The sequence below is a fragment of the Spea bombifrons genome, chromosome 1 (genome assembly GCF_027358695.1).
Source record: "Spea bombifrons isolate aSpeBom1 chromosome 1, aSpeBom1.2.pri, whole genome shotgun sequence".
NCBI lineage: Eukaryota > Metazoa > Chordata > Amphibia > Anura > Pelobatidae > Spea > Spea bombifrons.
This window is the reverse complement of record NC_071087.1, coordinates 75,211,909-75,283,997: the sequence shown is the minus strand read 5'-3', so window position 1 is coordinate 75,283,997 and position 72,089 is coordinate 75,211,909. Positions and strand designations below refer to the sequence as shown.

General features: G+C 43.8%; 1 protein-coding gene and 1 long non-coding RNA gene across 2 annotated transcripts; one reads left to right on the top strand and one right to left on the bottom strand.

Moving 5' to 3' along the window:
* Positions 1–35,333: 35,333 nt before the first annotated feature.
* On the top strand, positions 35,334–36,287 carry LOC128497299 (olfactory receptor 11L1-like). The gene has a single exon (XM_053467319.1). The coding sequence runs from the start codon at positions 35,343–35,345 to the stop codon at positions 36,285–36,287; it is 945 nt and encodes a 314-aa protein (XP_053323294.1). The 5' UTR covers positions 35,334–35,342.
* A 5,226-nt stretch (positions 36,288–41,513) lies between these two features.
* LOC128491670 (uncharacterized) lies at positions 41,514–50,175 on the bottom strand. Its single transcript, XR_008354034.1, has 5 exons — positions 50,095–50,175; positions 49,304–49,385; positions 48,770–48,890; positions 41,684–41,822; positions 41,514–41,587 (listed from the first exon to the last, which is right to left on the bottom strand). It is a non-coding gene; the product is annotated as an uncharacterized LOC128491670 (long non-coding RNA).
* Between the last annotated feature and the right edge of the window lie 21,914 nt (positions 50,176–72,089).

Below are 72,089 nucleotides of genomic sequence, written 5' to 3'. Positions count from 1 at the left end.
TAAATTTTCCTGAGAGTCACAACTTTTTGGAACATAACAGGAAGCTCTGTTAGCCCGAAAAGCTCTGGCCAATAATTTCCCAGGCTTATCTTCATAAGTTCATAAAAGTGTTTTTTGGTTAACAGGAAATTCCTCTTACATCTGGAGTCAAGTAGTGTAGCTAATCGAGATCTGAGAGCCTCTAACTGAATATTATAGGTAGAGGGGTCGCTTTATGTTGCATTTCCAGTTCTGAGACATAGAAATAATATTAGCATATTTTATCCTCTTAAGTTTAGCCACAAGCTGAATAAGATGTCCTCTCATCACTGACTTGTGAGCTTCCCAGACGGTAGGGACAGAAATGTCTGGAGTATAGTTTTCGATAAAATAGTTACGCAAATGCGAGTGAAGATCAGCAACGTTGGCAGGGTCAACTTAAATTCTCGTTAAGACGCCAATGCCAGGCTTTCTTGGGAAGTAAAGGGAAATCAAGAACCATGTGAACCGGAGCATGATCTCTCATTACTTGTATACCAATATCCAAGGATTGTAGGAAAGGTAAGTGGTGATGGGATAGAAATAAGGCATCAATTCTGGTATAACGGATATGTGCGGGGGAGTAAAGTGTGAAATCTAAATCGGAGACATGAAGAGCTCTCCCGGTGGAACAATATCTACTAGGGTCTAGTGTCATGTTTAAACCCCCTCCAAAAACAGTCAAACCCTCCTGATAGTCAGCTAAATTAGATAAGAGATGAACTAAAAAGGGTACCTGATTTAGATTGGGAGCATATACATTAGCTAACGTAACCTTTCTTGTCCTATAAATCCCTTAAGAAACAAACCCCTACCCTCTGAGTCTCTCCAGACATCCAGTAATTCAAATGGGGCAGATGTATGGATCATTATTGCACAGCGTGACAGTATTTATTAGTTAATCTAAACTCTTTAACAACTGAAAAATGAGTTTCCTGGATAAAAGCAATATGAGATTTCATCAATTGGAGCACACATAACAATTTAGATCTCTATTGAGGTTTATTAAGGCCCCTGACGTTCAGAGTGGTAAATTTAATAAGATTTGGAGACGTGAGAGGTGGAATCTGGAGAGAACCTGAAAGTACGGCCAGCACACCTAAGCACCAAAACAACGGACACAAGTCCGAACATAAGACCATTTAAAATTAAACAAAATCAAAACATAGATTCCAGTAAGCAAACAAAATGCAGTAAAGATACAGAAGCATCAAATATTGAGCTAATAGACCAAAATGGTGGTCCTCAGCCTAGACCACTGATCCAAAACAATCAGGGTCGGCAGGCTCTGGTGAAGGTAGGCTCATATAAGATGGTGTAATAAGAGAATATATGATAGGGTTTAAATAGGTTCAATGTGATAATGTAACTTGTTGGGTCTATTAATATTCAGTAGAGGAAGGGGGGAGTGATATGTCAGTATAATTATGGCAGGCGACATTCATCACAAATACAATTTTGTATAAGCCATTTACAGCTGCTGATTGTGTGTAGGAAAATGTATGCAGTATAAGCAGTAATAACCAAAAAGAAGCAGAACAAGATTGCCTCAATGTGGGCAAGAAGACCTCCATAACAAAGGGGACCCCAGAAACATATACTTATGGCAGGTCAAACAAGTAGCCCAACACATTTGATGTGGATATCAAGGCTAGTCAAGCATACAATTAGTTGAAGTACAATTAATATAACAAAAATACCACATAATATACCATAATACCACGTCCATCATGACAGGAAAGTGGGACCAGCCTCCCATGAAGCGAGAAGATCCGATCCCGTGGAGTGTAATGCTCCTTGGGTAAGTAACCATGCAGTTCAAATATAAGTTCTGACTTCTTGAGCCGATGAAAATAAAAGAATCTGAAGGTAGAACAAAACAGTTTCCACCTAGGTGTTTTGAAGTTTACCAAGGGAGTAAATTCTGCTGATACTCATCCCATACACATCATCAGGAACTAATTTATCATCTCTCATCTACAGGTATTCCACTTTTTTGCCTTACCCTGTCTGTAATCAGCATCACTGCTAGGTGCCCTGCTTAATTAATTGTCCAGGTATTCCACAGGTATTCTCTGACCACCACTTCCTATCCTGCTCTATATCCTTGCCTCCTACTCATAGTAACATAGTAACATAGTTCATAAGGTTGAAAAAAGACCAAAGTCCATCAAGTTGAACCTATATACATATTGTGTCCCTACTGTGTTGACCCTTATGAAGCAGATGCCAATTGCCCCATACCAGGGGGAAAATTCATTCCCGACTCCAAATATGGCAATCCGAATAAATCCCTGGATCAACGTTCTGTCCCTATTAATCTAATATCCATAACTTGTAATATTATTGCTTTCAAGAAACACGTCCAGGCTCCTTTTGAACTCTTTTATTGAGTTTACCATTACCACTTCCTCTGGCAGAGAGTTCCATAATCTCACCGCTCTTACTGTAAAGAACCCCCGTCTGTGCTGGTGTAGAAACCTTCTTTCCTCCAGCCGTAGAGGATGTCCCCTTGTTATAGATACAGTCCTGAGTATAAATAGGTCCTGGGAGTGATCTCTGTACTGCACCCTTATATATTTATACATAGTTATTAAGTCCCCCCTAAACCGTCTTTTTTCCAAACTAAATAACCCTAATTCTGATAATCTTTCTGGGTACTGTAGTCCTCCCATTCCCCTTATTACTCTGGTTGCCCGTCTTTGAACCCTCTCCAGCTCCACTATATCTTTCTTGTACACTGGTGCCCAGTACTTTACACAGTATTCCATGTGTGGTTTGACTAGTGACTTGTACAGTGGTAGAATTATTTCCTTGTCGTGGGCCCCTTTTGATGCACCCCATGCTTTTATTTGCCTTAGCAGCAGCTGCCTGACACTGGTTGCTACAGGTAAATTTACTGTTAACTAAAACTCCTAAGTCCTTTTCCATGTCAGTCGTCCCCAGTGTTTTCCCATTCCCAGCCTGGATTTTTCTTCCCCATGTGCATAACCTTACATTTATCTGTGTTGAACCTCATCTGCCACATCCCAGCCCAAGCCTCCAACCTATGCAGATCCATTTGTAATCATGCACTGTCCTCGTTAACCACGTTACAGAGCTTAGTATCGTCTTTACTTTGATACTTTACTATACAATCCCTCTACAAGGTCATTAATAAATATATTAAAAAGAATAGGACCCAAAGCTGACTCCTGTGGTACCCCACTAGTAACAGTCACCCACTCAGAGTATGTACCATTAATAACCACCCTCTGTTTCCTATCACTGAGCCAGTTACTTACCCACATACACACATTCTCCCCCAGCCCAGGCATTCTCATTTTATGTACCAGCCTTTTATGTGGCACCGTATCAAATGCTTTGGAAAAATCAAGATATACGACATCCAGCGATTCACCCCGATCCAGTCTTGAGCTCACCTCCTCATAAAAGCTGATCAGGTTAGTTTGACAGGACCGATCCCTTGTAAACCCATGCTGATATGGAGTTATACATTTATTTTCATTGAGATACCCCAAAATAGCATCTCTTAGGAAACCCTCAACATTTGCTATGTGCCAGTCCTGGGGAACAGACCCTGTCACTATAGAGTCCTTGAATATTTTAAATAGGGGTCTGTCTATTAAATTACTTAACTCCCTTAGAACTCAGGGGTGAATGCCATCTGGACCTGGTGATTTGTCTATTTTGATTTTTTTTAGGCGGCACTGCACTTCTTCCTGGGTTAGACAGGCGACATGTACTGGGGCATTTATCTCATCCTGCTGTATATTACCTGGCATTTCATTTTCCTCTGTGAAAACAGCAGAGAAGAATATATTTAATAGATTAGCTTTTTCCTGATCCCCCATCTATAACTTCTCCCTCATTACTTTTTTAAGGGGCCAACGCTTTCATTTTTAACCTTTTTACTATTTATATAGTTAAAGAACATTTTGGGGTTTGTTTTACTCTCTTTGGCAATGAGTCTTTCTGTCTCCACTTTTGCTGCTTTTTACATATTTTATTTTTTTCCCAATAGCTTTATAGTGCTTCCTGACTCTTTTATTCCCATACGGTATGTACCTTTCACAGTGAGAATTTAAGATATTCTTAAAAATCTCCCATTGAGTGTCTGTACTCTTGTTTTTGAGGACATTTTCTCAATTTACAGTGTTAAGGGCTTCTCTTAGTTGATCAAACTTTGCTTTCCTAAAGTTCATAGTTCTTGTGGCTCCTCTAAGAGATTTCTTTCCTCTTGTCCAACCACATGCCCCTTGAGCCTATCCCTTCCCATCTCACCCAGTCTCTTTCATCTACTCTTGTCCCTACTCTAGCTCACATCTTCAACCTCTCCCTCACTACTGGATCTGTCCCATCCTCCTTCACGCATGCTTCAAGCATTACTCCAATTTTGAAAAAGCCCTCTCTTGACCAAATGATTAATTACCGTCCCATCTCTCTACTTCCTCTCACCTCCATGCTTCTCGAAAGAATTGTTTATACCAGTTAACTAAATTTATTGATTCCAGCTCCCTACTTGACCCTCTTCAATCTGGTTTTCGCCCCCGACACTCTACTGAGACCGCCCTTACTAAAATTACTAATGACTTACTCACTGCTAAATGCAAGGGCCACTACTCCAAGCTAATCCTACGGGACCTCTCTGCTGCTTTCGACACTGTGGACCACACTCTTCTCCTTCAAACTCTTCATGGTCTTGGTCTCTGTGACACTGTTCTCTCCTGGTTCACTTCCTACCTCTCTAATCGTTCCTTCAGCGTCTCTGTCTCCAATAACACTTCCCCTTCCCCTCTCAGTTGGAGTACCCCAAGGCTCAGTTCTAGGACCCCTTCTGTTCTCTCTTTACACTTCCTCACTTGGCAAACTAATCTCATCCTTTGGCTTTCAATACCACCTGTATGCTAATGACACTCAGATCAGACCAGCCACACTAGTGTAAATATTGCACTAACTTTGGCACTTATACCTTTTATCTATTGTGTAATACACCCTAACTCCCTCTAGATTGTAAGCTCCTTTGAGCAGGGCCCTCCTCCCCTGTTGTTTTTGTACATCATATTATAACATACTACTTGTCCTGTCTACCCATTGTACAGCACTACGGAATTTGATGGCGCTATATAAATCAACAACAAAAATAATAATAATAATAGATCCAATTGTCCCTGGAGACATCAATTATGATGTGTAGATCCATTCGGGTATACTGCCCTTGTGAAGGACTGTAGGTGTGGCAATATATATCCGATGAGGATTTTTTAAAGTAAGTGAGAGGAGAAAATAAAAAATATATATATATATTTCCTCTTTTGTCCCCTTCTCCCTTGAAAATATAAGACGATCCCTTTAAAGCATAGAATGGGCAATGGTGAGGGATGAAAAATATGATGATGTCCAAAAAGTAGATGGTCCTGGTGTCCTTTGACCTTTTTACGGCGATGCTGTTTAGGTGACCATGTCATGGCTGTAATAAGCAGATGATCTGGAGCTGCAAACACCGGTTCCCAGTCAGGGATATCAATTTTCGTGAGACCCAGGTTAGTTAAAAAAGTGAGGAATATCAGATGCTTGACAAATGGGAATCCCCATTGATATGGAGTGGATGTCTCTCTAAGAGCAGTTGTGATTGGCTTTAATATTCTTCTTGTGTTCAATGTAGTTAGTGATAAATCAGGGAAAAAAAATAGTGTGTGATTCCTAGGTGATCGAATCATATGCAGCCCCAGAGGATAGACTCTTTAATTGGGAAATCATGAATCCTGCATATTATATCTCTCAGGGGTTGCGCGTTAGTGCCCCTGGGTCTGAGGGCACGCGGGCCCTATCAAATTTAATTGGGGCCTCCACTGGGTGTTGTAAAATGGATTTAAAAATGACTTGCAGTGTTGCAGGGTGTCCACGTGGTTAACCGTCTCCGGAACACCTCAGATCCTCATAATCCTGGTTTACCAGCCATCTAGATAAGTGTATCAGCATGTTCTTCTGTTCAGTAAGCTGAGAGTTAAGTGCATCAACCGTATTGCAGATATTAGAGTTTTCACCCTCCAGGGCCTCCACACACTCTCCAATTTAATTTTGGAGAGGTCATCACCCTGGGTCGCCAGTTCAATGATCTCAATCATATCTGCTTTTGTAGGCAGCCTCTTCAATGCTTCCCGCTACTCGGTATGTGTATGGCATGGGGGTTCCGCCTGTAAACTTGCAGTTTTTCTTGTAGGGTGCTCTTATATTCTGCCCCCCCCCCTAAATTAATATTAAAATTTGGGAGGGGACATCTTATAATCAGGGTCGACCAAATACTTCTTTTGAGAGTTTGAACGAATATCTGATAACAAGGAGGGTCTGTTACGGCTCCAGCCGCGTGTCAGCAGCCGCGAGGTAGGGGGAGACCCCCCGCTTCGGTCCGGCGGCCGCTGCTGCCGCGAAGAGAGGGGAGACCCCCCGCCTCGGACCAGCAGCAGCAAGCGCCGCGAAGAAGGGGGAGACCCCCCGCCTCTGCACGGCAGCCCCAGCCGCAACTGCCGCGAGGAAGAGGGAGACCCCCTGCTTCCGCACGGCAGCTCCAGCCACAGCCACCGCGCAGAAGGGGAAGACCTCCCTCGTCTACCCAGCAGCCGCAGCCACTGCGGAGAAGGGGGAGACCTCCCGCTTCTACACAGCAGCCGCAGCCGCAGCCGCCGCGAGGAAGAGGGAGACCACTTATCTGCACAAGATCCTCCCAGCAGCTGGAGCCGGGAGACGCGTCCTTCTCTGGAGTCCTGACTCGTTCTGCTTCACGCCACCTAGTGGCGCCGGCTGGTACTACGTCGACCTATATGGAAAGATTACGAAATCGCCAACCACAAGATGGCCGCAGGAAGTGACGTAACGGCACTTTGAAAATTTGGCGGGAAACATCCAATTAGTGCCTAAACTTCCTGTGCCTATATAAGAGACTTCAGAACTCTGAGACTTCGCCTTCTGATGGTCGTCTATGCCCTGTGCTAGCACCCAGATAGCGTTTTCCTGCTTGATTCCTGTATTTGACCTCGGCTTGTTTTGACTATCCTGATCTCTGGTATCCTGACCTCGGCTTGCTCCTCGTTTATCCTGCTCTCCGGTATCCTGACCTCGGCTTGCTCCTCGTTTATCCTGCTCTCCGGTATCCTGACCTCGGCTTGCTCCTCGTTTATCCTGATCTCCGGTATCCTGACCTCGGCTCTCTGGACCTTCCCTGCTGTCCTACCTGACTACGGAGTCTCCTCTGTACGCTGTGTCGTGACAGAATCAGAAGGCCATCATGAGACCCGCTTCGGTAGGACAAGGGTCCACTGAGGCTCGACTTGACGAGATGGATCACCGTCTGGATCAATTTGCTCAAGCCCTTCAGACTTTGCTTCAGCGTACTGATCCTGCGCAGCAAGCACCGCAACCTGTGGCGGCTCCTACTCCACCACCGTTACCAGTAGCCACGGTTCCTGCTCACCTGCCTCCACCCCAACGTTACGGTGGTGATCCGGCAACCTGTCGGGGTTTTCTGAATCAGTGTGAGATACACTTTGAACTGTCTCCTTACGCCTTTCCCACTGAACGTGCCAAGGTGGGATATGTCATTTCTCTCCTCACGGATAAAGCCTTGGCATGGGCTTCACCGCTCTGGGAGAGGAACGTCTCTACGGTGCGCTCCTATGTTGAATTTGTTTCCAGTCTACGTGCTGCGTTTGATACTCCGGGTAGAAGGGCCACCGCTTCTAATTCACTCTTTACCATTCGTCAGGGGTCCCGTCCGCTTCTGGAGTATGCTATAGAGTTCCGGACCCTGATGGGAGAGGTGAACTGGACTAATGAGGCATTGGTGGCCGCCTTCCTGAATGGACTTTCTGAGACCCTCAAGGACGAGACTGCTGCCAGAGACTTACCCATGGAGCTAGACTCCGTGATTTCGTATGTTTCCCAGATTGATCTGCGTCTCCGCCAAAGACAAGCCCAACGTGAGAGTCTGAAGTCAAGCGACAAGGGTGGGAGATCTACTACACGCTTCTCGCCTCAGTTTTCTTCTGCCGAACCCTCGAATGAACCGTCTGACGAACCCATGCAGTTGGGAGCCACTCGGGTCTCCGAACGAGAGAGGAACAGGCGGAGACGGGAGGGATTATGCTTTTACTGCGGACTCTCGGGTCATTTCATCGGACACTGTCCTAGCAGGCCGGGAAACGCCCGCACCTAGGTAGGCCAGGGGAACCTACCATAGGTGTGGTAAACTATTCCCCCGACGGGTTCACCACCCGCATGACTGTTCCGGTCCGTCTGGTCTGGGATGCTGGATTCGTTGACACTGAGGCTTTCCTGGACTCCGGCGCTGCCGGCAACTTTATTGATTCAGTGTTTTGTGAGCAGCAACGCATTCCCACCCTATCCCTGCCCGCACCGTTAGCTGTTGAGGCTATTGATGGCAGACCGCTTCATCCTGACCAGATTTCTCTCTCTACAGCCCCACTCAACCTTGCCGTCGGGATCGTACACAAGGAATGATTGCAACTTCTCGTCATCCGCTCACCCTCCATTCCCATTATATTGGGATTTCCGTGGTTACAAGTACATAATCCTGCTATTGATTGGACTACGACTCAGATCACGGCCTGGAGTGCGTCCTGTAAAGCACATTGCCTCACCCCTCTTAAGCATGCCACGGTTACAGCCTCTTCGAGGGAGACCTCCTCTCTGCCTGCACAGTACCGGGATTTCGCGGACGTCTTCGATAAGAAGGAGGCTGAGAAGCTACCACCACACAGGCCTTATGACTGCCCAATTGACTTGCTTCCTGGGACCATGCCACCCCGGGGGCGGGTTTACCCACTCTCCATTCCGGAGACCCAAGCTATGGAATCATATATAGAGGAGAATCTTCGCCGAGGATTTATCCGCCGGTCTGTCTCCCCTGCGGGCGCAGGTTTCTTCTTCGTAAAAAAGAAGAACGGGGAGCTTCGTCCCTGCATTGATTATCGTGGGCTAAACAGGATCACCAGGCGTAACACATACCCTATTCCCCTAATCTCTGAACTTTTCGATAGGCTACGTGGGGCCACTATTTACACCAAGCTGGATCTCCGGGGTGCGTACAATCTCGTCCGGATCCGTGCGGACGACGAATGGAAGACTGCCTTCAATACTCGTTCGGGACATTACGAATATACTGTTATGCCGTTTGGGCTGTGCAACGCCCCGGCAGTCTTCCAAGAATTCATCAATGATTGCCTCCGGGACTTTCTCCAACAGTTTGTAGTGGTGTACCTGGATGACATTCTGATATACTCTTCGGATTTGCAGTCTCATCGTACCCAGGTTGCTCGCGTTTTGTCCCGACTACGGCTCCATGGACTATATGCTAAACTCGAGAAATGTGAGTTTGAGATCCAGAGGGTGACATTCCTGGGATACGTCATTACACCCTCTGGTTTCGAGATGGACCCATCCAAGGTCCAAGCCATCAGAGACTGGCCTCAACCTTTGGGCCTGAAACCCCTGCAGCGTTTTCTGGGGTTTGCGAACTATTACAGACGCTTCATCCGTGACTACTCCAAGGTTGCGGCTCCTTTAACGTCCCTTACTAAGAAAGGGGCTAACACCCTGGAGTGGTCTCCTGAGGCCATTTCCGCTTTTTCCCGGCTCAAGACTAAATTTACCACCGCTCCTGTGTTGCGTCATCCTGATCCTCGGTTGCCATTTGTTCTGGAGGTCGATGCATCTGAAGCCGGAGTCGGGGCTGTCCTGTCCCAGAGAATCTCATACAGTGGTCCTCTCCATCCGTGCGGATTCTTCTCCAGAAGATTCTCCCCAGCAGAGAGGAACTATGATGTGGGGAACAAGGAGCTGCTGGCTGTAATCCTGGCACTGGAGGAGTGGCGTCATCTACCGGAGGGTGTGCAGATTCCTACGTTGATTCTAACGGACCACAAGAACCTTCAGTACATAGAGAATGCCAAGTGCCTAAACCCTCGACAGGCCAGATGGGCTTTGTTTCTCTCCCGATTCTCATTCGTATTGACTTATCGTCCGGGTTCCAAGAATGTCAAGGCTGACGCCCTCTCCCGGATACATGTGCTTCCAGAGGAGGAGGGTCGCGCGCCTGAGCCCATTATACCTACTACCAAGGTTCTCGCTGCGCTACACCTTCGTTGCCGGACTCCCTTGCTTGATCGCATTTCTGGTTTACAAGCCCAAGCTCCAGCGTCGTTGCCGGTTGGGAAACTTTTTGTTCCTGCTAACCTCCGTACCCATGTGCTTCGTCTGTCCCATGGCTCCAGAACTGCAGGCCATCCTGGGCTAGCACGAACCAAGGACCTCGTGTCCAGGACATTTTGGTGGCCAGAATGGAGCAGGGATACTGCCCTGTTTGTCCGCTCCTGTCTCAAGTGTGCTGCCAACAAGTCTTCTAGACATCTCCCTGCTGGGCTGCTCCATCCATTACCTCGTCCTTCAAGGCCCTGGACTCACCTTGCCATGGACTTTATCGTGGATTTACCCAACTCCAAGGGATATACTGTCATCCTCATGATCGTCGATCGCTTTTCTAAGATGGCGCATATGATACCCTTGAGGAGACTGCCCACGGCTTCGGTGTTGGCTGACTTATTCATGCGGGAGATCGTCCGCCTCCATGGAGTCCCTACTAAGATTGTCTCCGACCGTGGCACTCAGTTTATTGCACGTTTTTGGCGCGAGTTCACTAGAGCCTTGGGTGTCACCCTGGCCTTTTCCTCCGCATACCACCCACAGTCCAACGGCGCAGCAGAGAGGGCTAACCAGCACCTCGAACAGTACCTGCGCATATTCATTAACCATCATCAGGACGATTGGGTTGACCTGTTGCCATTGGCTGAATTTGCTCGCAATAATGCGGTACAAGAGTCCACTGGAGAATCCGCCTTCTATTGTGTGTATGGTCTTCACCCTCAACCCTTTCCTGGCGCCTTCCCTACTTCTACTGATCCAGTACTGGAGGAGCGGTTGGTGACTATCCAGTCTACGTGGGCTTCGGTGCGGAGGGCTCTAGAATTGGCGGGTGAGCGACAGGAACTCCAAGCTAACAAACGTCGTTCTAGGAATCCTGCCTATTCTCCTGGGGACAGAGTGTGGTTGTCTACAAGGTACCTGCGACTCAGAGTACCCAGCATGAAGCTGGCACCACGTTTTATCGGTCCTTTCTCGATTGTCCGCCGGGTGAACCCTGTCGCCTATGAACTTTCTCTGCCTAGGACACTCCGTATTCCTAGAGTCTTCCATGTCTCCCTATTGAAGCCGCTGGTTTGCAACCGCTTTTCGACCAGATCCTCTGTTTCGGAGACTTCGGCCACTGATATTTCTGGACGTACTCCTCAAGCTATCCTGAAGTCTCGCAGGCAACAAGGGAGTCTCCAATATCTGATTCATTGGAGGGGACTTGGCCCAGAGGATCGTTCCTGGGTACCGGAGGCTCGATTTCATGCTCCTCACCTTGTACGTGCATTCCTGGCTAGAGGGCAGAGTTGCTCTAACAGGGGTCGCCCAGAGGTCGCCCCTTTGAGGAGGGGTACTGTTACGGCTCCAGCCGCGTGTCAGCAGCCGCGAGGTAGGGGGAGACCCCCCGCTTCGGTCCGGCGGCCGCTGCTGCCGCGAAGAGAGGGGAGACCCCCCGCCTCGGACCAGCAGCAGCAAGCGCCGCGAAGAAGGCGGAGACCCCCCGCCTCTGCACGGCAGCCCCAGCCGCAACTGCCGCGAGGAAGAGGGAGACCCCCTGCTTCCGCACGGCAGCTCCAGCCACAGCCACCGCGCAGAAGGGGAAGACCTCCCTCGTCTACCCAGCAGCCGCAGCCACCGCGGAGAAGGGGGAGACCTCCCGCTTCTACACAGCAGCCGCAGCCGCCGCGAGGAAGAGGGAGACCACTTATCTGCACAAGATCCTCCCAGCAGCTGGAGCCGGGAGACGCGTCCTTCTCTGGAGTCCTGACTCGTTCTGCTTCACGCCACCTAGTGGCGCCGGCTGGTACTACCTCGACCTATATGGAAAGATTACGAAATCGCCAACCACAAGATGGCCGCAGGAAGTGACGTAACGGCACTTTGAAAATTTGGCGGGAAACATCCAATTAGTGCCTAAACTTCCTGTGCCTATATAAGAGACTTCAGAACTCTGAGACTTCGCCTTCTGATGGTCGTCTATGCCCTGTGCTAGCACCCAGATAGCGTTTTCCTGCTTGATTCCTGTATTTGACCTCGGCTTGTTTTGACTATCCTGATCTCTGGTATCCTGACCTCGGCTTGCTCCTCGTTTATCCTGCTCTCCGGTATCCTGACCTCGGCTTGCTCCTCGTTTATCCTGATCTCCGGTATCCTGACCTCGGCTCTCTGGACCTTCCCTGCTGTCCTACCTGACTACGGAGTCTCCTCTGTACGCTGTGTCGTGACAGGGTCCCAATGAAACAAACAAAAACGAATGGCAAAACTTCCAAAATTTTGTTACATTTCGTTCATTCATTTGCGTGTTGTAGATGGCTCATCTTTCCCTTTCACACATTTTCTGGAATGGTTTCCAGTAATTACAAGATGTTACTTTTTCTGAGGTCGGGTCAAGCTGATTAGCATTTATGTGCAGCATTCCCAGAAAATGTGGTTAAGGTTCCAAGTTAAGCATTCAATAAATCTAACAGGTGCTACTTATTAAGTTTTGGCAAATTCAAACTCCCCAAGGAGCAATCAAGGACAAGAAGTGCAAGAAGTTACATACAAGCAAGAAAGGGGCTTGTGGTAACCATTGCAATTCTACAGAAACAAATCCTACCTCAGATCACTTTAAAACTAAACTAATCTTTAGTTGATAATATCTTTAAAAATCTCAGCCAAAACACCAAGTTATAATAGGGAAGTGCAAATGACAAAGTACTGTTTGATCCTGTCCATCTCAGGTATTAAAACATATTTTGAGCCTAATGACACCCCTGAAACATCCCCCTTTACTGTCTGAGAAGCACATAATTGTTATGGACATTTTATAGCTCTTGGATCTCAGCTCAAAAAGCAGAACACAAAGCAAGTATAGACCTTCTTCAGCAGATACAGGCTATGGGAAAAATATAAGCTCACCTTAGATAAGAAGTCTCATTGCCATTCATGGCAATTTTGGCTTTGCTATTGATTCAGAAACTACAGAAAGCTTTCCAAAGCACCCAAAAATTATTTTATGAATTTGGAAAGTACTAAGCTAGGCCTCTGAAACACAATACTAGACAGAGGTGCATAGATAACATTAAGGATCACAACAAACACCTCTCACTTCACAAATAACTGAATGTTCCAGACAATATTATACTATCCTTTATAATATTGAACCAGAGCAAAAAGAGATCCCTTGATGAAAGAACATGTGACATAACAAACTAATTGAAAACTCATCTATAACATACATTTTCAGGAGACATCACCGACAGATTGGAAAAAGAGATCTCTGAGGATGAGATAATTTTAGCCATTAAATTGATCACCCCCAGGAAAATCCTGTGACCAGATAGTTTTTAAAGAAATTATTATAAGCTCACAAGGACATCTGACCCCGCGTTTTTGCAAATACCAAAGCAATTATCATTTACCAAGACACCTCTTGACACCTCCTCATGGCTAGGTAAATAACGTTTTTATTGACAAAGAAGGAATACAACAACAAAGGGTAAGACATAAAGAACATTGAGACAATGGTGGTCAGTAAATGTGCGATTTCTGTAACCTATTGCATCAGAGGACAGACAGCAAAAAATTGCAGTGAAAACATATGGAGGCATACAGAAGTAAACGAGCAGTATGACAATCGCGATGTATAACTGAATGCATAGAGATACAGATCATAAAATTGCAGGCGTCGAGGGAAAACAAATGTTCCCAAACACATAGAACAATATGTATGTCTCACGAGCCAGAGACCACAGATGATAATAGCACACTTGCGTCAGATCAGGGGGGAACCATGAAATGGGGGTGGAGAAACAGATAATAATTCACTATAGGAACATAAAGGGGGGGGGATTCGGTATCAAGATCACCGAAACACATCGCCTCAGGAGAAGGCCACCGCCCTCCCGGGCCCCAGGAGAAAAAGAAAAAAAAAATAAAAAAAAAAAAAAAAATAAAAAAAAAAATAAAAAAAAATAAAAAAAATAAAAAAAAAAGGAAAGGGTGGAGGAAAAGAGACAAGGAGGGGTATCACCTCAGGAGCTCTGCCAGTGCAGGTGATGACTGGAACGAGAGCCAGGCAGCCCAGACCTTAGTATATGCCTCCATCCTGTCATTAGACAGGTGGATCAATTCTTCCATCGCCCTTATCTCCTCCACCTGAGCCACCCAATGTCGTAGTGAAGGAGGTTCAGTGCATTTCCAGTGTTTAGGGATCAGGGAGCGGGCCGCATTGAGAAGATGCCTGGTAACGGAGCGCTTCAAAGAGGTCAGGGAAGCATCAGTATGGGAGATTAGGCAAAAACCAGGGGTGCAGGACACCTCTCGCCCCGACACCTCCTCCACTCCGCGCACAACACCCCGCCAGAAAGGCCGGATCTTCCCACAGTCCCACCATATGTGCAAAAACGTACCAAGCTCCTCTCCGCATCTCCAGCAAGTCGGATCACTCCCCGGGCATATCTTATTAATGTACACTGGGGTCCTATACCACATAGTGAGAATCTTATAGGCCGTTTCCTGGAATTTGGAAGCAATAGAGCTCTTGTGTGTGAGAATGCAGATCTTTTCCCACTGTTGCTCAGAGAGTGATTCCCCAAGGATCTCCTCCCATGCACCCATAAAAGGGGGCGGCGCAGCGGGAGTACCCGTGTTTAGTAGCTGGTACGAGGCTGAGATCCCTCCCCTCGGCATCTTCTCCAATTGGAGAAACCTTTCAAAGGCGGTTAGGTCCCTGGAGAGGTGATGTTTACCCGGGAGCGAATTGACGTAGTGTATGAGTTGAGAAAAGCGGTATCTGTGGAGGACGCTAGGTCCGGGTGACGGGAAAACCTTCTCAGCGACCAGGGGAGCACCGTTGTCCCAGAAGTCAGAGGCACGGGACTTGGGATCTAAGCCCATTGAGTGTAGGTATCCCTCTTCCAAGCCTGGAGGAAAGTCCAAATTGCCTGCTATGGGTGTCAGCGGGGAGGGGAAAGAGGAGAGGAGCCCCCCAACCTGACGGGATCTCCATACAGCCAGAGTGGCACGAACAAACGGGTTAGTGCAGGTAGACGCTAACAGGGCTGCAGGGCGAAGCCACATGCAGGTAGAAAGAGGGAAACCCGTGGTGGATTGCTCCAGAGCTATCCATAATTTCGAGGGCGGGTGGTAATTCCAGTCCATGACTCGTTGCAGGTGGGAGGCACGATAATAAGTGAGAAAGTCAGGCAGAGCAAGCCCCCCCATGTTTTTCGAGCGGGTGAGTACAGCATATCGTAACCTGGGGGATCTATTCCTCCAGACATATCGAATCATCAAGGAGCGAAGCTCCGCAAAGAAGACCCTCGGTATGGCTATGGGTAGAGTTTGAAATAGGTACAGAACCCGTGGGAGTATATTCATTTTGAGCACATTAATTCTGCCGTGCCACGAAATGTGGGGGAGTGACCAGCGCTGCAAATCTTTCCTGATTTGCATTAGTAGATTGGGGAAGTTAGCCGCGAACACAGTGGAGAGGTCCCTCGGCACCCAAACCCCCAAGTATTTAATGCTGAGGTGGCACCATCGGTATGGAAAAGAGCTCTGGATCGTCCGCGCCTCTCCCGGTGGCAAAGAAACATCTAGGGCCTCGGATTTACCCGTGTTAATTTTGAAATTGGAGAGGGAGCCATAGACTCGCAGCTCTTCATGGATGTGCGGCAATGAAATGAGAGGCTGTGATACTGCGAATAGGAGATCATCCGCGTAGGCGGATACTTTCATGGTACGACCTGAGCAGGCCAGGCCGTGAATGCTAGGATTATGCCGGATAGCCTGCAAAAAGGGTTCAAGGGTGAGGGCAAATAGGAGGGGGGACAGGGGGCAGCCCTGCCGTGTACCATTAAAAATCTGGAACGGTGCTGTTAGTGCTCCATTTACGCGGACGCGGGCGGAGGGCAGCGAATATAAAGAGGTGACCCAGTGCATCCAAGAGTGGCCAAAACCCATAGACTGAAGAGTTAGGAACATGAAGTCCCAGGCCACCCGATCAAATGCCTTCTCCGCATCTGTAGACAGGAGAAGGATCTTCTGACCGGTGAGCTGCGCGACATGGATAGTGTTGAGCGCTCTATAGGTGCCATCACGACCCTCCCTACCAGCGAGGAAGCCCGTCTGATCAGGGTGGATCAAGAACCCCAAAACTCGTTGAAGCCTGGTCGCCAAAACCTTTGCAAAGAGTTTCAGATCGGTATTTAGGAGGGAGATCGGTCTGTAACTTTGGCACAGTAAGGGGTCTTTCCCTTCTTTAGGCAATACCGAAATAGTTGCCATAAGTGAGTGAGGGTGCAGAGGTTCACCACTCCTGATGGCATTGAGCAAGGCTAGGAAAGGTCCCTGCAAGTGATTCCAAAAAGCCCTATAGTATCGAAGAGGGAACCCGTCTGGACCCGGGGCCTTCCCAGCAGCCATGGATTTCATGGCGGCCGAGACTTCTTCGTCGGTGATTTCCCCCTCAAGCGCCTCCGCTTGAGAGTCTGACAGTTTGCGACGGATATGCGTGTCCAGATAGTCCCTGATAAGGGAGGTCCGGCGCTCCCCCGAATATACGCTTTGAAGGCCGTAGAGCGATCGGTAATAATGACAGAAAGAGTTGGAAATGTCGGAAGGGGAACAAGAGGTGAAGCCTTGGTGCGTTTTAATCTTGCTTATGTAAATCGAGCGTTGTTTAGCTCGGAGCGCGTTAGCCAGTAGGCGCCCGCTCTTGTTGCCGTGCTCATAAAAAACCGACTTAGTGTGTTGGAAAGAGCGCTGAATTTTGTAATTGAGTAGGGTGCTTAACCGCCGTTTGAGTGTCGTCAACTCTAAGTACGTACGTTCATCACAAGATTGTTTATGAAGTTGCTCCAAAGAGGCGATCTGAGTCGAAAGGGACGTAATTTCCCCAGACCGCAAACGCTTCAGATGGGCAGCTCTACTAATAAAACCTCCTCATGGCTAATGACTCACTCTCGCCCAAAGTTTTGGGTAACCCATCCTGCTATCCAGCCTACTCTGGAACACTGGGACAGATTGGCCAAGCTGTTCAAGCTCTCTAACTCACCCTCACTCATAACTCCACTGACACACAATAAGGACTTCACTCTTTGACCAATGTTGCCTCTTTTACAGGTTACTTACCAGGAAGTGTTACAAAGCTTCAGCAAGTGTTAGCAGGTGACATGCTAAGACCCATGTCTTTCTTTCCTAAAGTAGAACACAACGCAATTTCCGCTAGACTACCACACCATCAGTTGTTGTTTTACTTGTCCTAAACAGGGCCGGACTAGCCCACCGGGAAATCCCGGGAAATATCCCGTTGGGCGGGTCGCTACGTGGGCCGGACCGGCAGATCAACCTTCAAAACAGCAGCTGAGGGGCTGTGAGCGGGATTGAAAGCGGCACCCGGGCCGCCTCCTCCCGCCGCCTAATATGAAGTTAAAGGGGCCGGTGTTGACACACCGTGCCACCCAATGGCAGTGCCTCAGCACTTTGTCCCACGTCTTAAAAGGGGTGGGACGAAGAGCTGAGGCACGGCCATTGGGCGGCACTGTGCGTGAACACTGGCCAGGGGCGGGCTGGGCAGGGGGGCAATTACCCCCCAGGCGTTCAGCCACGCCAGGGCCGTCTTTAATGCCCGCAGCATCCGCCATTGCAGCCAATGTGGCTGTGAGTCTTAAAGCGTCGGTAAGACACGCTGGCCGCTTTAAAATCATTAAGCGGTCAGCGTGCCTGCACAGTACCGCCCAGTGTCCTGTTCCGTGTGGCTTCTCCCCCCTTGAGCGGCATGTCACATTGTCAATGTGATGGGCCGCTCAAGGGGGCAGAGTAACACGGAACAGTTCCTCGTGACAACTAGAAAAGCACGTTGGAGGACAGCAGCAGTGAAGGATGGCAGCAAAAACGTAAGAATTACAAAAATAAAAAAAATAGTTGGGGTAATAGGCGGAAGGGGAGCCATATTCAAAGGGGGGGCTGCATTGGGACAACAATTAAATACAAAATGGGGGTGGCTAGGGGGTATAAGTACACAGCAGGGTGTTTGGGGCACCATATAAATCAATACACAAATGTGGGTGGCTGGGTTCAATATACATGGGTCATTAACAATGCAAAGGGGGGCATCAATACACAAGGGAGGCGGGCTGGCTGGGGACATCACATAAATCAATACACAAGGGTGTTGGGGCATAATGTAGAAAGGGGGCTGGCTGGGGCACAAATCCATATGGGGCAATACACAAGGGGCATAATGTACAAAGGGGGCTGGCTAAGGGGGCTGGCTGGGGGCACAAATCCACATGGGGCAATGCACAAGGGGGAGGGGTGAAATACATTAAAACCAAAGGTTTTGGTATTTTACTCCCAGTCCCATCACATTACATCAATATGCGTTAGAAAATCAGGAAAAGATGGGCATGGATGGTGTGCTGATTGGGTGGCGCAATGGGCCACTTGACTAGACTTGCCCCCCCCACGCCTTAGGCTGCCTGCCCTCCCGTGACACCGGCCCCTTTAACTTCATGAATTCCGGCCTCCACCCGCTGTCCCCACCAGACACTAGAAGCAGTGGTAAGTCGGGGTGTGTGTGTTATATGGGGGCTTAATTAAGGCTTTTCTGGAGGCAGAGTGCCTTTTCACCACCTTTACGTCACTCTGCCTCTAGAAATGCCTTTTAACCCCCTATATGCCACTCTGTCCCATGATATGCCAGAGTGCCATATAGGGGTATAAGGCATTTCTGGAGGCAGAGTGGCATATAGGGGGTTAAATGGCATATCAGGGAGGCAGAGTGGCATATAGGGGGGTATAAGGCATTTCTGGGGGCAGAGTGGCATATAGGGGGGTATAAGGCCTTTCTGGGGGCAGAGTGGCAAGCCTGGGGCAGAGGTGTATAACTGGGAGGGCAGGTTGGCAAATAAAAGGCAATAAAAACAAACAAACAAAAAAATTCTTAATCACAGCTTGTATTAAATATGAAAAAAATAGCTTACGTGAATTAATAAAGAAATAAAATGAAGAATGATGTGATTACTGTTTTGTTCCACTGAATAAAATGGAACTTTTTCATCGCAAATGTTTTGATTCCATTATCTCTAATGTATTTAATTTATTAGGGCCTTTTAACACTTTTGCTTTCTGGCATTTTACTACAAATAATGTGATAAAACGAATGTTTTAGTTATTTGTATGGCAAATAGTGTGACTCGGGTATGTATAAGGGGTGCGTGTGGGTACAAGAGCTCGACCGCGAGATAAACTATATGGGGCTGGTCTCCAAATGTTTCCAGGGCTGCTTTTCATTCCCAGTCTGGCCCTGGTCTTAAAGAAAGATAGAGGGATGAAAGAGTGAGGAGACAGGATAGTTGGATGAAGGAGAGAGAAGAAATCAAGAAAGTGAGACAAGAGAAGGTGAAAAGAAAGACAGGTACAGCAGGAAATATAAGAAATCAAAATGAGGATGACAAGAGAGGGAGAGAAGAAAGAGAGGCATACAAGAATGGAGAAGAGCGAGTGACAGAAGAACCAAAGAGAGTGGATATTCTTGTCTATAAACTACATTATAAACTATATGTCTACATATTGTATTTTTATGTATGTTGCAAGTTTTTCTTTTCTGATGTATAAACCATGCCAAGCACAAATCATCTATGATATAGGACGTGTGCTCTGTTACTGTTTATCATTTTCATATACTGAAATTTAGTGTCATGATTTTGGTGTTATGGACTTTAAATACTTTTTTTAATTTTTTTTTTTTTTATTACATGTAATATGTGAACAAATGGTTTCCTCATTATCAAAACAAGTCTGTCTGCGATAAATATACCAATGGGCTCCTTTGGGTTTTCCTCCCTGGCCATTTAACTGTGTTTTATTTGTCTTGTTAATAGCATGTCATACTGTATACTATGTTCAGTGAGACTAATTAATTTTTTTACTCTAACTCTCATCACTTTATAAATAGCTAGTCAAGTGGGATCTTGTTACAAAATAATCTGCTATTGCAAAGTTGCATAATAAAATCTATAAATATTTGAATGACAAATGGAAACTAAACCTAGCAGATTATATACCATTGCTGTGGCTTTATAGTAATTAGACTTGGGCACCAGGGGGCTCTTCGTGTTCGTCTTCGGGAAAAAAAAAATCTTCGTGTTCCGTGAATATCTGCCCGTTCCTATCTTCTCTTCGGGCAAATATTCCTCGGGTTCATTTTTTCTTCGTTTTCTCCCGGTTGCCTAGCAGGGGTTAATACGGGTTTAAGAACACATCGGAGCTGCTTTGGCGCCATGAAGGTACGTATGTGCGACTCTATTGGACGCCGGCAGGGGGCTCGTCTGGCATCAACGAATGAATTGCAGAACTGCAGAATGCACTTCATTCGTTGATGGCAGACAGGCCCCCTGCCGAAACTACCGATACAGTCGCACACATGTACCTTCATGGTGCTATCCAAGGTGTACAATACATACATACACACACATTGCCCTAAACTGAGGGCCAAATTCCTCCGAGCAGTTGTCTTGTCTGAGACCTAGACAAACACTCCGAAGAACTTGGCCTGGGAGAAACGGGGCATATTTATTTATCATACACACACATCGATAGATGTTTAATAAAAGAATAGGGATTTTACAATTTTAAATCGATTTTAGACCACTTTTAAATACATGCCTAACATTTGCTACCTATTTACAATGGCATACTTTCCAACAACCCAACTTTTACGGGACAGGACTGGAAAAAAGCAGGACTGTCCCTGAAAAGGTTGGGTCTGTTGGCAGGTATGCGGATGGAAAAATGTGGGACAAGAACTAAAAATAGCTTAGGGTTAATGTATGGTTATGTTTAAGAGTAGTAGCAGTGCACTGGTTTGGTTAAAGATGTATTATGTCTAAATAATAATTTAATTTTAATTTTAATGGGTGTTAAATTAGGGGTTTAATTAATTTTATTATATTTTATTTTAAAGGTGAATGAGTGGGCAATTGGCAACCCGCTCACCTGTTTCACCCCAGGGCAAAGCATCCAAACACTGTCAGTCCTAGACGTTTGGCAGCGGACTTCCAGAGCTCAGACACTAGGCTCTAACGTAAGCTGGCTACTCCGGCAGAGGTAGCAGGCGTTGCCACACCGCAAACAGAGGCAGCCAGGGGGGAGAAACTACCCTTACCATTAGGGACATTTTGGGCATGACTCTAGCCAGGAAGCGAACTGGCAGAGAAGAGACGCTGGCACCACCACCAGCAGCAGCATTGAAAAATGGAAAAGGTGAATGAGTGGGCAATTGGCGACCCACTCACCTGTTTCACTCCAGGGCATAGCATCCAAACACTGTCAGTCCTAGATGTTTGGCAGCGGACTTCCAGAGCTCAGACACTAGGCCCTAGCGTACGTTGGCTACTCCGGCGGTGGTAGCAGGCGTTGCCACACCGCAAACAGACGCAGCCAGGGGGTAGAAACTACCCTTACCGTTAGGGACATTTTGGGCATGACTCTAGCCAGGAAGCGAACTGGCAGAGAAGAGACGCTGACACCACCACCAGCATTGAAAAATGGGAAAGGCAAATGAGGGGCAGTTGACGACCCGCTCACCTGTTTCACCCCAGGGCAGAGCGGACTTTCAGAACTAAGGCACAAGGCCCTAGCGTAAATTGACTACACCGGCGGAAGTAGCAGGCGTTGCCACACCGCAAACAAGAGCAACCAGGGGGAGAAACTACCTTGAACATTAGGGACATTTGAGGCATTATTTCAGCCAGGAAGCGAACTGGCAAAAGATGCTGGCGCCACCAGCAGCATTGGAAACAGAAAAAGGTGAATGAGTGGGCAATTGACAACCCGCTCACCTGTTTCACCCCAGGGCAAAGCATCCAAAGACTGTCAGTCCTTGACATTTGGGAACGGACTTCCAGAACTCAGACACAAGGCCCTAGCGTAAATTGGCTACACCGGCGGAGATAGCAGGCGTTGCCACACCGCAAACAAGTGCAGCCAGGGGGAGAAACTACCCTTACCATTAGGGAAAATTAACTTTCCAAGCTAAGAGCTGGGTACCCCCCAACTTAGGCAGATTGAATTTAAGAAAGGCAATATGCTCCATCAGATGAGGTACCATGCGTGAGTGCTGCGGACTCAGTATGCTTCCAGTCATAGAAAACATGCGCTCACTTTGAACAGTGGTTGGCGGACATGATAGTGTCCCATGAGAGTGCAGGCCACACACTCTTCTTTTCATCCCAGTAGCTAAGAGCATCAACATTAGGCACAGAAGGTAAAGTTTGACCATTTCAGCAGCACTACTCTCCTCTCTGCTGCTAGCTCTGTCAGATGGTCCAACTTTACTCCCAAGTGCCCCTTCCCAAAACGCAGCTGCTCCACTCAGCTGTGTTGTGCTGCTTGTGGCACTGCTGCTGATGCTAAGAGTAGCAGACAACATCATCTCTTCCTCCTCCTGCACCTCATCCCTCCTCGGACAGCATTCCCATTTTACGCTGCCAGTCACGCACCTTTTGAACCAATTGCTCCCGGTAGCTACTGAGAACATTGAATTTGATTGCTAGCTTTCCCTTAATCCTTGGGTCACAAAGGCACGCTAGCATCATTTCGGGACTTTCTTCCATGCGTTTGCGTCAGCTTCCTGTCTATGGCTGCTACGTCAGGATGTAGAGTGCCACCTTGAACAGCCTCACGGTTTTCAAGGGACACATCCATCTTGCTGCCTAGATGGGAGAACACTGGGATTACCTGGGCCAGACTGGCAGTGTTTGATCTTAAATTTTCTGTGGCATCCCTGAATGGTTTAAGGACTGCCACTAGCTGGGTGATCACTGTCCAATCCTCCCTATTCAATGGAAATATAATCCCAATATTATGCTCTGAGGCAAGATTATGGATTCCCCTCTGTTGCTCCAAAATCCTCTCCAGCATCTCTAAAGTGGAGTTCCACCGCATACTGACATCCTGTCGTAGGCAGTGTACAGGAAGACCTACCCTCTCTTGCTCTTCCCTCAAAAGTTGGATAGCCTTAACACTATGGTGAAAGTGCCCAGCGATCTTTCTGCAGCGTGACAGAACTACTGCTGCTACATTAGTTCCTTCTGACATTACTGCCTACAAGATCGATGATGTGGGCTGCACAGCGCACACCAACAATATGACCATCTCGCAGCGCTTTCACCATATTGGCACCTCCGTCGGTTACCACAGAACCAACTTCAACATTGGTGTCCGCCTCTGCTCCCACCCAAAGGCTAAACATTTTCCTCATTGCATGCAGAATATTTTCGGAAGTGTGCTTTTCATCCATCACTTCTGCATGGAGAAGGAATGATCGGTAGCCTGCTGCAGCAGCTTCCTTAGACACACCGGGCTGCCACCAGTGTGCTGTCAAAGAAAGAAAGGCATGCTGCCCGCTAGGTGCACTCCACAAATCTGTTGTGAAATGAACAGACTGACCAGCAGCCTTGGAAAGCTCCTCTTTCACTGCTGAAACACAGGACCGATATAATGAGGGGACAATGTTCCTACTGAAAGTGGAACGTGACGGAACTGTGTATTGTGGAGCCACAGCCGCCATCAATTGTTTGAAAGGCTCCCCTTCAATCATGGAGAAGGATATCCCTCCAACAGCAATGAACTGACCAATAAGTCAGGTTACTTTATTGGCCTGCTGTTTGGGCATTGAACTAGGTGTTGCTGCTATTGGCTCAGAAGCAGCTGTTGGGGTTTTTCCACTCTCTCTGGAGACGGTACTAGTTGTTGTAGTACCACGGCCACCAGCTATGCTGCCTGCACTACGTTTTTCTTCTGCATCTTTCCCCAATAGCACAGCGATGTGTTGAGTGCTGAGGTGATGCTTCATGCTAGCACTGGTAAAATGCCCAGACACTTTCCCTCTGCTTATTAGCTTCTCACAATGTTTGCACTTTCCATAGCGCCCTTCTTCGATATTTTCAAAGTGCTCCCAAACTGGGGCGGGGAGAGCCTTGGACTGTGCCTTGGGTGCTGCTTCTACTGCTCGGGGTGGATGAACAGCGGCAGAACTAGTGGTTGGTCTTATTGGCACAGTTACAGTACTGGTGGTTTCACTTGTGGTACCAGTACTGGCCATAGTGGGACCGCTAATTGCTTTAACTCTAGCAGATTTGGTAGGTTTTGGTGCTGGTGGTGGTGATGATCGTAGTGGAGAAGGTGGAGGCTCAGGGGAAAATTGTGCACTAGTCATTTGTACACTGCTCCCTGAGGAATCTGATTCCTGACCTCTCATCTCCTCTACTTCCTCTGGCTCATAGTCAAGTTCTTCATTAGGCAGATCAAATGGAATTCCTGCTAGGCTGGAGCTAAGACTGATATCATGACTAGTAGTAGTGCGAACAGACCCTAACTCTGCACTTGGCCTCTCAATCTCAGAGGTGGTGGTTTTCCTTACGAAGGAATGAGATCGCTTTGGTTTGGGAAAACCCCTCTGAGTCTTGCTGCTAATTTTGCTCTGCTTGGTACCTTGCATGCTGCTCGTGGATGGGGAAGATGCTGCTTGGGGAAAAAGGCACTTCTTTTTACTCACTGGGCTAGTAGAAGTACTAGTTGTGCTACCCTTTAACTTTGAATGTGCTTCTGGTGCTTTAGGCTTTCCGTAGAAAAACATAGAGCTTGTGGGCCTAGCAGCACTACTACTGCCTGCTTTTGATGCCTTTCCTTTACTTGATGATCCTTCAAGCAATGCTTCCCCAAACGATAAGCGAGAGCTTGGCCTACTTGGCCGACTAGACTGACGCAAAGGCTGCATCGCAGAACTGGTGGTGGTAGTGGTGGTAGATGGAGCTTGTCCCTCCTTAGTCCCAAAATGAGGATCCATTTCAAATTTTGTGTTGTGTAGTGTAGTGTTTAAAACGGGGGGGGGCAGGGAAAATGAAAAAGTTAAATTATGCACAACTGCACTGTGCTGTTGTGTGCAATCTGCCAAAGTGCTCCAGTTATTTAAATTATTAACTCATGATTAACTATTAACTAGCAGTATTTTATTTTTATTTTAAGTGTACATGGGCCTAAGAGCCTACTACTATGCTAAAACTATATTTCCTTACTATTCTAAGTCTACCTCTAGGCAAACGCAGACACTCTCAAGCCCACTAAGCTAAAGTGAGGTTACATAGTTACATAGTTATATAGGCTAAAAAAAGACATGCGTCCATCAAGTTCAGCCTTTCCTATATCTGTTAATTTGTTGCTATTGATCCAAAAGAAGGCAAAAAACCCCCAGTTTGGCTCTTTCCAATTTTGCACTAACCAGGGAAACAAATTCCTTCTTGACCCCCAAATGGCAGTCAGATTTCTCCTTGGATCAATAAGCTGTTTTCCCATAATTAAAGATCATATCCCTGAATATTATGTTTTTCCAAGAATCCATCCAGTTGCTGTTTAAACATCTGTACAGACTCCGATAAAACTACCTCTGCAGACAGAGAATTCCACATCCTTATTGTCCCTACTGTAAAAAACCCTTTCCTCTGCCTTAGACTAAATCTCCTTTCTTCCAGTCTAAACGCATGATCACGTGTCCTATGCATAGTCCTGTTTATGAACAGATTTCCACACAATGGTTTGTATTGGCCCCGAATATATTGATATAATGCTATCATATCCCCTCTGAGGCGCCGTTTTTTTTTTATCAAACAGATTTAAATGTTTTAACCTTTCTTCATAACTATGGTGCTCCATCCCTTTTATTAATTTTGTAGCCTGCCTCTGCACCCTTTCTAGTGCTATGATATCCTTCTTTAGAATAGGTGCCCAAAATTGCACAGCATATTCAAGGTGTGGCCTTACCATTGAGTTATACAGAGGGAAAATTATATTTTTATCCCGTGACTTGATGCCCCTTTTTATACACGTCAATACCTTACTGGCCTTAGCAACCGCAGACTGACATTGCACATTGTTGCCTAGTTTGTTATCTATAACAATTCCCAAATCCTTCTCATTTGTCGTTATCCCTAATTCACTACCGTTTAGGGTGTAGGTTGCTTGTGCGTTCCGTACCCCGAAGTGCAAACCTTTACATTTATCTACATTGAATTTCATCTGCCATTTGTGTGCCCATTCCCCCAGTCTATCTAGATCCCTCTGCAGCACTGTAATATCCCGCTCGCCCTGTATTACTTTACCTAGTTTAGTGTCACCTGCAAACACAGAAACATGACTTTCAACGCCTACTGACAGGTCATTTATAAATATGTTGAATAAAATTGGTCCCAGAACAGAATCCTGAGGGACACCACTTACCACTTTTGACCAGCTTGAGTATTTACCATTTATAACAACTCTCTGTTCTCTATCTCTAAGCCAATGTTCTACCCAAGAACAAGAATTTGCATCTAGACCAATTTCTTTCAGTTTGAATACTAACCTATTGTGTTTAACCGTGTCAAATGCCTTGGCAAAATCCAAGATTATATCCACTGCCACACCCTGATCCACACTTCTAGTTACTTCTTCGTAGAATGCAATTAAATTAGTTTGACAGGACCTATGTTTCATAAAACCATGCTGATTTTTGCTAATAATATTGTTCTTCCCAATGAATTCCTGAATATTATCCCTAAACAGCCCTTCGAATACTTTCCCAACCACAGAAGTTAAGCTCACAGGTCTATAATTTCCGGGGCACAGAGTTTGAAAATAGGGACCACATCTGCCTTCCTCCAATCCTCTGGTACAATTCCTGAAAGAAAAGAATCCCAAAAGGTTAGATCAGTATATGATCAGTTCCGCCCCCTCGCACAGACCTTTCACCCCTCACGCTGCTCCCATCACTATGCGGCCATCAGATTGCTGGAAATCTAATCTAAACGGCCGCTGCGTGCTGATCCCCGGCCGGCGCTACTTTAATACTTTTTAATATGGCAAGCCGATCCGGCATATTAAATAAATAAAAAAATGATTAAAGTAGCTCTGGCCGGCGGGATGAGCACGCATCGGCCGTTTGGATTTACATTTCCAGCAATCTGATGGCCGCCTAGTGATGATGAGACTGAGAGCAGCGTGAGGGGTGAAAGCTTCACCCCCTCACATTCGGCCTGCTGGAGCACCGGATGTCGTGTCACTGACATCCTGTTAGCATAGAGAACGGCAGCCTGCAGCTACCAGAGGACAGAGGACAGAGGACAAGATGAAAGAGCCCCAAAGTGGAAGAAGTAGAAGGTCAGTAGACTAATTTATTTTTTGCACAAACTCTATAATTGTTTTTGTATTTTTTAAAAACAAAAACCATTACATAAGTTATGGTGGGTAAAAGGTTATGGAAACCCTTCCACTTAAATTTAAGGGGTAGTAGAAGTATTATTAAACACTCATCTACAGACACCAGACAAGCCAGAAGGCTTGTTTTTCCCTCAGAAATCTCATGGTGCTTCCACAACCACAAGGGATTCTGGATAGGCTTTCAAGGGATCCATGTATAAAGTGGATATAGAGGCAAAGGTGATAATTGTTAACCTTATTTGCATGCGCCTACCCAGAATCCCTTGTGGTTGTGGAAGCACCATGAGATTTCTGAAAGAAAAACAAGCCTTCTGGCTTGTCTGGTGTCTGTAGATGAGTGTTTAATAATACCTCTGCTACCCCTTAAAAACGAAAACAATCAGTATGTGTGTGTATGTAAGTGTGTCCGTGGGGGACAAACAACATTACGCTTTTTTAAATTATTATTTTTAAATGTTTAAATAAAAAAAAGAAATCTCTGTGTCTGTATGTGTTCACAAGTTCAGCTCCCCAGTGTCACCCCTGTCCCCATTCAGCTCCCCAGTATCACCTCTGTCCCTATTCAGGAGGCAGAGTGCCCCATGATATGCCTTTTAACCCCCTTTATGCCAGTCTGTCTCTATGCCTTTTAGCCCCCTACATGTCACTCTGCCTCCAGAAATGCGTTATACCCCCCTATATGCCACTCTGTCCCCTGATATGCCTTTTAACCCCCTATATATCAGGGGGCAGAGTGGCAAGCCTGGGACAGATGTGCATAACTGGGGGGGCAGGTTGGCAAATAAAGGGAAATAAAAACAAAAAACAAAAATGTAGCCTGAGAAGGGGGGAGAGGGGGTAGATGGTGTGAGAGGCGGGTAGATTGGGTTGGGGGGGCCCATAACAGATTCTCGCACCGGGGCCCTGAGGCTTCTAGTTACGCCCCTGAGATTATGAATTAGAATTACTTATTATATAATGTTATAAAGATTATAGATTATAAATTAGGATTACTTGTATTATAGATTATGAATTAGAATTATTTTTTATATTATGTTATAGAATAGATTATATATTATAGATTAGAATTATTTATTTAATTATATTATGGGGCTAAACAACTTTTAGTTTAAATGAGATCCAGAAGCAGACAGATATAGTTGTCCTACTTCTGCTTACTCTACAAAAATGTGCTAAATTATTTTGTTTTTTAATAGTACTACAGCTAGTAGCTTTGCTTAGTACAGTTGTCGTCACACAGTCAATCTTTCTTGAAAAGAAATGAGAAAATAAAATGTAACAGCAAAACAGTTAGCTTCACTGCTTGCTGAACAAAAACACACAGCACTTATGCGGCTGTACTCACTAGCCCAAGTTCACTTCACTGATGGACTGAGGTGAGCAAAACACTAAGGGTACTTTTAATAAAATAAAATGTAAAATGAGAAAATATTAATCTTTAGCAAAACAGTTACCGTCACTGCTTGCTGAACAAAAAAGAACACAGCACTTATGTGGCTGCACTAACTAGCCCAACAAGTTCACTTCACTGATGGACTGAGGTGAGCAAAACAAATGAAATGAAATTAAATATTAATATATTAAAACAAAGCACAAACTAAAGAGCTGCAGCACCAGTACTAATAAGATTGGCTTAACTATAAAATGATTAAATTATTAAGTAAGTTATTAATAATTATGGTTTATTAATTATTCATTAATAATACAATGAATTATCAAATTCTAGATTGAGTTTAAAGGTAGTAGTGGATTGGTTAATCTTTATGTGGGATAAATTATTAACCCTTCTACCTGACAGACTGTCTCAAAATAAGCTAATACATTAATAATAGCTAATTAATTATTAAGCTAGCTAAAATGAATTATAATAATATTATTACTAAATATTAATGATTTTAGATTAGACACTAGTAGTTGTCTACACTCTACACTAGTATACTATATTATATGACAATATATATGATAATATTAATGTATTACATAGAAACATAGAAAGTGACGGCAGATAAGAACCAGTAGGCCCATCCAGTCTGCCCAACCTCTGAGTACTTTCCTTTAGTACTTGCCCTTATCCTATATCTAGCTTGGCTTTATGCCTATCCCATGCTTGCTTAAATGACTTTACTGTATTAACATCTACCACTTCTGCTGGAAGGCTATTCCATGCGTCCACTACCCTTTCCGTAAAGTAATATTTGCTGATGTTACCATTAAACCTTTGCCCCTCTAGTTTATGGTTGTGTCCTCTTGTTGTGGTAGTATTTCTCCTTTTAAATAAACTATCTTCCTTTACCCTGTTGCAAATTTTTGTATCGTCAGTGTGACAGAATGACCTGTCATACAAGGCCCCAAGGTAGTGAGAGATGGCTCCAGCCTGGCTGTCAAACAAAGATAGCACAGGCAGGAACTCCATTGTTCCTGCCTGTGCTGCCTGGTGATTAAAGTTGGGCTGAATACATGTATCTGTTAATTTATGTTAATGAAGTTCTGTGGCTATATGAGTCTATGTTTTACAACGATAAACTGTTCATTCCTGCTGTACTCAATTCAAGGTAGTTGTGTGTCTACTTATTGGGTATACATAGCAGGGTTCCAAGGTGTGCATGCTGGCTGGTGCTGGAAGTTATTCCGGGGACAACAGGAGGATACATGTGGTTGATCTCTGGGAGTTACTACAGCTCTCTTGGTGAACCCGTCACAGTCAGCAAATAAACATACCTTTCCATCAAGACCATCTGCAATATCACTAATAAAAATATTAAAGAGAATGGGTCCAAGTACAGATCCCTGAGGTATCCCACTGGTAACAAGACCTTGTTCTGAATATACGCCATTGACTACAACCCTCTGTTGTCTGTCACTCAGCCACTCCTTAATCCATTCAACAACATTGGGATCTAAACCCAGAGATTGCAGTTTGTTTATAAGTCTTCTATGTGGGACAGTGTCAAAGGCCTTACTGAAATCCAGATACGCAGTGTCTACTGCACCACCTTGATCAATTACTTTAATCACCCAATCAAAGAAATCAATAAGTTTTGTTTGGCATGATCTTCCTGAGGAAAACCCATGTTGTTTTTGATCTTGAAACCATGTGACTTCAGATGTTCAACAATCCTTTCCTTTAACATTGTTTCCATTAATTTCCCCACTACAGATGTAAGACTAACTGGCCTGTAGTTGCCTGACTCCTCCCTACTGCCTTTTTTGTGAATGGACACAACATTCGCTACTTTCCAGTCCCCTGGGACGACTCCCGTTACCAATGATTCGTTAAATGTATCAGTTAACAGTTTTGTTAGTACACCCCCAATCTCTTTTAATAACTTGGGGTGTATCCTATCAGGCCCCATCGACTTATTTGTCTTTACCTTAGACAGCTGAAGTAGAACCTCCGTCTCGATAAACTCGCATATTTCAAATGATTCAGTCTTTTTTCCCAACTGAGGTCCCATTCCTTCATTTTCATCTATAAAAACTGAACAGAAATATTCATTGAGGCAGTCAGCTAAACCTTTATCATCTACATATATTCCTTTTGTTTTTAGTCTAACTAATCCTTGTTTTACTTTCCTTTTCTCATTTATATATCTCCATTTTTGACTGAGAGGGCAATTTGCTCTTCTGCATGTGATTTGGCAGCTCTTATAACTTTCTTTGCCTCTTTCTGCCTAATTTTATAGATCCGTCTATCTTCCTCACTTTGTATCTACTAGAGTCTAACTTCTTGTCTTTTACGATTTTGGCCACTTCTGCAGAGTACCACAGCGTTTTCTTAAATTTTTTACTCTTACTGACCAGCCTAAAACAATTTTCTGTTATCTTCAATAATACAGCTTTTACAAAATCCCATTTCTCCTGAACGCCATTTAGATTGTCCCAGTCTGATAATGACTCCTCTATACATATTCTCATTTTAGAAAAGTCAGCTTTTCTAAAATCTAAAACTTTTGTTTTTGTGTGGTGTGACTCAGTCACTGTTCGTATATTAAACCACACAGACTGATGATCACTAGATCCCAAACTTTCACCTACAGAAATATCTGTTAACAAATCTCCATTTATGAACACTCAGTCCAATATGGCCTCCTTACGAGTTGGTTCCTCAACTACCTGTTTTAAAGATAATCCCAGTAAGGAGTTTAGAATATCCGCACTCCGGGTACAACCAGCTACTTTCGTTTTCCAGTTCACATCAGGAAGATTAAAGCCACCCATGATTATAACATCCCCCTTCACGGTCATTTTAGCTATTTCCTCCACTAGCAGATTATCTAGTTCTTCTACTTGTCCTGGGGGTCTATAAATCACACCTATGCGAGTTACTTTACTTTTGCCAAATTGTACTGTAACCCAAACCGACTCTAAGTTCTCCTCACCAACTTGTATTAAGTTAGATTTTATGTTATTTTTCACATATAGGGCCACCCCTCCCCCTTTCTTGCCCTTTCTGTATTTTCTATATAAAGAGTACCCCGGTATTGATATGTCCCAGTCATTTTTCTCATTATACCATGTCTCAGTAACAGCCACTATATCAACATTCTCAGTTGCCACAACTCATACAAGTTCATGGATCTTATTCCCAACTGCGAGCATTTGTAGACATGACCTTTAGCTTTTCATTTAACACCGATGCTGCAATTTTTTAAATTATTGTGATGGATAACAATTAGCTGACATGGGATTTGGTGATTGTTTACAATGTATTACTAATGAGACATGCAAAATTCCCACTGAGATCATCCATTCCATGTGGACTCTCTTTTCTAAGCTTTACAAAAAGCATAAATATAAACAAATTTCCCTATATTGTGTGGGTCTGACATAACCTCTATTACTCTTCTGAACAGTGGATGTGAATTCTCTATATATTATAAAGGTAATACTAATGTTTCTTTTGATCAATTTTTGAAGGGGTAAATTTGTTAGTATTATTTCACATGCCATAAATATTAGGAATAAGACAGGTAACTCAGACTGTAAGCTATATGGAGCAGGACCCATTCAAAATGTGTGCATATCTATCATATCCTGGTTATAATGACTTGTGTGCCTACTGTACTTTTATTTGACTTATCATACAGTAAAATGTAAAGTGATAGATCTGGTAGCACTGTGGAAATAGAAATATACATACAGTCTTATTAATACTGTTCTACTGAAGTCACATTTATGACTCTTAGTATTTTTAGCATATTATTATCTAAAATATAGGAAACATCTTCATCTTAAAACCCCAATGTCATGGACACTAACACTGTGGGTCCATATTTGGCACTTTGCGTGGAGCCTGTTGAATAGCTTTGTAGAATACCGTAACAAAAAAGGTAGCAGGGAAGCCAGCTACAGTCCAGTCTAAGTCTATGTCGGTAATTGAGGAATTAATGAAAAAATTAAACTTTACCTAAACTTTAGTTTTGCAACGTTGATGTCGATGCAGCAGACGTGACCTCCACTTCCTGCGCCAGTCTGCCTCATCTACAGCAACGTTGGGAATCAAAAATAGAGGCGGAACTAAAGTTTCTGCTCGTGTTACCGCATTTTCGCCAGGCCGCATTACAGAAAACCCTCTGCAGTCTTCTGATCCGGTCTTCCAGACACCCTGGAGAAGGTAAAAATGCTAAACCCCGATTATAGGCCGCACCCCCACTTTAAAGATTTAAATTATGGGAAAAAAGTGTGGCCTATAATCAGGCCAATATGGTAAATCTCTGTAAGTGGTTTGCAAGATCAGAAGCTGCATGAGTTTACTGCAGGGAGATCTTCTCAAACTAACTTTATTTATTTTATGACTGGGCAACTAAATTAATAGACCAGGGAGGTGCAGTACATATAGCCAATTTGGATTTCGGTAATGCATTTGAAACTGTCCCTTATAGAAGACATAAATAAATTGGACTATTTGGGTTTTTTCAATATTAAAAAAGTTGAATGGATAAGGTAGTTAACAGTGTATTTTGAGAGAAAGGCCTTGTTACTAGTGGTGTACCTCAAGGATCTGTATTGGGACCCATACTTTTTAATAGTTTTGTTAGTGCTGTTCATACTTGGGAACTTTCAGCATTGTCTCACCTTTTTCTGTGACGTGCCTGGCGCATCAATTGTCATCGACGGGCTAAAACTGTTTGTTGATTATTTATCTTGTGCACTCATCAGCACACAAGCATCAATAGACTATTAGTATTAGCCTCCACACTGTCAGCCCGCTCCTAAAGAAGGCAAGAAGAGGGCCTTACATAGATGGTATGCCAGGAGCCTTACATGCACACTTCTGACATTCTGTGCATGTTGGAGAACAAGTCTTGCGAGTCATCATTAACATCTGTGCTCCACAACTCTATATGGAGCATGTGCAGCAGTGACCCGGAGAACTTCGCCTTCACCTGGAGAATCGGTTAGAAACATGGATAGTTTCCTGGTTTGGTAATATGACTTTTTAGCAAGCCTCCAGCTCAAAATACCCCAACAAAAGTATATACTTTTGGTGTGAAGACAACACAGGGTATTTCACAAGGAGCATTTGGACATCATGCAACCATTTGGTCTCTAATTAATTTTCTCATTGCTTTTTTCCACCAACATTTCCATGTTTCATAGGATTGTTTGCATAGATTACAGGCAACTGAAGAGAAATCCACCAAAATGTATTCAGCTATATCTCCAGATCAGAGAAATACCCTGCATGCATGGGGTTTTAGAAGTTACAGGGTACAACATGCCAGTTCTCTTTTCCAAACTTGAAATTTGTAAATTATTTTTTGTTATGCCTATGTCTCATTTGGGACTGTTTAGCAGTCCACCAACTCAAAATATCCCCAGAAAAATATAAATATATATATATGGAGAGAAGACAACCCATGGTATTAAAGAAGGAGCATCTGGTCACCAATATCTCGTAAAAGAAGCTGTTGCTGTCCGATCAGCATCACTCACAACAGATGAATGGAGTATTTTTTTATTTTAAATGTGAGGTACTCATTCATAAAGAAACTCTCGTGTGATTGTGCAAGACTTCTGGCATGGAGAGGGTTAATGGCGGTTCCCGAGGTCGATAACAGCAATTATATTTATTATTATTTTTTATTTTGTTTTATTATTTTATTTTTCAACTTATCAGAGGCTGTTGATCAGTCTCTGATTAATCAGCTGCACTCACTACACACAAATGGAGCATCATGTTCATTGAAAACATGAGGCAACATTCATAAAGAAAGTCTTGCATGATCGCACAAGACTTCTGGTGTGGGGAGGGTAAATAAAGGTTCAGTAGGGGACTGCTCTGGGTGTGAGGCAGTCCTCTGCACCGGGAACCGACGCGTAGCAGTATGCACAGGGACGCACACTGCTACTTTCTTCATGACATTTCATACCATCACGATAGGTTTATCATTGATTGATGCTAGAGGAGCTCCCTGCCGGGGATCAATAGAGTCGGTCTTACAGACCTTTACCTACTGATGCCAAAACTTGGCCTGGGAGACCATTGGTAAATTTGAAATTCTTAAAAAAACAAAAACTATAGCTTTATTAAGGGGATCAAGGTTTCTTTCTTGGTTAATTAAAGTAAACTGCTTGGTTTAGCTGTAATACATCGAAAGTGATCATTTAGAATAAAGGTTCTGTATTATATCAATATTTCAAAGCTAGTTTTTCCTGTGTCTTATATATATCTCAACATTGACAGCCAGTCCTCGACTGTTTGTTTTACCTCATTCATCAGTTTACCACTGTCCGTCAGTTGCTCACAATGCCTGCACAACAGACATGGGAATAAGTGGCTATTTCCCAACTTTTTAGATGGCAATTTTCAAACCGTCAAACAATAAAACAATTGTTTAATAAGTATTTTCTACTATTTACTTCATCCACAGGAAATGTATAAGAGGAACCTGACAGCCATCACAGAATTTCTGCTTTTGGGATTTGAAAACCTTCATGCCTTTAAATGTATTCTGTTTCTGTTGTTTCTAATCATTTATATTTTTACATTAGTAGGGAACTTAATCATAATTGCTTTGGTATTTCTAAGCCATTATCTTCAATCCCCAATGTATTTTTTTCTAAGCCATTTGTCTTTATCTGACTTATTGCTCACAACAAATGCTGTACCAAATATGCTACGTGTTATACTAGAAGAAGGGAGCACCATGTCTGTCAATGGCTGCCTAACACAGTTTTACCTTTTATGTTCCTGCACCATCGCAGAATGCTTCCTTCTCATGGTGATGTCCTATGATCGATATCTTGCCATCTGCATTCCATTGCGCTATTCCTCTATTATGAGGCACACACTTTGCCTTATTCTTGTTCTTCTTTCTTGGACTTTAGGCTCAATGTTGCCATTAATGGCAGTTATTCCAGTGTTCCATTTACATTTTTGTGGTGCCAATGTAATTGATCATTTTTACTGTGACTTTGCTCCCCTTATGGAACTCTCTTGTTCAGACACCTCTCTTGTGGAAAGAGAAGTATTTGTCAGCTCCATTCCTACAGTGGTATTTCCGTTCGTTTTTATTATTGTGACTTATGCATACATCTTCTTTACAATCATGAACATATCTTCTACTACTGGAAGAAAGAAGGCATTCTCTACATGTAGCTCCCACCTAGCAGTGGTGTCTGCGTATTATGGAACATTAATCATTAAGTATATGACCCCTTTCAAAGGGCACTCAGTTGCTATAAATAAGGCTGTATCTCTTCTGTACACTGTATTTACCCCATTGTTCAATCCAATAATATATAGCCTTAGGAACAAAGAAATTAAAGTAGCGATACAAAAAATATTTTGGTTAAAAACTAAGGTGTTAGAAATGTGAACTATAGTTGTTCAATGATTATAAGGGCAACTATTGCACTTTGAAAAAATGCCCCAGGATAATATTGTCCATGTTAAATACATAAAATAGCACCCACCACTAGCCACTCACCAATCTAATTCTCAAAAGCCCCTGTCCATTATCCCTAACAACCTATTTAAGATCCTTATTCAAAATCTCCCCACACACACATATACTGGTGGTGTTGACAGTTTTTGAAGTGCCCTTCTCTTTCAAAATGGACTGAAAACACTATATTTTATAACCGTATATACTATATTACCTCCTAACCCTGGTGCTTGAATTGTCATTGTAATGTTTCAATATGTCATGATAAAAAAACAGACATCATTCCATAATGATTTCTCTAATTGGAATTATGGCCATATCCCACCTACTATTTTCAATCATCTGATTACCACAACAAATATAATGCAGAAAAAGCCTTATCCCTTTGGAAAGCCTGTTCTAATCCATAATATTTCCTATAATTGCAATCCATAATGTCTATAACCAGATGACCTTTGAGGTAAAAAAAAATCATGAAATACATCGGTTTACATACAGTGAAGTAAAAATTATTTGATCCCCTGCTGATTTTGTACGTTTGCCCACTGACAAAGACATGATCTGTCTATAATTTGAATGATAGGTTTATTTGAACAGTGAGAGACAGAATAACAAAATAAAATCCAGAATGCATTTCAAAAGTTATAAATTGATTTGCATTTTACTCGGTGAAAGAAGTATTTGATCCCCTATCAATCAACAAGATGTCTGGCTCCCAGGTGTCTTTTATACAGGTAACAAACTGAGATTAGGAGAACTCTCTTAAAGGGAGTGCTCCTAATCTCAGTTTGTTACTTGTATAAAAGACACCAGTCCACAGAAGCAGTGAACTATTAATATGTAGTTTAATGTGACGAATGTCACAGTGCTTATGTACAAAAATAATATGAACAAAGATGATAACAATTTAGACACAAAGTATTCGATACAGTTTGTAAAAATAAAACAAAGAGAAACACAGAAAAACTTGGTGAGATGTTCCGTACCTCAAGTGTCACAGAGAGACGTCCCAGGCCTAGCCCTTAGTATAACACACATAAAACTACATATTAATATTTGTTAAGATTGACAGATCACAATGTATCCTCAAGATGACCCAAGCCCACCAAAGAAGACCATCACCCTAAATTCCATATCATAGGAGAGTTACATTTACATCTGGCTAGGTTAACCCTTCCAATACCAAACCCCTGCATTAGCCCAACACAGGCTCTAAATGACACAGCCAGATTCCTGATGAAGACATGCATTGAGCTGCAGCTTCAGGACCCTACCTGGAAATAGGCCCAGTCAGGGCTTGACTGACTGGGCCTAAGCCTGGCCGATGCGGCTGCCAGGGGCGTCTTTAACACAGACTCGCAACGTCTCTTGTACCACCAAGGGGAGGCAGGAACCCAGCAGAGTCACGTCACATGCGTCATATGACCCTACTGCGCATCTGCTTCCCGTTGGCGGACAGAGTGCAAGCAACACAGAAGGAAGCAGCGGGCCCCTGCAGAAGTCTGCGAGCAGCACAGAGACATGTGCAGTACAGGTTAGAGGGTGGGGGGGGCTGTATGAATGAGTATGTAAGATTAAGTGAATAAGTATCTGAATGAAAGAATGAATAAGCATCTGTGAAGGAGTGAATGAATATTTGTGAATGAGTATGTGTAAATGAGTATCTGAATCAGGGAAATAATGAGTATCTGTGAATGAGTGAATGGATGAATATCTGTGAATGAGTATCTGAATCAGGGAAATAATGAGTATCTGTAAATTAATATTTGTGAATGAATATGTATATGATAGTATGGATGTGTAAGTGTGGGGGCAAAGGGAGGCTGTTTGGGAACAGAGATGCCACAGGCAGGCTGTTTTGGGGCAAAGATGCCATAGGAAGGCTGTTTGGGGGCAAAGAAGGCAAGTCCCATGCTTCCAATCTGGGTGCTTGGCAAGTCCTGTGGATGCAATCTGGGTGCCAGGGCTGATTTGATACTAAATGGATGGCTGGGTGGCATAAATACACAATGTGGGGCTGGCTGGGGGCAATACAGAAGGGCGTTGGGGAATAAACTCACAAGGGGGTGCTGGCTGGGGCATCACATGAATTAATACTAAAGGGGGTCTGTCTGGATAGGTTAAATATACATTGTGGGGAAGGTTGGAGTGCAGGAATACACGTGGGGGCTGGCGGCATCAATAGACAAGGGGCGCAGCTGAGGCCATCACATAAATCAATAGCAAAGGGAGCGGCAGGCTGAGGGAATAAATACACATAGGGCTGGCTGGCAATACACAAGGGTCAAAAACAAAAAAAGACATAAGCAGTGTGAAAAGAAAAAAAAATATTGTTAGTTTAGCCCGTCTGGATGCAGGTTTAAGTGTGGCAGAGCCTGTCCTGGTGTGTGTGTGTGTGTGTGTGTGTTTGGGTGTCAGTGTGGCAGAGCCTGTCCTGGTGTGTGTTTGGTGATCTGTTTCCTGGCACTTTACTTACTGCAGGAATAAATTGAACTATTTAATTTTTACTTATTCAGAGATAAAATGCGCCTTGACTGTGTTCCAGATCCCCCTACCCTTTCGTGGCCATCCACAGCCAACTTTGCTCAGGAGACCCTGACTGACCCGACTTTGCAGAAGTACAGAGACAGAGCAGGGGCAGACCTCAGGGGATTAGGGAAGACTCAGGTCTAATAAGACAAGGGGCTACTATGCCTCTGTACTGATGACCCAGAGGACACCAGTGGGCCCAAGCGTCAGCTACTAGTGCCCCAAAAAATACCGTCTCGACTTGCTTCAGATGTTTGCTACCTCTCACAGGAACTGAGATAAATATTTACCCATCTCTGCATACTGGGTGGTACCGCAAGAATCAACTGGGTTGATGAGCTACTGGACCACATCGCCCTGAGTAACTTCTTCACCACCCTTTGCCTGCGCCAGTTTAAAGTAATGACCCGGTGACATTCCAGCGGATGATAGATCGGCTCCTTGATGGCCTTGATGACATTGCAATCTACAGCGACAACTGGGAGGAATACTTGGTTCACCTAGGTGTTGTGTTCGACAAATGGAACCGACCTCTGCATAACTTCCACGGACAGCCCCAGGCAAACCCACTGAGGATCTTGCCGGGTCTGCTGGACTATGGGTCTGGGGGGGGGGGGTAATGTCACAGAACTAGGACTGTTTACTTTGTTTGGAGTTGTTTTTCCCCTGTTTCCCACAGGAGTGTAATCAAACCCTTCTGTAACAAACCTGTTGGATCACCATTTCCAACTGGGACTTAGTCTGCTGGACTATGGGTCTGGTGGGGGGGGTAATGTCACAGAACTAGGACTGTTTAATTTGTTTGGAGTTGTTTTTCTCCTGTTTCCCACAGGAGTGTAATCACACCCTTCTGTAACCAACCTGTTGGATCACCATTTCCAACCGGGATTTAGCTACAAATCCATGGAACTGTGCGATGGCGATGCCCACCAACATTGTTGTTCCACAACGTCGCTCTTTTGGGCTTATACTGTGTTAGTGGTGGGCCACAAACAGAGGTGGTTACAGAGAGGGAGCACATTTGGGAAACCTGGTTTTATTACTCATCATTAAAATCTGGGTTTACCCAGCCGTGGCTCTGGAACTCTAGTCCAGATATCGTACAGACTATTACCGTGGACGTTTCCAGCACTATTGCTCAGGGTGTCAGCGGCAGATCATGTCGCTTTTTGGAACATGACATTCTAGGACCCTGACCTCTCCACCGCTATTCCGGGATTGATGCCGCTCCTTAGGGATTGTGGTGTTAAACCAAATATAAAAATATATAACAAAGGTTCGTCTACATTCAAAGGTATTAATTATACGGTAACAACACAGCAAACACATTTATCTCATATACCAAATAGCCAAACCCCACAGGACAACAACCCCCTTTTATCTCTCTCTCTATACATATAACAATTCCCTTCCACACAATTTGATCTCACCCACTGTTAAGCCTCCTGATCCAATAATAGCTCACTGCTGGGAGCTGACTCTTACCACATCCACCATGGAGGAAAAGGAAAAAAACTGAAGGAGTTAATGTGTGGCATTATATTATATATCCTTCATTTGACATCACATCCTGTTTCCAGTGTATTCATGCATCACTTCCTTTAGTGAACTGTGGGAGGGAAGGATTCTAAGGACGCCCACCTAAACCTATTTGCTTTGTTTATGGGGACAAGACAAGTTACCACAGGGATCACCCCTAAATAGTTACTCTTTGTCAGGTGGGCACTGCTGACAATAGAACTGTATGGAGCCGCTGGGCTGTCTGGTAGTTAATAGGATTATACACCTGATCTAATTATGTTGTGTGTGTAAATATCTGTGCTGTTCCCAATAAATGCAGCTCCTGTTTTCACCACGAACTAGTTCTATCTAATGCTTGGGATGGGCTGCTAATATTAGCACTGTGTAGCTAAGCTCTGGCTAGCCACAGTGCTAGCACACCTCCATTGAATTGTGGTCCTGCTTCGTCTTGCCAGCACTAGTCTCTTCCGGCTGAAAGGGTTAACCGTGAAGTCTCGGATCTCAGGAAACATGATTTATTGTTTATTGTACATCACTTCTGCTCCAAAATATATATATGTTGCCATGCTCATTTGTTCTTTTTTTCCCGCTCTGCTTTCCTGCTAATGTCTCTCTTTAATCTAAGGTACTATTTTCATGAATGACTCCAGAGATGCCTAAATTGAATATCTGCTCTCTGTACATCCCAAATGTTTTTACGTGCTTGAGGTCAAGGCAAGTTGGAAGCATAGCAATGTAACTCCACCAAACGTTACCACTGCTCCTGAGTCCAGTGGCGGCGTGCTTTACATCAGTCAATCCGGTTCTTGGCATTGTACCTGGTGATGTGAGGCTTGCATGCAGGTGCTAGGCCATGGAAACCCATTGCATGCTGATATTAAAGCCAGTGGAATTTGGAACCCTTCATCAATGGAGTTGCTCCTGTTCCTAAATGCTTCAACTTACAGTTGACCGTGGAATATCTAGCAGTGATGAAATTTAATGAACTGACTTACTGGCATCCTATTGAATTCGTCAATTTATCAATTAAGAAGTGTGCCCCAATACTTCTGTCAATATAGTGTATTTGTCAAAAGGTATTTAGGTGCAAACAAAAGTGCCACACAATTAAGTTTTAAGAAAGTATATTTAATTTTTTTTCTTTTATTCAGTCTGCAGTTCAGAATTATTTGTGAGACTGCCTGAAAACAAAGAATGAGAGTTAGAATATAGATTTGTTATTACTATATATGGATGACTGTCAACAGATACATAAAATATTTTGTATTATTATATACCTTTTCCCAGCATGTTCAAGACATTGAGGAATTTCTGAGTTTAAAAATTTGCATTCTGTCAACTTTCTTTATTAAGACATGCACCCATTCTTCTTGAGGATTGGCACAAAGGACTCTCTTATGTTTTCTCAAATGAAATCTGAGGAAAAAATAATGTTATGCAATAAAAGACGTGGATATATATGTGCTCATATTTATTATATGGCATAAAACAGTGTGCACCATTGAAAGAAGAAACACAGAATATGTATGTAAGCATGAATGTGTATTGTGACAATTCATAATCCTTTTTTGTTATTTGTTAATGTTAATTTGTTACTGCACCACCTATTAGTACAGTACAATAATTAGTTTTTCCAGGCTATAGTGAACAATGGTAGAGTTTCCATGCAAGTTTAGAGCTGTAAAATCTGCAAATAGTGTTTGTAATTTGATCAGAATGAATGGTCTCTTCAATGCTGCGAAGTACAGGCAAATACTTAACCATCATGCAACAGCATCAAAGAGTCATCTGATTGGCCCCAAACTTATTCTGCAACATGACAATGACCCCAAAAATACAGCCAAAGTTATGAAGTTATCTTCAGGGTTAGGAAGAACAAGGAGTCCTGGAATTGACTGTATGGCACTCACAGAGCCCCGATCGCAACATCAGTCTGTCTGGAATTACAGGACAAGAAAGAGAATCCACTGAGGCCTTAATCCACAGAAAAACTGTGGTTAGTCCTACCTGCCTTAAAAACGGTGTTCAATTTTACCTAGAAGAAAAAATGCTGTTTTGAAGGCAATGGGTGGTCACATCAAATATTGATTTAATTTAAATTGTTCTTCTGTTCATGCACTTTGTATTTGGTTAAATGAAATAATATATATTTTCAAAAGCATTCCAAATATTGAGTATAGGTGTTTTAGCTATACCCATTGCTAACAGGTTTCACACCCTTTACATCTGTAGTCTTCTATAGAGGCAGGTCTTGTGAGACACCCCTCCCAACATCTGAAATGGCCATAGAGGGACACTTTTGTATTATGGGGTGTGCTAAAAGGCATGCTAGGGAGCAAGGTTTTATTACAATTTCTCTATGATTTTGCCCTGGTGAACTGTAAGTTATATTATTGTGAACACAGCCACGAAGAGGTAGACCATGCATACTCACAGAAGGAGCCGCCGAGTGCTGAAGTGTGTAGAAATTGCCTATACTCTATAGCGTCACTCACTACAGAGTTCCAGACTGCCTCTTGAAGCAACATCAGCACAAGCACTGTCTGGAGCTTTATACAATGGGTTAGACTTGGGAATTTGTAAACGGGAGAACATGAAAATGAACACGAATGTTGCGTTTTCGTTGTTTAAACCGAATACCGAATAAACTAATATGGGAGTGGTTAAATGTACAAAATTATGAGGAAGAACAAGAGGAAGAATCTTTGTTTCTTCGTGTTTGTCTTTGTAAATATCTCCTAGCTAATCTCCCTGGTCCCTTCCCCCCAGACAAGTCACTGCCTCTAGCCTGCCCTAAGTCTTTGTAGCATAGCAGGGGTTAATGGGACCAGGAATTCACAATGTGAAAATGTTGCATCCAGGACAATCTTAAAATGCAGTCCTTTCCAATGATCTGTGTAAGAGAAATAATACCATGGCACAGTATAGTAAGTAAAAGATGTGGCCCCTATTTATTGGAGCAACTTACAAGAAGTGGTGGCTCACAAAGTGAGGAATACTGTTCTTATTGACTTGTACTACAGATCAGCAATTTTTCTCCTGAGGAAGCCAGGACAGCGCCTGGTGAAACGCACAAAGAGGCTGAGTTTATCTTCATCCACCCATATCATCACCTACCAGTGGACTCCTCTTGGACTGCCCACATTTATGCAGTTTTAGCTCACTTTGTGAGCCACCACGTTTTGTAAGTTGCTCCAATAAATAGGGGCCACATATTTTACTTGCTATACTGTGCCATATACTTTTTCTCTTACACAGATCATTGGAAAGGACTGCATTTTAAGATTGTCCTGGATGAGATATTTTCACATTGTTTTACCTTGCGCGTCCGCACCTGCATCCATTATCTTTGTTTCAATAGTACTGTGAGGAGTACTAAGGAGGAGCTGCGGGTACGCATGTTGCTATAATTAATAGATGTGTCACACTTCACACACACCCTGCTTGTAATACTTCATTGGTTTATGCCAGAGGAGCAACAATAGAGTTGCCCTTACGGACCTTTAAAATTTAAATCCCCGCACCAAAGCCATTGAGCTCCTCAGGCCAAGTTGCTCCGAGGTGTACCTTGCCCTGCCCTTTGCCAGAAGGACTAAAATCCCTGTTCCTCCGAGGCCAAGTTGCTTCGCCGTCTGGAGTTAAAGGTCTGTAAGAGTGACTGCCCTTCATGGGTTGATGCCAGAGGAACCCCTGCCGGTGACCAGTAGAGTCGGTCTTACGGACCTTTAAAATCCTGACGCCAAAGCTGCTGCTGTTACAGCGTTAACCCCATATTAACCCCTGCTAGAAAACCAGCAGAAAGCGAAGAGAAAAACGAACACGGAGAATATTTACAAAATGAACACGGGAATTGTTGAATATTTGTGAAATCCAAAGGTTTTTCTTTTTTCTTCCCCAAAGACGAACATGAAGATGAACACGAAGACTTGGCTGGCACCCAAGTCTAGTTTCCATGATGGGGAAGCTGCACACAAGCCGAAGACCACTATGCCCCATGCTATATATTGCACACCAGGAATTTTTATGTTCACATAATTGATTACATGAAGATACTTGATGTTTGAGTCCCATCTTGTGGATTTTACTGCAATATATGATCCATAGGATGTGGACCCCTGACCATCACTCGTACATGAGCTTGTTGGACATCTCATTTCAAAGCTATGGGCCTTAGTATGCAATTATAACAGCTTCAATTCTTCTAGCAAGGTTTTCCACGTGATTTTGGAATGTGTCTGTGGGAATGTGTGCCTACTCAGCCAAAACAGAATGTTGGATGAAAAATTCTGGCTGGTCGTCACTGTTCTAATTCATCCCAAAGGTGTTCAATGGGATGCAGACCACCCAAGGTCCCCCACACCAAACTTGTCAAACCATGTAAAAAACAAATTAAGTGATGCACTAGTATAAAATAAAACCAATAATAAACACAAATGTGCCGGTGCTGCGTGTTATAAAAGCAGACCTCACTGCTGATTTAGTGACAAAGAAAATGAAAAGAAACAATAAATAAGTGAAAAATAAAAAATACATACAAATCTTTGAAGGGCTGGAAGAAAGTCAAATGGATCCAAATACTGTATTGGCTTGATTATAGGCTGCACCCGATTACAGGATGCACCCTTAAAGTTTGGTGCTATTTTAAAGAAAATTTTATTTTTAAAGAAAAAATACACGAGTGGAATAGTAAAACAGTATTTTACCTAATGAACAGGAATACGTGTATTTAAAAATTTTTGGTATCTATTATGCATCATTGTCAGCATATATTATATACAAACAGAAATTTGGAAAACCAATAGCCATTTTAAGGTCCGTCCCTCTTAATTCATAATGCACCTTACTTATAAGTGCCCCTCTGCCCCCCCTGATATGCCACTCTGCCCCCCAGATATGCTTTATGTCCGCCAGATTTGCCACTCTGCTTCCCTGATATGCTTTATGCCCCTAGATATGACACTCTGCCCTTCCCCCCAGACTTACCAAAGCATCCCCAGACTCCTTAGTGTCTAGCGGGGGCAGCCTGTGCAATGTGCGTGGACAACCTCTGCCGTTACTCGCCACTTCCGCCAGGGCTTCTCCGTCATAGAGGGCCTGGCAGAAGTGGCGGCAGCAGCGAAGGTTGTCAGCATGCATCGCACAGACACTCAGCAGCTGCCAGAGAGGAGGATCCAGGTCTCCTGCGGCTCTGCAGGGAATCCTTCTCCCTGGCAGCCGGGCAACGTCCGTGCGATATGCGCAGACCTCCGCCAGGGCGTCTATGGTGGAGCACCAGAAGGTCATGTCACGCCGGTGCTCCGTTATAGAAGCCCCCGGGAAGCGCCGGCAGCAGCGGGGATTGTCTATCGCACAGACGTCCACCGGCTGCCAGAGGGGAGGATCCAAGTCCCCTGCAGCGCTGCGGGCCATCTGGATCCTAACCCTGCTGCTTGCCTGCAGCAGGGCTAAATGAAAAAGAAAAAAAAAACACCCGCCCGGCGCCCGGAACTGCATGTCCCAGGCGTCAGGCGATATGAGCAAGTATGTGTGATTAAGGGAATGAATGACTATTTAAATGTTTGTGAATGAATGTGTGTGTGATAGCATGGATGTGTAAAGGGGGTGGTAGCATAGCATACGGAGGCTGTAATCACACTCCTATCATGCCCAGGTTCCAGCATGTACTGGCTGCCTGGGCATGATAGGAGTGTGATTGCTGTTAGCAATCATATATATATATATGATTGCTAACAGCCCACATAGAACCTGACTAGCACCCAAATTACACGCATAGGACTTGCCATCTTTGTCCCCAAACAGCGCAGCATGAGTCAACTTTGTCCCCAAACAGCGCAGCATGAGTCAACTTTGTCCTATAAACACCCTGCCTGTGTCAAATCATTTACACATTAATTCATTAATTCTCTCACTCATTCACACAATTCATCCACACATTTATTATTTCATTCTCTCACTCATTCACACAACTCATCCCCACATCCATTTTTTCATTCTCTCACTCATTCCCACTCTCACTATTATTTCAATAGGCTACCCGGTTGGCGTCTTCACCGCATGGCCGGCCACGTGGCAAACAGGTAGCACAGCCACCGTTAATATTGCACGTTACATCTGTAACATGCTCTTATAACCTTGGGTGACCTCTTCATGCAGGACACGCCTCCTCCTCTCCCTATTTAAACCTGGACTTCCTCTTCTGGGTCACCCTTGGTTGATGTATTTTGCTACTTGCTTGTGCATTTGGTTGTGACTGACTGCTCCGTTTTGACTTGGCTTGTTGACCTCGTTCCTGTCTCTCTGATCCGGCTCCTGATTCCTGCTCGTCTGGTATTGATTTGGCTTGTTGACCTCGTCTCTGGATTCTGATTCGGCTTATCCTGATTACTTGTTTGACCCAGTTGGTTCTCTGACTTTCTGGTTCCTGTTTGGCTCGGCTCACTCCGCCATCTGGGGTCCTACCTCACCAAATCATTGCACTGGGTATGCAGGCACTGGCAGATGACAAACACATGCAGCCACTTGCAGCAGGACTAAATTTTCCCAAAATTTATTTATCAACGAAGAATAAGAAAGATAAAAAAAAAATGTGAGGTTTGGCTGGTAGCATAAATGGGCACCTATCTTAACCCCTTCGTGACAATGGCTGATTTTATTTTTTGTACCCTTCGTGACAAAGGATGTTTTAACATTTTTGCGGTGCTCATGTTTATCTGTAATTTTCTTCTTTCTTGTTTACTGAACCCACACAAGTTATATATTGTTTTTTTTGAGGACAAGAAGGGTTTTCATCAGATGTCATTGTTTTGAATGTATCATATAATTTACCATTAAAAAAAGTATAAAATATGGTGAAAAGTTTTGAAAAAAATGTCTTTTACTTGAAAAATCTTTTACTCATCTATAAAAGCTAATGAAAATCTTTTTTTCAAATTTGAAATTAGACATATGGTCATCCTTCCCTGTGTGTTAATTGGGACTTTGCTGAACCCGGCCAATTCAATATATCCCATCAAAACATTCATTTTTTTAAAGTAGACATCCCATGGGCATTTAACATGCCAGTATTTTCATGCGAGAAGTGAAAAATAAAATATTTTATATATATTTTATATTTTATATATATATATATATATATTATTTTTGGGGGCCTTTTTTAGTTTTTTTACATTTTTTGGAACTGGAAGGCTCCCCTGATGCTGACATCAGTGGAAAATTATTTTTACATGTTACCATTTTTTTTAAACTATTTTTATTTTATTTTTTTATTATTTGCTTTTTTGTTTTCATTTATTTTACTTATCACATAGTGATTAGAAAGCTGGGCTACATTGACTTGCATAGTTGAATGCAGTACCTGTATTCAACCTGCAAGTGGAGCCAGAGTTCTCAGGAGAGTCGGGAGAGACCCTCGTCGAAACTTTTTCAACTCTTATTTTTTCAAAGGACGTGTCAACATCTTGCGAGTGCATCCTGGGGTGGGAGTTCAGCGTTGCTGAATGCCTTCCTATTGAGGCATTTCAGCAACACCATTTAAGTTTAGGAGGCGATTGCTGATTGCCTCCTAAACTCTTTTAAAACGGGCGTCCGGCATGCACGTTGATACCCTGGGGAGGGGCCAGACAAGGCCCCTGATGCCGATCTCAGCTTTGCTGAGTGCCTGGACATCGAGGTATTACAGCAACACCGTTTAAAGCCATGATGGTCCTGGCACGTCAATTGTCACTAACTGGATGTTAGTGAATGATGTGCTTGGACCGTCAATTGTCATTAAGGGGTTAAACTACACAGGAACAGGTTATCAATTTTTAAAGAACTGAAAAACAGTCACACTGTGTGTCAGCACAGTCAAATGCCTACTTTTTGTTGACCAAAAGCTAGAGGTTTTGCCCTTAAATAAATTGGGAAAAAATGTTTGATGCAGCTCTTTTAAGTGGCATAATGATATACATACCCTACAGTAGTACACTACAGCTTCTCCAGTCCACCCCATACCAGTAAATGTCCTGCACTAAAATGAATTATTATTACTTTAATTAACTTGCAGTATTCTATTTTAGAAAAAGCATCATTCCTAGCCTCTGCTAAGCTTACAGTCACTGTCTGACACTTCAACTCTTAGTCTGTAACTGCTGCTACGGATCAGTTAAAATCAGGTGTTATATTTCACAGTTCTGCTATTACTACTTATCTTCCACCCAATCCATGTTTCATTTACATAAATCAGAATATGATGACATACAGACTCTCTGTCTACTTACTCCTTTTCTCCTTCCTCATGCAAACATAAAATAGGCAGTGCATTGTTCACTTCATGTACATAATGCTTTTGGTAAAAGGATAACTTAAAGGAAAGTGATACTCACACAATTGCCCTAATGTTACAGCTTTCACTGATGTCTTGTAAATGGTAATATCGGATGTGTTTATGTAAAGTTCTGTGATTTCGCAATTTGGCATAGGATAGGCAGCAATCTTCCATGTCTCCTGCAGAAAAAAACTCACATTAATATATGTTTGTAGTACCATAGATTAATGTGTGTATTTGAGTAATATATTTAAATGTAATATCACAATAATATAATGTAAAAAGATATCCATTATTTACGGTAACGCTTTGGACAGTCAACAGTGCTGTAAATACTTTTTTTATCAAATGTATGGATGAGTGGAACAGCACTTTTCAACTGCTTTGGTTGCAGTTCTTTAATCTCAACGATTTATTTCAAAAAGTAAAACCAATTACTGATCACTCAATAATGTACATTCTGAATTGATGATACAGAGCTTCAAGACAGTTTCAGCAAACATAATGGTGGTTCAGAATGCATTAACATTTTTAGTATACTATAAATATAAGTCCAAACTTTTTCTGTCTTAATGCTAAATGCCTTACGTACCATTTGTGCTATATATACAGAACCAGATCCAAGTTACCAAAACTAGGAGCCGTATATTCATATTAATGATGTGATTTAACACCTGTCAGAGTAAAAGAGAAAAACATTATTTTAAAGAACAATTTGGATACTAAATATGAAGTAACCAGCAGGGACTTTACATTTCTGTGGTGCTTGTCTCACGTAAATCACCTTCCTAAGTGCTAAACATGGTTATGCATCTATGTAGCAGATCATTCAATTGTACCGCAGGTTATTCGCCCAAAGCATTCTCTAGTTATTAGGTCAATTGAGTTTCAATTAAACTTGCACACCAGCCAACTTTTTCACATGTGGTAATGGAAACAGCCACAAAACATTGCACTTGGCTAGCAAAAAAATGGGAATATTGAAGAAAACCGATCTTACAAAGTTGGCATGACTGTCCCTTTAAATCTAACATACTGTGATAATACAATTGAGCGTTGGGTTACATTAAACATATACCTGCTTCTTTACAGTAGCAATGTTATTCTTCTGTAACATTATGGGAGATATTATCTGATAGTTCACTCTACACTATCAAATATGGAAGATATGCATATAGAATTTACCAAAAAACACACATTAAAAAATAGTGCCTAGTATGTAAACTGCTTGCAAACTAAATTCTTCATTACACAAGCATGGTTTTTAACTTTCCTCTATTTCCCTTCTTTTCAGCATTCCTTGTCCTTTGTAATGAATACTTAAGATAAAAGCTCAAAGACAACATTTGAACATCTGGTCATGAAACACTAAATATAACTTACTGTGTGATATGTCTTCTACTCCGAGACTGTTCCCTTTAGCACTCTATTGGTAGTTATTCTTGTTTGCAGTACAAGAAGGTGCCTCACCCTTTTTATATTGAAGCCCCACCTGTCAGGTATTTGTAATACAGAACATATCAGTTTTACTTTCTCAGCTTGGAAAAAAAAAACAACATAATTTTCCAGTGACATTATGATTAACGATCGGTGAACACACTGCCTTTTAACCCCTTCGTGACAAAGGCTGATTTTACTTTTTGTACCCTTCGTGACAATGGCCGTTTTAACATTTCTGCGCTGCTCGTGTTTAGCTGTAATTTTCTTCTTTCCCGTTTACTGAACCCACACACATTAGATATTGTTTTTTTCAGGACAAGAAGGGCTTTCTTTAGATGACATTGTTTTGATTGTATCATATTATTTACTATAAAATATGGTGAAACATTTAGAACAACTTTTAGTTGAAAAATCTTTTACTCATCTATAAAAGGTAATAAAAAAAACCTGCTAAATAGATTCTACTATTTGTCCTGAGTTTAGAAATACCCAATGTTTTTATGTTATTTTGCTTTTTTCTACACATTATGGGGCAATAAGTACAGGTAGCGTTTTGCTATTTCAAAGCCATTTTTTCCAAATCTGGTAATTCTTCCCCCCATGTGCCATTTCGGGTATCTTTGAAGCCGGTCAATGCAATTTACCCCATCAAGTCATATATTTTTGAAAACTAGACAGCCCAGGGTATTCCAAATGCTAGTATTTTAACCCTTTCCAAGCACTTATTCTACCATCAGCCTTTGTCAAACTTTATGGTAGTAATTTTTTTGCATTTGTTTTTTCACACACATTTTACTTCAGGTATGAATAAACAGGTTCTGGTATATGTCACTATCATAAAACACCCCAATATGTGTTCAGCAACATCTCCTGAGTACAGCGATACCTCACATGAATGATTTTGCCTGGCTGTTTGGGGGCAAAAGGGCCACATTTGGGGCATGCACATTTTTCAATGTTGAACTTTGGCATTTGGGGATCCACTGCCCATGCCCTATTTGGTACATCTTTGAGCCGGGCCATTTCAGTGTGCCCAATAAACCCATATATTTTTGAAAACTACACACCCCAGGGTATTTTAAATGCTGGTATTTTAACTCTTTGCATGCACACATTTTACCACCAGCATTGTTTCAAAGTTTGCAGTAGTAGTTTTGTGTATGTATTTTTCCCGCACACACCTACTTTATGTATGAATTTACAGCTCCTGGTATATGCCGCTGTCACACGACACCCCAATATGTGTTCAGCAACATCTCCTGAGTACATATGTGATACCCCACATGCATGGGTTTGTCATTTTTTGGGGGAACTAAAAGGCCACATTTGGTATGTGTGCATTTTTCTAATTGGAAATTAGATGTGTGGCCATCCTTCCCCCCGTGTTAATTGGGACCTTGTTGAACCTGGCCAATTTAATTTACCCCATCAAATCAGTAGACACCCCATGGGCATTTAATATGCCAGTATTTTAACTCTTTCCATGCGAGAATTGTTTTAAGCTAATATGCTAATTTTAGGACTTGCTCACAAAAATATATTTTTTATATATATATATATTTTTTTGCCTTTTTTTTTTTTTACATTTTTTTTCAACTTGAAGGTTCCCCTGATAGTGACATCAGTGGAAATTATTTTTACATTTTACTGGTTTTTAACTATTTTTTTCTAATTATTATTAATTTTATTAATTTTATTATTATTAATTTATTTTTACTAATCCCACTGTGATTAGAAAGCTGAGCTCCATTGACTTGCATGGTTGAATGCAGTACCTGTATTCAACCTGCATGCGGAGCCAGAGTTCTCTAGAGGGTCTGGAGACCGTCTAGCGTACTTTTTCGTCTTTATTGTTTTTTTCCCGGGCCGCCGCCATCTTGCTTGATGGCGAAGATCACCGGCAGCGGCGGCTGTGACCGCTCTCCGGAGCGGTCACAGTCCATCCCAAGGTAAGTGTTTGGTGTCGCTGGATGCCTCCTGATCGAGGCACTCCAGCGACACCATTTAAGTTTAAATGCTTTAAAAACGGGCGTCCGCCGCCATACAAAGTATGGCGGATGTTGACCCCCGGGGAGGGGCCAGAGATGGCCCCTTTGTGCCGATCATGGCGTTGCTGAATGCCTCGAGGTCGAGGCATTACAGCAACGCTGTTTCGGTGCAGAAAGCGAAAATAGTTTGCTTTCTGCACCCGTTTAAAGACGTGCCGGTCCTGGCACGTCAACTGTCGTTATCGACTTGGTTTCCGGTGACGTGCCCGGACCGGCAACTGTCATCAAGGGGTTAATCTTTTGTCTTCTTCACTAGTAAGTAAATTGAGGCATGGTACAAAAGATAGAGCTCATAGAAAATGCAATTACAGCACTATGAGAGAGATTATATTTCATACACAGGCAAAATCTACATCAATTCTATTGTAAGTAAGGATATTTTACCTCATACATTTGTGGAAGTTCTACAATGTCAATGTCACTGATTCTGCAATGTCGATGTTTTTTTGGGTGTTCAGTTTAATGCTAGGGACCCAATGGGTTATTTTTTTAGAAGCTGTTGAACCACAGCTTCTTTTGTTTAGCAGAGAAGTATTAGGAGGTGGTTGTACATTTTTTTGGTGTTGTCTTTCTTTCAAGGATTGAAATCATATTATATATTATTGAATCATAGAATGATACGGAAATTAAATGCATTTAGAAGTGCACTAAAGTGAGCACAGGTTCAGTAGAGTTGAGAGCACTACCAATGGTCACTTTAAAACTTGCTAAATTGTTAAAGAGGTAGTTGGGGGGGGGGGGTTAACGATGGAGCAGAATAGGCCCCCTCTTGTGTAGTTGAATCTGACCTTTCTCTCCTGCAGCAGTGATGGCAGAGTTAACTTCCTACTTTCTGTCATATGACAGAATCAGTCAGTATGAAGCTACTGTTGTCTTCACATGCTTTAGTCAGGAAAAGTGGAAGATACATGGCTGTCTTTCACTAAAAGGAGAGCTGGCAGGAGAGATGTAGTTTCAACTACGTCCAATTAAACTCCAGGTTTTGACCATAAACTCTAGGTGAAGAACAGCTTTCCCACATCTCTGTCATCACAGAGAAGCTCCAGCTCCTGGGAGTGACGTTGCAACACGCCTCTGGCTACTTTCCCTTATCCATGGACAGTATTCCAACATGTGGGGCTAGCCCTGCACCCAGTGTTGGCTGGACCACCTACCTGCATTCTGAGAAAGGAGAGCCCCGGGTAGCTGGCATCTGGATATATATATGGTTATATGGGGCCAGCTCTGCCCTGTTGTGTGTGTGTGTGTATGTATATATATCTTACATTCACTGGCGACTTCATTAGGTACACCTTGCTAATACCAGGTGGTATCCCCTTTGGCCTCCAGAACTGCCTTCATTCTTTGTGGCACACTTTCTACAAGAGATTTCGGTCCATATGGAAATAATGGCATCACGCAGTTGCTGCAGATTTGTTGGCTGCACATCCATGATGCAAATCTCCACCACATCCCACAGGTGCTCTATTGGATCAGATGACTGAGGAGGCCATTGGAGTACAGTGAACTCATTGTCATGTTCAAGAAACCAGTTTGAGATGATGTGAGCTTTGTGCCATGGTACATTATCCTGCTGGAAGTAGCCATCAGAAGATGGGTACACTGTGGCCATAATGGGGTGGATATTGTCAGCAACAATACTCAGATAGGCTGTTGTGTTTAAATAATGCCAAATTGGTACAAAGGGGCCCAAAATGTGCCAAGAAAATGCCCCCCCACTCCATTACACCACCATCACCAGCCTGAACTGTTGATATTGTTGCGTTTCTGTCATCTTGAACCAGTCTGCCCATTCTCCTCTGATCTCTGACATCAGCACGGCATTTTCGTCCACACAGCTGCTGCTCACTGGATATTTTCTTTCTCCGACCATTCTCTGTAAACCCTAGAGTTGGTTGTTCATGAAAATCCCAGTAGATCAGCAGTTTCTGAAATACTCAGACCAGCCTGTCTGGCACCAAGTCACTTAAATCCCCTTTTTTCCCCATTCTGATGCTCGGTTTGAACTTCAGACAGTTGTCTTGACCACGTCTACATGCCTAAATGCATTGAGTTGCTAATAAGTCGCCAGTTAGTGTACATATATTTAACAACCTTGTCTGTGCTCAAAGCCGTCGGTGTATACAAATGTAATCAAGATAACCTACAACTCATCACAAACAGATATGAATACTAAAACCATGTATAACCCCCTGATTTCAGGCACCTCCCACCTCAGGTGCAATCAACAGTTTAACCAGGATACGCCTAGTTACTATAGAGATAAGGATGTCCAACACACAAAAACATATGAAGCAGGGAATATGAAAAAGCCTGTACATATAGCAATAAAAAAAATGTTTAAATAATACATTGTCCCTCCACCCCATAGTACTCATAGAGTCCTAAATAGAGTAAATCCAAGCACTTGTAAAGAGTTAATTTTGTGTCTAGGAAACAGAAGTAAGGCAAGTTCTCATTTGGAGCTTTCAGGGCAACTGTGTCTAACATCAGTATCCAGAACACCTCTTTGTGCAACAGCTGTTTGGATCTGTCCACACCTGTTGCTGATAGGGGTATGTGATCTATAGCAATCAACCTCAATGATGAAAGTGGATGTTTTGCAGCAAGGAAGTGTTTCGCCACTGTGTTTTTTTGTAGTTCCATCTCTGAAATGGCCGACCTCTGGCCTCGGCCTCAATGTTAGATCAGTCTTGCCCACGTGTGCCAATCCACATGGGCATACTACTTTGTACACAACATTTGTCAGTTAAACGCGTAATTTGTCTTATATAATGCTGCTTCTTTTTATTTTGATTGGCAAAACGGGAATCCACAGGTTACACATCCCAAGCAACGGTAGGAGCCCCCTGTTTTCTTATATTATATAGTTCTCAGCTAGATCATTCTTAACCTTTTTATCTCTGGGGTTTTCACCTTTATAGCACATTATAGGTTGATTTTTAAACGTCATCTGTTGTGGTTCTGCCACCGAGCCCGTCTAACACATCATCGTATATACAAATTTCAAAAGAATGTGGGAAGAGAAATGTTTTTAAAAACAAAAGGAATTAAATGTCAGTGTCAATTACAAAAATTCCATTACATATTCAATTGGGGGACCTTAGTAACAGCTAGGTGTCATTAAAATGCGTTGTAGCGTCTTCATGTCTTCCCATGGAGTATAACTGTGTAGAGACTTTTGACATCGAGAGACACCTATCAGACCCCATTAGCCCTTACATGGCATAGTCAATGGCCACCTGCATCTGCTCCATGCTGCACAACTCCATGGTCGCAGAAGCCTCTGACTAAAGTTGTGGCTGCCCCCTGATACTTTCCTTTACACCAGTGAAGGGAGAGGAAAACTTGGTCTCATAATCACTGGCCTGTAGTCAATCAGTTAAGGAAACTCATCCCTTTGCCATCCAATCTGATGAGGGCCTAAATCAACCTGGAGGATAAGTACCGTATTTGGCGATTATAAGACAAGGTTTTTTTCAGAGAAAATGCTCTGAAAAATACCCCTCGTCTTCTAATCGGGGTCGTCTTATAATCAGACCTCAAATAGAGGATCCAGATCCAGATCCTGCTGCAAGGGACCTGGATCCTTCTGTCTCCCCCCCAACCCCACACACACTTACCGGTGCTTCCAATTTCCTGCTGTATTGCCGGGGCAGCGGGTTGACGTCTACGCAATCCGCGTAGACAACTTACGCTGCAGCCGGAAGGAGGTGTGGCTAGCAGCGGGGGTTGTCTGCGTCCATCGCGCAGACCTTCCCCGACTGTCTGATCTCTGTCTGATCATATCATGCTGCCAACTCCACCTCCTTCCTGGTGCAGCAAATCGCGTAGACGTCAATCCGCTGCCCCGGCAATAGAACAGGAAATTGGAAGCACCAGTAAGTGTGTAAGTGTGTGTGTGTGAGGGGGTGTTAAATGGGGGCATAGGGCATTTCTGGAGGCAGAGTGCTCTGTGAAATGCCTTTTAACCCCCTAACGCCACTCTGCCTCCTGAAATGCCTTATACCTCCCTATATGCCACTCTGCCCCATAATATGCCTTTTAACCCTCTAAATGCCAGAGTGGCATATAGAGGTATAAGGCATTTCTGGAGGCAGAGTGCTCTATACAATGCCTTTTAACCTCCTAAATCCCACTCTGCCTACAGAAATGCCTTTTAACCCCCTAACGCCACTCTGCCTCCTGAAATGCCTTATACCTCCCTATATGCCACTCTGCCCCATAATATGCCTTTTAACCCCCTAAATGCCAGAATGGGATATAGGGGTATAAGGCATTTCTGGAGGCAGATTGGCACATAGGGGGTTAAAAGGCATATCATGGGGCACAGTGGCATATAGAGGGTTAAAAGGCATATCATGGGCCACAGTGCCATATTGGAGTGGCAAGCCTGGGGGCAGGTGTGCATAACTGGGGGGCAGGTTGGAAAATACAAGGAAATAAAAACAAAAAAAATATTTTTCTCAATCATAGCTTTTATTAAAAAAATGTTATAGTTTACATGCATTAACATTTACTGGTAAAACTTTTTTCCTATAGGGTCGTCTTATATTCAGGCTTTTTCTTTTTTCCCTAAATTAATATTCAGACTTTGGGGGGTCGTCTTATAATCAGGGTCGTCTTATAATCAAGCAAATACGGTAGATATCTGCAGCTCTATAAAACCAGACTTCTTCCACATTGCTCCTGAGCGTTTTTTCCTGTGTGTCCATGAAGATTGGTCTCCAGATCAGGGGTGTCCAAGTTTTTTCTGCAGTGGGCCACTGTATACGTATATGTGCGAGGGCCGCACTCATTTTTCACTGTGAGAAAATATGGCCTTTAATAAAATATGCAGAGTAAAAATGAAATAGTTCTATTTATCCTAGGGATACACCGAAATGAAAATTCTGGACCAAAACCGAAAATTCAGGGTTCACTTAGCCGAAAATGACCCCCCACCTTTAAAAATAATAAAAAATCCCACACTTTTAATAAAAGTAAGTTACATACCAAAATTGTACAAACAATTTAATAACAATGTTAATATATATATATTATGATTGTTAACAGCAATCTCAGGCATACCCAGATTCCAGCATGTACTGGTTGGCTGGGCATGATAGGAGTGTGATTGCGGTCAACAATCATATATAAATTAATATTGTTATTGTATTTTTTTTGTCCAATTTTGGTGTGTTAACCACACTTTCATTAAAAGTAAGCAACATACCAAAATTGGACAAAAAGAATCAACAATATGACTTGGCATGCTGTTAGCAATCACACTCCTTTTATACCCAGGCAACCAGTAAATGCTGGAACCTAGGCATGATGGGACTGTGATTGCTGTTAGCAATCACACTCCTATCATGCCAAGTCAGCCCGTACATGCTGGTACAGGGTGGCTGTAAGTGATGTGCAGACCCGATACTGCTGGCAGCATCAATACACAAGGGGGGCAGCTAGCCAGGTTTCAGCATGTACTGGCTAACTTGGTATGAAAGGAGTATAATTGCTAACAGCAATCACATTCCCATCATGCCTAGGTTCCAGCACTTACACATCTATTCATATACTCATTCAATCACTGATTAATTCCCTCAATCACACATACTCATTCAAACACCCACCCCCTTACCTGCACTGCAGCTCTCTCGATGCCGCTCACAGACTTCAGCAGGGGGCGTGTTCTCTTTTACTGCACAGGAAGCAGGACTGGAGCAGAGTCATGTGATGTCACGTGAACTCTGCTGGGTTCCGCTTCCTCTGTGCAGCACAAAAGACCCTCCCATAGGTAAGCAGCAGGGCTCTTGTGATCCCGGTTGCCCTGGCTGCCGATCTCACACGGGCCGCACCTCGAGGTGCCGTGGGCCGCATGTTGGACGCCCCTACTCTAGATCAACCCTCTTTGCTGTGCTACAGTTTCACATTTGGATTCCCTGGTATTTGACCTCTTGCTGACTCTTGGATTACCCTGTTCACCTTTGCCCTTGACCTCTTCTTAATTTTGTCTTCGATTGATTGCCGCCTGCCTTGACCATTCGGACTGTTCCTGATTCCATCTATTGCTTAACATCTAATTTTGCACCCTTATGCTTCCGCCTCTTTCCAGAGGGCGCCTGGTAAGAGATGGCATCTACTGGTCTATGCTCTTGCTTCAACCCTGAAACTCCAGTATCATTATTTGATCGGATACTCCAATATCATTGAATATTTCAATTTATTGTGGTGTGTCTTTCAGGAACTGGTTCTTTAAACAAATAATCAAGCCATTGGCAATAGGTTTGTGTAGACGCCCTATAGCCAAACCAGGATTACATGCAGCATAAAGTCTACCGCTGGCTGTCAGGGGGTAACCCTTCCCAGAAGTAATTGGCAGTGGAAACGAAAGCATCAACCCAACATAACAATGTCTGAAGTAGAGACTGAAAATGAACAATAACAAACCAGTGATAGATCTCCAGAGGGGGAAGCTTTTTAAGGGTCAACATGAAACAACACAGGCACGTGCTGAGGCAGGGGTGCACAGCGTCCAGGTGGCAGGGATCAGAGGAGATTTCCTTGTCATTTACTTATCTACTTATTGTTATTTATCTACTTTGCTTAAAATTTGCAAAAATATAGTGGGGAGCTCAATTTTCTGTTCTGTTCTAGCAACAGCTTTGCTCGTTTGCTTGGAGGCATCTTTAAAGCGAGAGCGCCAGATGTGACTGACACATTTAGTGTAATACTGTTCGAGGGTAAAGAATGACTAGTTTGGGCCCAAATATGGTACTGACAAGCTCTTTGGGGGCAATGATGCCACTGGCAAACTGTTTGGGCACAAAGCTGGTACTGACAACCTGGGGATAAAAGATGGTACTGGTAAGATTGGAGGAGAAGGTGCCACTAGTAAGTTTTTGGAGGGGCAAAGATGGCACTGACAAACTGTTTTGCCGTTACAATGGTACTGACAAGCTGGGGACAAAAATGGCACTGGTAAGTTTGGAGAACAAAGATGGAGCTGCTAAGTTGTTTTGGAACAAAATGGCACTAACAAGCTGTTTGAGGGCAAAACCAGCACTGTGGGAAGTGAGTGACATGTCACATGGTGATGTCAGGGAGCCCAAAGAGGTGGAGTGGTTACCATAGAAAATGAAGGGTTATGATTGTTAAGTGGAGAAGTTGGCAATATAGCCACACCCACCGGGGGACACCAAAAAGTTTTCCACCCAGACATCTGTAGTCCTAGGCTCAACCCTGTGGCTCCTAACGTTCCTTGGGATGCGTAACCTGTGTTCCTGTTTTACCCACCCACATAAAAACAAATAGCATAACATAAGACATAGGATCACCATGTCATGTACCAAATAGTATGCCTGTGTTGATTGGCATGTGTGGGCAAGACAGATCTAACAATGAGGGAGTGTATCTGGGGCCACAGGTCAGCCATTCAGACTGCTTTCAGAGATGAAAGTAGACTGCTTTCAGAGATGAAACTACAGCAAAATCAGTGACAAAACACTTCCTTGATGCAAAACATCAATTTTCATCAGTGATTGCCATAGACCACATACCAAATATTGTTTCTGCAATACAATATGAACTCGTTACAAGTGGTTGGCTGCACTCTATTTGGGACTCCAATTGGTTTTTGTAGACAGTATGATTTTCATTTGCCCTTCTCTTTTCTGTTTGTCTGTTTGTTTTCTGCTCTTATCTCTGTGGTAACCAGGCATATCCTGTTAAACTGTTTATTGCACCTTTCATTAGTGATTGCACGTGAGGTGAGTGACACAGACACAAGGAGTTGGAGGTTGTCATGATAAAGGTCTCTTTACAAGGAGTTGGAGGTTGTCTTAATAAAGGTCTCATATTGAGCCTGAAATGACATTGTTTTTGTGTGATTATCTATAGATGTCCAAAGATATATATATACATATATACACAGTATCTCACAAAAGTGAGTACACCCCTCACATTTTTGTAAATATTTTATTATATCTTTTCATGTGACAACACTGAAGAAATGACGCTCTGCTACAATGTAAAGTAATGGGAGTTACAGAATAGCTGAACTATAGCAGAAAGGCTGAACTATTCAGACTTTTGTTTCCCACTACGACACAAGCCTCAACTTCGGAGGCTGTGTCTCTGTAGTCCGTTAATACCTCGCTAGTCCAGATTCATAAAGTGTTGAATTCTTTCTCTTGCTCTATGCTTCAGCTTCAACAACGTACGGAAGCTTTGGAGAGAATGAACACCGGTAGTCGTATACTGGCCACCTATGTCGCACAGCCTGGTCCTAGCCAACAGCCGGCAGCCCCTCTGCCTTTAGGTACGGGCCCCACTATTTTGTGTCGGCTAGTATTAGGAGGGATATCTTGGAAGGCAAAGATGTTAACCTTGCTTCTCTTTTGATCACTACGCATGATGTCGCCGACAATAAATCGAATGCTTGCAGGGATGTGTCAGTGGTTCTTAAGTCTAAGGATCTCAGCTTGAACAGGAAACTCTCTATCCCAGAGTTTGTGCTGACGTTTAGTCTGTTTAGGGATACAATCTGCTTGGTGCACCCGGATAGGAGAGAAGAGCTTGACCTCTATTTGTACAATGTGGTAGATCTGGGTTACAAGTACGGGAGTTCATGTTTTTATGACTATCACCGTTCCTTTTTGGCCAAAGCGGCGGCAGCTCTCTCGCAGTTCTAGTGCACTACTAATTGGGCTGTGCTTGATATGGAGCTGTTTTGTAGACACTCTGCGGGGATTAATCCCCACTTTGCACCAATTGCCAGTCTTCAGCTCACACCACCAACTGGTGTCCTACAGCTGCTCTGGCAGCTTCTACCAGCTTGGATAGGGGAGGGGCGCAGCTTCAGCCATCCTCTTGAGCGACACCACAGGTGGATAAGTTGGGCAGGCCCATTCGTTATTTAGGAAAGGCTCAGATTTGCAATCATTTTTACCTTGCAGTATGCAATTATGCACAGTGTCGTTTGCTTCACGTGTGTTTCATTTGCTATAGGGCGCACCCTAAAACTACCTGTACTATTAAGCAGCAGCACAGCTGACTGAGCCGGGTCAATGAGGACCAGTTAGCTACGTATCTGCAGGGTCATCCATCTCAGCAGCTACGGGCTTTTTTAATCACAGGTTTCACTTCAGGTTTTCACATGGGTCTTATCGCCCTTCCCCGGTCCTTGTTTGACGGGCATAATCTCCTCTCAGCAGAGGCAAACCCCTGGGTCATGTCAGAGTTGCTTCACACAGAATTAGATAAAGGGTTCATTATAGGGCCTTTCAAGGAGCCTCCCTTTCATGTTTGGAGGATTAACCCCATTGGCGTCATTCGAGGTAAATTCTCCAATAAATACTGCTTGATTTATGACTTGTCAGCGCCTCATTCTTCCTATGTCCCCAGTATTAATTCATTGATTCCTTCTGAGAAAAATTTAAATACTCATCGGTTGACATGGCCATTCAAAGTATTTTGCACGCAGGCAGGGGTGCTTGGCTGTCTAAAGCAGACATTTGCGATGCGTTCAAACTTCTCCCTATCTTACCTGCACTATGGCAGTGGTATGGAATCAGGTGGGTGGGGCAATATTTTTTTGCAGTCAAACTTACATTCGAATGTAAAAGCAGTCCCTGGCTTTTCGATTCCTTCGCACAAGCTCTAAATTGGATTCTGACGCATCAGGTTCACTGTCATAAGGTCATCCACTATCTGGATGACTTTATTTTGATCGAGCCTTCTGAGCGTCCGCCCCAGGACCTCTAAAGACTCAGGTCCGTGTTTCAGGATATTAATATCCCGTTAGCCTCTCATAAGGTAGAGGGACTAGATAGGATAATTACGTTCCTAGGGTTTACGTTGGACACGTCCCGCATGTTAGCTAGTCTCCCGCTTGACAAATTGGACCATATTAGGCAGACGATCCATGGCCTAGTCTTCTCAGCTGCCTAACTCCAATCGTTGCTGGGCATACTTAATTTTGCCATGAGAATTATTCCTCAAGGCAGGTCCTTCGTATCCGGGCTTTTGTCTTTACTACCCTTAGCGCCCGTTGATAGCTCTATCATTACTTTAGATGTAGCAGCACAGGCAGATCTTGTTATGTGGGATGTATTTTTATGTAACTGGAATGGTGTGTCTTTGTTCATCCCTCAGCCGTCCCATGATTCACTTCGGCTCTGTTCAAAGTATACCCTATAGTCGCCGCTGCTTTTGTATGGGGTCATTTATGGTCAGGTAGGACCGTCATTTTTCATACAATCAGGCCACGGCTCTTATCCTCAATAAAGGTCGGTCTAAGTCACTGTCGGTCATGTCTTTTTTGCTTAGGCTTGTGTGGTTATCTCTGCATCATAATTTTCCTTTCCTGGGCGCTCACATACCAGGAGTGTTAAACTCTGCGGCCGATGCCCTCTCCCGAGCTAATTTCCATATGTTCTTTTTACAGAATCCAGCAACAGACCCCTTACCCACGCCTGCACCGCACTTCTCCCAGCTCACCATGGATTGAAAGTGCATAAGGACAATGCCCTTGCCCTTATCGATAGCTCCCTGTCCCATAATACTAGAAAGGCTTATACCACGGCCTGGAATACTTTTGCTAGATTCCAGGATTTATATCCCGGCCAGGGCTCTAGTGACACACGGTATATACTAGCCTTCATATCTTATTGTCACACGGACCTTAACCTGTTGTATAGTACCATTAGACTGTATCTGGCGGGGATACAGCGATTTAGGTCTATAGCCGACCCCGACATTTCTTCGTTGTTTGCTTCTAAGCGATTGCTGGGTTGCAGAAACTACAACGCCCATCGCGCATGAGGTTGCCTATTTCTGTTACCCTGGTTCAAGGTATGGCTTCCTAGCTCAGCAGTTCTCCGTTTGGGGTACTGCAGAGCTTGGTGCTCAGGGGTGCCATATTTTTGGCCTTTTATGGTTTCCTGTGGCCCAGCGAGTTTTCTTACTCGGGCAGTCAGTCCCTCGTGCTGCGGAAAAACGATTTAACCAAGGAGCCGCAGGGTTACCACTTGCATTTGCGACATTGCAAGACATATCAGACAGGACCGGGCATATTCATTACGATTTTTGCTACACAGAATCAATGGTGTCCAGTGGCAATTCTGGACCTACTGTTATCTGCTTTAGCAGACAAACCACCAGATAGTTCTCTGCTTCCTTTCCCGATTAGACCCCTTACCACCATACAGTTTATTACACATGTACGTATCCTATTTGCTAATTTAGGTTGCGACCCTAAGAATTTCTCAGATCACTCCTTCTGTACAGGCGTAGCTTCAGCTGCTTCTAAGAATGGGGTGCCCGCCCACATCATCAAGCATCTTGGTAGATGGAACTCTGGGTGTTATGCTAGGTACATCCCAGATCCACAGGTGGAAATGGGTATCGCGTTTTCTAAACTTGTTGACTGATCATATGGACATAATGGCATCACGCAGTCGCTGCAGATTTGTTGGTTTCACGTCCATGATGCGAATCTCCCGTTTCACCACATCCCAAAGGTGCTCTATTGGATTGAGATCTGGTGACTGTGGAGGCAATTGGAGTACAGTGAACTCATTGTCATGTTTAAGAAACCAGTTTCAGATGATGTGAGCTTTGTGCCATGGTGCCAAACAGGATGATCTGAGTATTTAAGAAACTGGGATTTTTACGCACAACCATCTCTAGGGTTTACAGAGAATGGTCAGAAAAAGAGAAAATATCCAGTGAGCTACTGCTGTGTGGACAAAAATGCCTTGCTGATGTCAGAGGAGAATGGGTAGACTGGTTCGAGATGACAAAACAGCAACTCAAATAACCACTCGTTACAACCAAGGTATCTGTAAACCCTAGAGATGGTTGTGCGTGAAAATCCCAGTTTCTTAAAAACTCAGATAATAGAGGTCCTACTATGAGATTAAGATCCAGATCCCCCGCAGCACTGCAGGGGACTTGGATTCTCATGCCTGGTAACCTGGTTGTCTACCCGCATACCTTCTCCGCACTTTCGCCGGTGCTTCTATGATACAGGACCGGCATCACATGACCTTCCAGGTTACAGAAGCTGCAGCGGAATTTGCAGATGCGAATCGCACAGATGTCCACCCGCTGCACCCACTAGACACCAGGGAGTCAGAAGCATTGGTAAGTTGGGGGGGGAGTGTTAAATGGGGGGCATAAGCCATTTCTTTAGGTAGAGTGCCCCATGGTATGCCTTTTAACCCCCTTAATGTCACTCTACCTCCAGAAATGCCTTATACCCCCTATATGCCACTCTGCCTCCAGAATGCCTTTTAGCCCCCCTTAATACCACCCTGCTTCCTGAAATGCCTTATACCCCCCTATATGCCACTCTGCCCCATGATATGCATTTTAACCCATATAGGAGGGTAGAAGGCATATCAGGGAGGCAGAGTGGAATATAGGGGGGTATAAGACATATCTGGGGGCAGATGTGCATAACTGCGGGGCTGGTTGGAAAATAAAAGGAAATAAAAAGAAAAAAATATTTTTCTCAATCATAGCTTGAATATGAAAAAATAGTTTACATGAATTAATATTTACTAGTAAACCTTTTTTTCCTATAGGGTCATCTTATATTCAGGCTTTTTCTTTTTTCCTAAATTAATATTCAAATTTTGGGGGGTCGTCTTATAATCGAGCAAATACGGTAATTTTGTTTAGTTTTCACAAAATCTTTTACTCCCATGTACATCAAGAAGTTTGTTGATTGCTTGAAATAGGGATCGACTGCAAGTGGTAGCATGATTGCGGGGTGTAACTTTCCCAAGTTGAACAACTGAAATTGGCAAACAACCTCCCTCATAGCTGAAGAGTTCCAAAGTTCCACTGGCATTAAAATCAGCAAACACATTTTGCCTGCCAATCAGGCTTCATCAAAGTGCTTGCACACATATATACATACGTACATACATACATACATACATACACACCCCTTGAATCTCAATTAGACAATAGCTATCACCTGCCTATAATCAATAAACAAATCCTACATCGTATCAAATGCCACCCGGCACTGCCATACAGTTCTATGGTCAGCAATGCCCATCCGACAAAGATTCACTATTTTGTGGTGATCACAAGGGAGCCGCTTCAATCCCAGGGGATTCCCGAAGATGTTATGATCCAAAAAGTGACGTGATCTGACGTCGGGACCATGAGCAACAGCGCCAGAAACGTCTTTGGGCATAGTCCGTGTGGTAGCCGGGCCAGAGTGCTATAGCCGTGGCTGGGTAAACCCCGGTCCTAAAGATTGGTAATGAAACCAGGGTTCCCGAATGAGCTCCCTCTCTGTAACCACCACCGAGTGTTGCCCACCACAAGCTTTATGTACCCTCAAAAGAGCGACGTGGTAAGGCAAAGGGCATCCGTAGCGACTCTGGTTTAATTGTCGGCGGGCATCGTTGTGTTTCCTAGCTGCCGCATAGTTCCATGAATTTGCGGCTAGGTCCACGTCAGGCACATAGAGCGTTTCCTAGCTTGTAGAGCACTCATGGCCAGCTAGTCCATGGGAGTAGAGGACTGCATCGGGATGCAGGTCCTGTAAAAAAACTTCCGGGTGTGGGTGTTTTTTCAGGTGTAGAGGCGGGAGCAGGCAGTCAGACAACGTACCTGCGGGTCCCAGTAATCCCGCGCACTCCTGCAAGGCTAACTTCGCGTTGCTCGCACACAGCGTCTCTTCTCTTGTTCCGCCCAGGAACCCAGTGGAGTCACGTGAATTTACGTCACGTCACATGACTCCGTTCCGGCGGGACAAGAGAAGAGACGTTGCGTGCAAGCAACGCAAAGGCAGTCTTGCCGGAGTGCGTGGGAAATCTGCAGTTCAGGTAAGGGGGTGGGGGAGTTTGTATGAACGAGTATGCGTGATTGAGGGAATGAAGGAGTATCTGTGAATGAGTATATGAATGAGTGAATGAATGTTTGAGAATGATGTTTGTGGGAGCGGGCGGGATTGGACACATATGTTGCGGGAGTGGAACACACGTTGCGGGAGTGGGCAGCAAAGGTCAGAAATTTAGCGGGAGCTAAGAACAGTCCCATGCAGGGCTCTACATGGGAGTCTGGTTCCGGCAGACCAGACAGGGTTTCTTGGTCACCCTGTGCCCCCAAATGTGCACAGGGTTGCTTAGACATAAGAAGGGACTGGGCAGGTAAGGAGTCTCTCCAGAAATCCAACAGTGCCCCCTTCCCCAACGCAAACATACCCCCATGAGTCCTCGGCATTAAAGGGTTAACGTCACAGATACATAATTTTTAAGAGCATTATTAGATATATCTACATAGTCATATAAAAGTACACACCTAAACAAACACATTGCTGTAGTATTTTCATTGCACTCAAAATTCTGTAGCTCAGATTGACATTATAATACTCCTGCAATAACGCAGAAAAAAAGAAAAAATTTCGGTGCGCTAAGCTAGTCACAGGCTCAAATAATACAAATGTGTAATACGAGGCCTACCAAACAGGTGTAAGCATGCTGCAAGAAACAGTGTATTGGCTGTACAATGTATACAAGAAACAAAAACTGTCTGCGCTTCTTAATAATAACGCATTATCAGAGCCCTATTATCTAAATAATGAATAAATAATACTGCTATACAAAACAAAATATAATGTGTACACCGGAAAAATATATACGTAAACAGAGAATTCCACATACATGTCTATGATTGCACCAATAAAACCGTAAATAAATCACAATAGTTGACTTGGCCTCAGTCTTTAAAAAATATGAGATAATACCTAAAATAAAATGTATAAAAAATACACCCATTTAATCTCACGTTGTCCTATATGAAGCATATGGTCCCCTCCTCTTTAAAATTTTTGCACTATTTCTATACTGATAAATTAAAGGCCATTAGGGTCCCCTTTATGAACACATCCCCTCAGTAAAGTAAATCTTCCTTACATAAAGTAACTACTATTTATTACTCTAAATAAAAATACAAAAGGACCAGGCTACAGTAACAAACGCCTTTTCAGTATTAGCAGACAGCAGGATGGAATGTCCATCCCTCCCAAGCATGAGACATCAGGACAGGTGAGCCTAGGATTAGTTCTGTCCATGTGCAGTATTTCTTTGGTGACATTCTCCGGTAACTAAAAACACACATACTAGCACACATACTAACACCTACTCACTTTCACACTTTTATACACTTACACGTGCATACAGTATCTCTCTCCTTTGCAACCTCATAAGGTGATACACATACTCACACAAAAACCCTACACTTACACCCACCTTCTCATGCATGCTAACACCAGATGCTAACATACACACATGCTAACACTATCCACTAACATACACACACATTTAAACACCATAGAGTAACAGGCACACTACAAACACTCACACATGCTAACACTATATGATAGCATTCATGCTGGCTCTATACAATAATGCATGCTCAATCAGCCTGTCCTATCATCCATGCAGCTAACACAGCTATCCATCCCTCTCATTATTACGCTGTGTGGAGCCCTGTCTTTACTGCAGCTTGCACCCTCTCTACGTGCTTCTGCTTGCCACTGTGGTGTCTTCTAGTGGTTATTGGGTCACCAGGCTGCCATGCACCCCTGGCACCCGCAGTAGTGCACCCCTGGGGCCAAATAACGGGGCATATCCTAGTCTCTGTCAATGCAGTCAGATGCTGGATATTGAGGGTGAAAAATATTGGCTTACCTTACAGTATCATCTATGTGAAAGGGAATAAATATGTAATATTTGTCTTGGGGGTATAAAGATGCAGCAGCCTTAGCAGAAAATTATGTGTGGTAAATACATGGCCCCCATATTTGTGACCCGGTTCTACTACTTTGAATAAAAAATGGTCTGGTTCCTCCCTTCTAGTAGGGTACGTTGAACATATACCATCCCTGTAAAGGCTGACAAGTCTGGGGTCTTTAGATTTAAGAAAGAATTTTTCCACAGGAGAAGGCTTTATCATCCACCAAGTCATAAAAATTGATGAGAAGGGAGACCAAATTAATGTCTTTCACTTCCAAGATATCTTTTCTAAGATTACCATGAATACAATGGGCTGGAGAAATTGAAGGAGACCTAATAGAGAACTTACCTGTCCCCATAGCCCCTGGAGGCGTAGGGCGAGAATGGGACAGGACTGTAGCGGGGAAGGGAGACGGTCCTGCCGTTGCAAGCTGGGATTCCAAATTAGCTAACTTCTCTTGAAAGGAAGTGACCAAGGCCACTAGCGAGGTGAGCATGTCCCTCATTTGAGCCAAGTCCACAGAGCTAGACTGTGGAGGGCTAGACCTAGGAGGAGGAGTCGGGGGACTAGTAGACAGTAGCCAGAATAGTTCTGCTTTCCTAGCTGAGGCTGAAAATGGAATTCCTCTTCTTGTTAATTCTGCCGTCAATTTGGGAATTGTTTGGATTGATACGACATTTCTAAGAATATAAAGAAACCTAGTCAGATACTACTGGCACCCGGACCTATATCTGATACTAACTCTATAGTTAACCGAGCTCTGTGATAGAGCGGGATGAAAACTTAATTAACCTAGCTAACTAAGATTGAGGAATGTACTACTAGCTTGAGGGGCGTAACCTCCAAACGAGGAGGGGAGATTGTCTCGGGGAGAAGAACAAACTAGTTCACGGAGGCAGACTACCTATGCAGTGGCGTAACGAGATCTCAGTAATAGAGAATATTGCCTCCTACCTGGCTCGCTAAACCTAACCCTCCATGGTTAATTACCCCACTGAATCACATGTTCCTTCAGCTAAGAAAGAAGGGTCTGGGCACTAATGACAGGAACTGACACTCTGAGAATCTAAAGTTTTATGCGGTATGGTTAAAGCAGACAGTTAAACTCATTAAGCACGTTCATTATGTGATTCACCAGTGAGATAAGTACCTAGTAAGCAACAAGAGGAAAAGCCAGTACCTGAGGTACCGGTCCCCTGAATGACTGCTTGAGAGGTGTCTAGGTAAAGGAGACCGTACTGCACAAAGTACTGGGAGACCTAAAGCAACAAATATACATACACCACGTGACCTCAGAACTTATCCTAACATGCACAAGCGTGCACACTCACTCTTATTTGCGCTCTTACACGTTCTCTCACACTAACACTCGTGACACTCACGCTGTCTCATGCTCTCTCATCCTTTCACTCATGCTCTCTCACACCTTGTACGTTACAAGTGTTTTCCCCTTTAGACCCAGCCTATCCTGAGGCAGTGCCGATCTTGGTCCGCTTGTAACAATTTGACAAACTGTGTGCTCACCCATGCAACCAGGATACTTGGGTTAGACCCCCCATTTGCACCTGAACAGCTTGCAGGTACCTTTCTTAGCAGTGGCTGATGAAGTTCCCTTAGACCCTCTGCTGCCCCCCCGCCTCCATGAAGGGGCTATGCTTTTTGGGCCATCATCTTTAACTACATTCCCGGGTTAGCTGTTAAACTCTGACGGAATTTCTCAGAATTGATTACTAACGCAGAGCACATCTGGAGGTATCTGTGTTACCTGTGCTTCTTCTGCTCCTCCTTCCTCTTCTTGACCCCCTCTTTTGTATCTAGTGAACACTCTAGAGGAAGCAAAGAAAGTAACTGGACACAAACCTCCCGTTTCCGACTTCCCCCTCTGCCATGCTAACCGCATCCTCCACCCCCACAGGAAGGACAGCTTTGCTGACATTCAACTCCACTTTCTTCCCCCCCTGCACAACTATCCCCCGGGACCCTCCCAGCTATGCTGGCCCTCTATGAATTAACCAAGGCCAGCAACCCCTATAGTATCCCCACTATTGACCCACTCATTGCCTACATGCCTGTAATAGTACTGTTATGCTGCAATGAGTTCAGATAAACACCAGAACAGTGCTGCGGATGATATAAAGCGACCCTTCCTACAGACTATGGACCTTGGTACGGAGTGCTACGTTTCCCAAAGTACAAGAGACTCTAAAGACTGTGGAGCTCGGAAACAGATTTGCGGAGCCTGCATTTTCGGAGGGGGTTTGTGTGGTTTTACTCTCCATCGGGTCAGGACTTATAGAACAAAGCTCTCCATGGCCAGTATTTGCACCTGGATCTGATATCCAGCAGGTTTCAACCAGAAGTCAGGGAAACGCCTGTGTTTACCATCCTCCCCACTGACTACAATAGCGGCCCCCTACTGGGCTGAAGTGGACTGAGTGCGAATACTGAGCCATGTGCAAAGGAGGACCTGATGGAGAACTGTGTGTGATTTGTACGTGTTTCCAAAATAAACTGTTTTCACCTCAACATGAGTGCTATCTGATGCTTGGGGTGGGCTATGATACTTTATTGTCCTTTTTATGACAATAGTAACACTAATCCCTCATGATCCTTAGATCTACCATCCCTAGACCTCAAAACCCCCCATGGGAGCGATACCTAGACCAGGAGACCTGACACTGTGTTGTTCATCCCCCTTCCTATGACCCACGTGACTCATGGACCCCTCTGCTCCTGCTCCACTACATGGGCCCCCTGAACAGAAGAGCACCTGCCAGCCCCTCCCGGTGCTCTAATACCTTCTTCTGCCTACTCCCCATCCAAGGTGACCTCGACTAGCCACTTCTCATATCCATTTCCCACATACCTAGATTCTTGTTGCTGCACCCCGACACTTCCTTGACCGGGGAACAGGTAGCTGCACCAGCCCGTCCTCTTCCAGGCCAGACCGCTTCCCTGCTTCATTATCTTCACTAGGATGCCCCGCGGGGCTCAAATGCTGTGGTGGATGCTGCCTACATCCCTCTGTAGTGCTGCATTCTAAGAGGCCTCTAGAGGCCAGGAGAGCGGATGGAATCCTACTAGTGGCCTGCATCTCGGCCTGATGATAGAGCTTCTTCCCCCGAAACTGCACTGGCGGGACAAACGATAGGGAGGACAGGTCCTCTTGGTAGGCTTCTTTGGAACTCTGGCCTGGTCGAGCATCAGGCCTAGTTGTTCCCACATCCACGTCCAGATCAATGCTAAGCAGCAGGGAAGGCAAGAGGGGAGAAAGGGGGAAGAGATAAAAAAAGGCCCATAGACAATGACAAGGAATGACAAACACCACAAGGTAAGGTTATAAATAAAATTGTCCCTATCCTAGCAGCACACAACCTTAAATACCCTCCCAATAACTTCTCTTACATTCAAGAAATGCCACCAAGCCTAGCCCTACTCAGAATCCCAGTCAGGGCACACCCTGACCCGTTCTGGTCCCCCATGGGCTTAAATCTAAATAAAGTAGTAACAAAAAAGTAAACCATACATTGGTTATATTACATTGTTCTGTCTTTTCTACCTGCCCAGCTTTGTTCCATTATTTAGTAGGAATATTGTGGAAGCCAACGTAAGCACTGCATGGCTGACTACCTCTAAGTAACTCTAATAATAACAGCCATTTGAGGCTCATTTCTTGGATCATCAGATTACACTGATATTCTATAAAGCATACGTTTTTGTTTTCCTGCTATCGGATAAAAATGTGAAGCTTTTAAAATGACCACTGAACACCTGAATAGCTAACTAAACAATGATTAATTACTTTACAATTGAAACTTTACCCTCTTGCCTTTTGGGTCAGTGGTAACATCAGATTCAAAAATACAATTACTCTCTTCAGTAGTTAATCATTAAGATTCAGGCCACAGCTTGTTTTCTTTCATTTAGTAGATTAAATGATCTCAGACATCTTAAAGGGACACTAGAGCCTCTTTAACATTTGGTGTTTACCTTTTTCAATTTGTGGGAGTTTCTGCAGAATCAGCATCTGGTCTTTCCATCCCCCAACTAAACGCCTTGCAGAATATGTGTTCAGCTTGTGATATACAAACCTCCAGTCAGCTCCAGTGCTGGCTTGGGGAAAGCTAGGGGCGGGGGTGTAATTTC

What these genes read in the sequence shown, in the direction of transcription:
- LOC128497299 (XM_053467319.1), top strand. Translation starts at nt 35,343, where the DNA reads ATGTATAAGAGGAACCTGACAGCCATCACAGAATTTCTGCTTTTGGGA.